The sequence below is a fragment of the Cupressus sempervirens genome, chromosome 5, assembly GCF_028749045.1.
Source record: "Cupressus sempervirens isolate cs-2001-9-10 chromosome 5, ASM2874904v1, whole genome shotgun sequence".
NCBI classification, from domain to species: domain Eukaryota; kingdom Viridiplantae; phylum Streptophyta; class Pinopsida; order Cupressales; family Cupressaceae; genus Cupressus; species Cupressus sempervirens.
Window position 1 is genome coordinate 648,678,229 of NC_143122.1, and position 72,089 is coordinate 648,750,317.

The following is a 72,089-nucleotide window of genomic DNA, read 5'->3' on the forward strand; positions in this document are numbered from 1 at the left end:
ATGAATTATTGCTTCAGCTATGTTATTATATGCCATTGTAGTTGATTGTGTATTTTAGTGTGCAAGAATTATATCCCTAACAGTGGCACATGGAGTTAGCAATTTAGCTATTCATATTTTACCAATGTTGTCCCTATATGGTCGACGTATCCATATTTTAATTGTTTAAGTTAAAACCTTTTGGTGATTATTAAATCTAAACTCATTTACATTATGTGATTGCACTAGTAAACATGTCTATGCATTTAGAGGTTCACATTGTCATGAAAGTTGTTAGTGATTTTCTATGATTTTAGATTTTCAAGCTTTAAATCTTCCCAAATTTAATTTGTGGAAACTTTTTCTTAGGTGAATTCCCTTTACAAGGAATAAGCATTTTTCATTTGGATTGATTTGGAGTCTGGCTAGTCTAACTGACTACTTTCCCTAATCAACTATTCACTCAAAAAGTGAATAAGTATTGAAAAAGGGATTTTATTATTTACTTCAATTTTTGGAAATAGAAATTTGGAGAGATTTTCTAGAATCCTCTTTTGAAGGATTTGATTTTTTTCATTCCCAAAGTTGTGAGTGTGGGATTTTTGCAAGATTAATCTCATTGGATCTAGCTCAGGTGGACCTTTCTTTGTTGTGATTTTTGCTAGATTCGATGAGCATTTTATTTTATTGTGTGGGTTTGAGTTTCTAACCCTTCTGTTGTCAAGTGGGGCTTTCCTATTTTATCACTTCTACTCTATTTCAGCTTCTATTTTTGGTAGCCATTTGTTGGGAGGTTGAGAACTAGTGTTCCCCTCCATTTTTGTTTGCTAGTTTTGCCCTGTTGGTTGGGTATGAACATTTTCCCTATTTTTGGGATGGGGGTTTGTGGTTTTGCACCCTTATGCTGGTCATTTTTGCATACGATGTCTAAACTCAATTATTTTTAGATTTTTGGGGTTTTTGTACCCAAAGAAAAAATGGGTTTTAATTTCAAAGTTTTCCAATTTTTGGGGTTTTTACCTCATTTTGTGTGCCACCCTATTGTCTTAGGTTTTCTTGACATGAGTTTGGTCATGAACTTGGATTATTTGTTTGGATGTCATTTGAACCTTTGTTGCACTTTTGTGTTGCATTGGGATGCATGCTGCATCTATCCTCTTGAGTCTATCTTTGGTTGGGTGACTTTCTACTTTGTGTTCTCAACCAATCCTTGTTTTATGATCTTCGTGATGGTGATGCACCACACATGAGTACGTGCTTGTACATTTTTCAAGTGACTTACGAGTCTCAATCATTTGTAGTACTTCTAGAAGTTATGATCATTGGGGTTGGGTTGGGAATTTTCATGTCTACAGACACTCATCATTGGATGAGCATGGGTAGGGTAGGGTAGCATATGGAGGGGGCTTCTATTTTGCATCTTGGTGATCATTGTACCTGGAGGGTTGGTTAAAGAAGTTTTAATCGAGTGATAACTCAATAAAATACTAGGTGGTGATAAAACTTAAGATAATAATCTATGCTAGAGCCTTTCCATTGAGGGAGTTGAATTTGCATGTTCCTAGCTTGGGCTTGTTGATGTCAAGTGACTCTCCATGATGTCAGCCCCTAAATAGTAGCCCATTGAGTGTCTGACTAGGACCTATAGTTTATGCATTGTCTATGTCTTGGTTTCAGTCAATATGTTATCTAGCATGCATGTTAGCCATGGACGTTGTGCTTGTGTGTGTTTGTAGTTGGATCATTATCTGCATCTACATAGCAGGAGTGGACCTATGGGTGCCACATGGTTGGGAGGCATAGCTACCTATATCACTGCTAGGAATTAGTGTATAGAGATGATCTTTTGTCCTAGTGCGATTGTTGCTGGATGTTTTCACTTGGTGTTTCAAGTTCTAGAGTATGATTTCTTATGATTTATGCTTTCATTAGGATGCTTGTATATCATGTTTAGATGATGTTATTTATTGATGCATTTTGTTATTATGATGAGTAGAATATGATAGATGATGTTATCTGGTTTTATAAGATTATCTTATGCTTTACTTGTAGTATGCTAGATTTCCTTATACTTATGTTGTAGCATGTCTTAGTAGTGATGTCCTTCTTATGATAGTACTGACAATCTATTTGATAGCTTGGGATATTATGCATGGGGGATGGCTAGGGCCCACGATGGTCTTATGATGCTATTATGGTTGGAAGGAATGACATACTTAGTTTGGTTGTGTTGTTAATTGTGATGTTATTTCTATTTATTACAATGTTGTTTTAGCACACTGTGATGTTTCCTTATGTACTTTCCCTTCACTTCTTGTTAGATGGTTAATTGTTATTTTCATCTTTCAAATTTTGTTTGAGTGTCTTTCCCTCGATGTGGATGTGGTACTCCCTGGTGTCAAGGAATTTATTTTCTATTTTTCTTCCTTTATTGTTTTATGGCTTGCTATTCTAGATTATCATGTGAAATTGTAGTTTCGCGTGCAAGAATGCAAGTCCTTGCATGGTGTGTTGAGTTTTCTCGCACAACTTTGTACTTCTTCACACGAAACCCAACACCAATTTTAGCTATTGGGCTAGGTATTTTCTCATGTAGATGATAGGTTCTTGTGGGGTGTGTTGCACTTCCTCACACAAGAATCTATCTTTGTGGGTCTTGCACAAAAGATGCATCCACTTTAACTTCCAATAAAATCTGTGGTGGATCCATTTACCACTCAAATTTTCTATTCAGTCATGCATTAGATTTTTCCTTGGGTTCAATTTTTTCATTCTCTTAAATATTAAGAAATTATATATTTAAATCTTTACATCGATACATGTGTTAGTTTTAATATCTAAAAAGATTTAGTTCAATTTTTGTATTCACATTTGTATTCACACTATTTTTTTCATAAGAAAGATTTTGGTATTAATTTTTATTAAGATTTGAATTCTTTTTTCTATAATATATTAATATTATAAAAATATATGAAAATTAGATAATAGACTAGTTTCACTGAATCTATGTTAGACAGATATGTTAGCAGATTTAAATGACTGAAGTGTTTGACAGTCTCAAATGTGATTACCTACTACCACTTGTATCTGAAGGGTGTATGCTGATAGTAGTGTTGATTATATGGAAATATATCAATAATACAATCAACACAACTTTCAGTTACAACAAAAAAAGGTATTTCCAACAAAAAAAGAAGTATTTCCCTTCTTCTCACATTTAAGAAACTATACATGATATACTACTATCGGTGTACATAGTGTTGGTTATTATTTTTTCTTTCAATCAATTTAAACTTGAATAGAAACAAGATGTTAATTAGAAATCAAAAGGACACATTTGGATGTAAATTGAATATTTATTTGAATTATGACTATATTTCTAAAATTAGACACTCAAAAATTAAAATAAGAGAGAATAGAGATAACCTTCAATATCTAGAAACCCAATCAAGATGGAACACAAATAAGATTATAAATTGGAAATATTTAAAATGCAAACTAATATTAGTTGAATTAAAAATCATTTGTTTTTTTATTTATAATTGTAAATTTTGATAAACTAAATAAAATTTTAATAATTTTAAAATATAAATCTATATTTGTTATTATTATTTTTATTGGAATAAGAATCTAAGAATTACAAAGCATTTAAAACATTAACATTATAGCATAAAACAACATAATTACAACATAATCACTAGAATATGCTCATGACATGATCAGACTTAACCATCACTACATCAATGCTAGATAAACATGAGTCAATCAATAATGTAGAATGATATAGTGCTATGTTCATGACATCAGACTCAATCATCACTACAACAATGCTGGATAAACATGAGTTGGACAACAATTTAGTATGATATGGTGCTCTCCAAATCATGATCGGCCAATGGGCTATAACTCCCAACTTGTTGTGTCATCTCGACACATGCTGCAAAGTCGAGTCTAGAATGGATGGGGAGGCTGTCTTGATTCTATTTTGTAGCAGCTCATGGAGTTTTTTAGCATGTATAGTAGATGTAATGTTCTGAATAGAGGAGACAAGCCAAGTTGTTAAAGTTAACAAATTAGAGCATATAATTTGCATGTTTCTATTTTCAATGGGAGAACAGAGTGGGAAAAGGTAGCTTGGCATCGAATTTTCCAAATATTTTTAATATTAATCTGCCTGTAAGAGTTAGCAATCATGTTATGAGTGGGTGAGGATCCAAGAAAAGCATATTTCCATGACCAAGTGAAATTGAACAACAAGGGTATGGAGGTTTTAAGGGCAGCCCACAACAACCTAACATGAGAGTAGAGCCAAAAATAGTGGATTAATGATTCATCTTTACCACGAAAGGGACAGTGTGGCAGCTGAATGAGGAATTTAAGACGAGAGCCCACTAGAAGCTTGGCATGGAGAAGTTTCCAGGCAGTAAATTGTGATTGAGCATCAGCTCTTTAGTTTTCCAAATTTGAAGACAGAGGTTGTTCCATTAAGGTTGACTTTGTTTACATTTCCAAATAGTGTTGAGATGATGAGAAATGGCGAGGTTAGGTAGAAGCTTCCTGTACAAAACTTTGAGAGGGAAAGCATGAATGCTACTACCATTAGGCCACCTCCAGTCCTTTAGGAAACTAGAGTGACTACTAGAAGAAAGAAGGATATAGAGATTAGAATGAACTAGCGTTTGGAGTTCTATTACAATCACCTTGTTAGTATTGCTTAGATTAAAACACAATTTGAGTTGAGGCCATGATTTCCAAGTGATGTTTGTAGAGTCCCAAAGGTCTCTGAATTTTATTAGCCACATGGATACAACCAACCATGGATGAATAACGGTTTGACCAAGTCAAAAGTTTGGATTTGAACTTACATAAGAACCATCTTGATGTAGAGACCTAGGTGGACTTTTTAGTTATTTATAATCAAAGGGACTTCCTTTAGTGTTCTCACAACACAAACAAGCTTCTTCATAGGATCATTCTCCTTGATCCAATCAAATCCAAACCTTATCAGAGTGCACATACCATTCTCTTGTGCCACCATAGGCTCTACATCTTAGAAAACATCCCCAATGTCCCTCAATCCTTCAAATGGATTCATTTAAGCAATCTTGTCAACAAACTATCAAATGCCCTCAATCATCATTTCCTCTTCATTCAGAGATCTTTTTCATCATTATCTTGACATCCCTACATGAAAAAAATTAATGGAACATATAAAATATGAATTAGGTCTCTCCCACAAGACACAGTCACCACAGAAAGTGGGAGAGCCTAGGGCATCATGAAAACTCCAAACCAATTTGCTGATTGCACATAGTATTGTACAGGGACAGTCAGCAAATGACTCAAATTCTTGCTTTTATACCTCACAAAACAGCAAAATATTGCATGGAATTAAAATTAATCTAATCTTCCATCAATTTAATGTATTCCTAATCACGTTTTCATTGAAAAAAAAGAGTTTTAACAACTCAAAAAGAGGACTGTCCCCTTAGGACAGCAACCCGGTAGTTTTCAGAGAATTAAAATTTTATTGCATGAAACTTTGTTACATGTCTTCCTTTTGACTCAAAATTACCACCAACTCCCCTATCTTTTAAAATGATTGATTACAATGTTTTTATAAACTCCTTTTCCCCTTTCCAAACTGTCCAGCTCCCAAGAACTGACTACAACTCCCTAATTGTCTGTGACAGTTTTGAATAACCTTTGATTAATTTTTTAAAACCACTCTTTATTGCTTATTTCAGACTTCTAAAACTCAAACATTCATGAAACTTTTGAAACTAATGTAAATAAATGTTCCTATGGTCAAAAGACTTATAAACCCTTACTTAACCCTTGACTCCATCATAGTGCCCTATGTGGCCTTAAACTAACATTTTGACAATTTGACATATTTTTCCAATTACATTGTAATTATTTGCATTTGATATGCACTTTATGACTCTTTGATCCCATTTATCAACCTAGTACATTATAGGACTCTATCCCCATGACACTTCATTACATCACATTAATGACCCTTATGTACATTCCTTGTCCTTTCATCATGCCATTAATGACTTACAATTTTGAACTTTAACAAAATGAGTACAAAACATATTAAAAAGGACCTTTACAAGGTCTTATTACATTTAATGACCCAATATGGTCATGTTGCCATCTTGTGACCTTAATGCCTTCTCATGCCTTCAACTTGGGCCTTGATGCTTCTGATACCAATCTGATGAGGAGCAATCACAAACTTGATGATAAAACATACCATACTGAACCAAAAGCATAGGGAACCTAACAAGAATCGATAAGAAGACTGATTCACCATTAAAAACAACACATAATTTCACTACATATAACTATTTGTAGATTGCAAAATGGATGGCTCTCTAGTGGTAGCCAGAAAGCCACTTACATTTGCTTCTATTCACTCATTCTCTATCAAAATATTATCTTTTTGCCCTTATCGATTCTCCTCTCTATCCCTTCAATATTTTCCTCTTATAACATTTGAGGTAGTTATGAAGTCTTACAGGATGGTTCGGATTCTTCACAGTTACAAAACAAACTCATCAACTTCCCTATGGTAATTTATCGATAACATTGGTGGCCGAAATCCTTCTATTTTGGATACATTACATTGCAATTTTAAACAATAAAAATTTGTCATTGTATAAGGGAATTTTGAAGGCCTTAAATATTTATAAAACTTTGAACAAAAGATTCAAATGATGAGGTGCCTCTGCACCATACTTCTGCACTTCAAAAATTTCCATGTCCCATGGAAATGTATTGGTGAGATTCTGCAACATCTTGGTCTCTTCATCTACACTGATGCCTATGCTATTCTGCTTTCCTTACCTCTTTCAGCTTTAACTCCTATTCATGGAGTTTGCAGTAGTTGCCATCCATGGTGCTTTACCAAACATCTCAAGTCCACCTTCCAATGTCACTTCCTTGTGCCTCACCCGGGAGTCCTTTCTTGCCTCTCACCCTAGGTCTTTTGGCAAACCTCAGACCACCCATCTCACCCAATAGTGGATTCTGGAAGATGCCTCACCTTCTTTGTGCCTTGCACCTTCTACCCTGCCTCATCCCTATTGGAGAATGGTCATGACAGACCTCTCATGTCTGCCCACACAAAAACTAACACCAACCTGCAGCTTGATGGACAAGCACCTGCAACCATGAAGCTTACCAACAAGAATCAACATAACCAACATTGGCTGGTGTAGATTTTCTTCCATCTACATGCTCAGAATCTTCTGAGCTTTGATACCAATATGATGAGGAGCAATCACAAACTTGATGATAAAACATACCATACCGAACCAAAAGCATTGGGAACCTAACAAGAATCGATAAGAAGACTCATTCACCATTAAAAACAACACATATTTTCACTACATATAACTATCTGTAGATTGCAAAATGGATGGCTCTCTAGTGGAAGCCAGAGAGCCACTTACATTTCCTTCTATTCACTCACTCTCTATCAAAATATTCTAATTTTGCCCTTATCGATTCTCCTCTCTATCCCTTCAATCTCTTCCTCTTATAACATTTGAGGTAGTTATGAAGTCTTATAGGATGGTTCAGATTCTAGACAGTTACAAAACAAACTCATCAACTTCCCTATGTTAATTTATCGATAACATTGGTGGCCGAAATCCTTCTATTTTGGATACATTACATTGCAATTTTAAACAATAAAAAATTGTCATTGTATAAGGGAATTTTGAAGGCCTTAAATATTTATAAAACTTTGAACAAAAGATTCAAATGACGAGGTGCCTCTGCACCACATCTCCACATATCTTTCAATGAAACTCCAATTAAGGTCATTAAGGTCATGATTAAGGTCAAGATTAAAAGATCATGAGGTGGGCGGCGTAAAGCCCATTAAGGGCAAGATTAAAAGATCAGAGGCTCCTCATAAGTCCTCATTGTCACAGTTGCAGGTGGATTCTGTTTGTGCTGAAAGAGTGAAGGAGAAAAATCAGAGCCCAAGATATTTTATGATGAAAGATCATGAAATGGGCATCAAAGTTGAAAAATCACAGGCGTCTCAGAAGCCGCCATTACCAAAGTTACAGATGGTTTCTTCTTGTGTTGGAAACCAAACCATTAGAAGAGAACGGAGAAGATTACATGTTATCTATGAAGATGAAGAGGAGGAAGAGGAAGAGCCAATTAAAAGAAGCAAAACATCTCATGAGACCAAATCAAAAATTTCTACCATTTCTTTTCATAGAGAAGAACAGGCAGGTAAAAATAATTGTTTTTCTTTTTTGGATTCTCACAAAGAAGAAGAAGAAATCATGTGGGGGCTGGTTTCAGGATTAGAGCTTGAAACTAATATTGACACCATTAACAAATGGAAAGAAGAGGAGGTTGCTCTAGAGATTGAAAAATTCTTGGGAGGGCTTGAACTTGCAGCAAAGATTGATGATGAATTAATGAGAGAAGCTCGGCTTGGATGCAATAAGCTCAAATTGCTACCCACCCTGGTCAAGCTTCTTTTAACGCCAAAGTGCAAATTATTGCCAGAGTTACTTCTTTCTAGAGGAATTCTAGAACTGGATAGGAGACACAGCATTGAGCACTGAGATTATGAAAATGTTGCTGAAGATGGGAGTCGTAGATGATAATAAAATGCTTTTCATGGAGGAAATGAAAAAGAGTGATTTGGAAAGGAATGTGATGCTGCTCTCAGCATCTGATGGAGAGACTGAATTGAATAGAAGATTTGCAAAATCACTCCTTAATTCATATCTATTGTAACTTATTTTATTTGCATGGACGAAGAAATGTGCCCAATTCAATTGAATTTATGTATTAGAAACATAAATGTTTATTCATATGAGATTGTATTCAATTCTTTATATTTATTAATTTTTATACAATCATAATAAATGTTCATTCATACCAGATTTGTTTACTACTTATCTCTCTGTTGTAAATTATAGTCTAAGAGTGCAGTTTTTTTGTTTTTTCCAGTTGTAGCTCATACTTCTCAATTCAAGTGATATGTATGTACATATTCATTGAATTAGCAATAATTTATTTTTGATTTATTAGGGTTGGTTTTCATTTTTGATAACTTAATTTTTTTTTAAAGAAATCATAAATGTTCATTCTTGTACGATTTGTATTTATATCTATTGTAAAATATTGTCACCGTTGAAAAGATGTATAGATATGAAAATCATTTATGTTTGCCCTTATGAACTATGGAAACCATATATGTTTGATCTTATAAATTAGTCTGGTATTCTTATATCTATATATTTTCATGGAAATAATAAATATTTATTTGAATTTATTTGTTTTTGTTGATATTTGTATAGATTCATTTTTTTGAACAAAGTATATTTTTCTATCAAAAATTAAATATTTAATACAATTACAAGTATAAAGTTTTCACATTTGATGATAAATGTTCAATGATTTATGAAGTTAATTGTGTTTTTACTAATTTTTTAATTTCAATGTGTTCTCAATTATTTTATCAATGAATCCTCCTCTATTAATGTTCAACAGTGCTAAATTTGATTCAGTAATCAATTTTTTTATCAATAGATCATAGTCCATCATTGTTTAATTTAGTACATATTTCCACAGAAATGTAAGTGTTCATTTATATTGAATTTGTTCACCATATTTATTATAAATTTGGTATGACATTATGCTTTAAAGCATTCTTCTCAATCAAATAAATATATATTTAATAAAATGAAAACATAATTTATGTTTCTTCATATAGAATTGTTCATTCCATTTATTTGCTTTCATTTTTATTAGAATATTTTTAAATTTTAAAACTTAGTTTTCTACCTATATTTAAATATTAAATAAAATATTATGAATTTTATAAATTGAACTTTCAAACAAATGTTTATATATAGAAGAACAATAAATGTTTATTAAAATTTTATTGTTTGTTTTCTTATATTTGCTTATTTATATTGTTAATTTTTTAAAAAAAATCTACAATAAGATTCAAACATTAAATAAAATAATCATTTGCAATATCAGAAAAAATGCAAACACCCAAAACCCATATGATAACCCAAAATGGTCACGATGCAGCCAACAGCTAAACCAAATCACATGCAAAATGGAAGAACGCTAATATATAGCAGTATAGCTCAATATTAGACCACTATCTAATAAAACACATATTAGACCACTATGTAATAATGCATTGGTTCTTGCAACAAATACTTGATAAGGCTATATTTCCTTTTTCAATCTCATGCATCCAAAATACAGATGCAATACTCTTTCATTGATTTCTCTTTTCTTATGTGACATGCTATAATCTTTTCCAATGAATCTCATGAAGATTTAGTATCATAATCTGTGTGTTACACATGCAAATGCATCGCTTCTATACATAAAACATATTTTCATCAATTAAACCGCAAGCCGTTTCTTCATTATGTAAAGCACATAATGAAACCATATAGATTTATTTATTTTCTTCACACGAGCAGAAAAATTAGGCATTTATCTTTAGTGCCAAGTGTACTGTAAGTAGGATGATGAGTAGAATACTTGTGATATTGAACTACAAAAAAGTAACATTCCTGCTATTGATAAGGTTATAGATGTTTACATCTAAGGTACTCCTACAATTGATGCTAAAACTAATAAGAAAGATGTTGAAGATGAGAAGAGAGATGGCGAGGAAGAAAATAAATATGAAGGAGAGAAATTTCAAAATGAGAAGGTTACATTTTAGACATAATTAGTTGTGATAGAAATTTAGATAGAGAAGGTGACAAAGGAGAAGGTCACCTAGTTGAAGGTTGATGCAAGAGACACTCATGTTGAGGTAGTATAAGAGTTCCTTGATAAGGAAAAGATGGAATTATATAAAGTATTACTAATCAAAGGTCTAGTTAGTATTAATGCACTTAGTCCTATTCAAATGACGAATATTGTATCACTAATACAAGAAAATAGTAGGAAAGAGATATTGATGATACACATCAAGGATAATGAACTTTTGAAATTTTCATCTAATGTGTTGGAGAAGATTAAATATAAAAATGAAACTCTATCTTGCCAACTAAAGAGTCTTATTAGTGATACAAGTTGGATTTATTTTTGTGTTGGATGGGAGAGATGGAGGTGCCCTAGCTTGGTTGCAGGTTTGCATGCGAGAGTTTTGTGGAAGTGTTTTAGCAATGGAGTAGTTTTTTGTTTATTGCAATGGATTTTGTTTCTTTTTGGCATCTGTAGGGACTTTTTCAATTTGCTGACAGCTGTTCTGATTTTTGTTTATTTTCTTGGCTTCCATCTTTGCATGGTACAATTTTTTATGGCATTAATTGTGGATCTTCTTTCATGGACAAGGCTCATAATGGGTCCTCTTCAAGCATGCATTCACAACAAGTAGATACATTTTATACAAGTGTTGGCCCTAATATGAAGAAGGTTAATGGGTGTCTTCCTAGAACCCATGATCACCCAATTTTGGTCATTTCTCCTTATTTGGTGGAAGATGTCTCATATTGGAGTAGACATGCTCTAATTTTTAAGTTTCTTGGTATTCGCATTCCTTTAGCCACTCTTGAGGCTTGGATATGGCATTACTGACAGATTGAAGGAGATATGGACATTATGCTTGCAACAAATAATTATTTTATGGTTATTTTCTCGAATATGGCAAATCACAATAGAGTTTTTGAAGGTGACTCATATTTTTAAAATTAGGTTTGATTATTTATTAAACCATAGCATGTAGGTTTTAATTCAGCTAAAGAGATGCCTTCTTGAGTTCCTATTTGGGTTTCTCTACCTCGGTTCCCCCTGGAGTTTTGGCGAGAAGACATTTTACATAAAATTGCTAGTCTCTTGGGAAAGCTTGTGGTAGTTGCTACACAAACATTTGGTAATAAGGTGATTTATTTTTCTTAGACTTGTGTTGAGATAGATGTAAATAATCCCCTGTCGGATTCGATGGAAATTTTTTTGGGATCTTCATCATGTATTCAACAATTAGATTATGAATCTCTACCTTTTTGATGTCGATTTTGTCATGAGTATGGCCATCTCCTATGACATTACCCTAAAATTCTTAAGGAAGCTCATTCCTCCTCTTCGACACCTCCTCCTCTAAGTAAAGAGGATAAAGGGAAAGATCCCATGATGGCTAAACCTTAGGGAAAGGACAAGGAAGGATTTGTACTTGTTAAAACTAAGGCTAAAGGATGTCATTAGAAGAGGCCATTCAAGGATAGAAAGATAGATGGAGGCTCTAGCAGGTTTGAGGTGCTAGATAAGTTAGCTTTGGAAGAAGGGGTCCTACATGTGGTCACTTCTAATAATGTTGGGATCAGTATGGAGGTTGTACCACCTCTTGAACTAGAACTAGTTCAAGCTATTCAGGGACAACAAGTGGCTCAGGTGACTTTAAATAATTCCATAGAGGATGACATTATTTTGGAAGATTTAGTTAGAGAAGTTTTAGTTTCATCTCAAAATGAGGGTTCATCTCATAGATTGGGAGTACAACAATGACCCCTTAAGAAAGGTCTTGCTAATAGCTCCTCAAAAGGGTGGAAGATAGACCTTGAAAAGATAAAAATGACTAGAGATTTGTTGATGGAATCTGGGCTTGGTAAACCTATTGATGCTCACTTTTCTCAAATCCCTCAATCATCATTCTTTCTTGGAATGTGAGGGGTTTGAATAACACCTTTCATCAAAAAGCTATTCATGATTTGATTGCAATTCATTCTCTAGATGTCTTTTGTGTTCAAGAGACTAAGGTTTCTATTGAGATTATGTGTCAGCATGCTCCACTCATTTGGTATGCTGGTCACTATCAAAGTATTAGTTCACAAGGGAATCTTGGAGGTTTGGCTTTGTTTTGGGACCCTCAAAAGATTTCTCCCCTTTGGTGGATTTCTAGTCATTACTCAATCTTTATGGTGGCTACTTCCTTGGACTCTGGTGAGACTATTCTTGTGACAAATATTTATGCCCCTATTGACATTCGTGGGAAGATTCATCTCTGGGATCACATTAGGTATGTGCTTTCTTGTGCTCCTTATTTTCCTTGGATTTTAGGAGTCAATTTTAATTCTATTTTAAGTCTTGAGAAGAAAAGAGGAGGTTGGCCTAGGCTTGGCCTTGCTTTTGATCTTTTTCAAGCCAGGGTGGATATTCTTTCTGTTATTGATGTTAAGCATTAAAATGGGGTTTTCACATGGAACAATAGATGGAGTGATCAGGAAGCTATATCAGACTATTTGGATAGGTTTTTTGTTTCATGTTATTGGGTTGGCGGTGGCCTAATTATGAGTTCTGAAATTCTTGATTGGAGACATTTTGGTCATTGGCCAATTAAGTTATCTTCTTCTCCTATTGCACTAACTAAGAACCCTTCTTCTAGATTTCATCTTATGTGGCTCCAAGACTTGTCCCTTTATGATTTGGTGGCTAAGTGGTGAAGAGTGGGTGGCCCCAACTTATGGCATGGCTATGTTTGTCTTTGAGAAGAAACTTAAACATGTCAAATATCATCTTAAGAGATGGAATACTTATTTCTTTGGGAACCTTTAGTCTAGAAAGAGGAATTCTCTAGATCATTTTGTAGTGATTACTTGCCAAATTAGAGACTCTAGGATTACAAAGGCTCTTAGCAGGGAAAAATCCCAAGCTATGTGGGATGTGGAATAATAGGAACTTTGGGAAGAGATTTATTGGAAATAAAAGGCTCGCATTGATTGGCTGCAAGAAGGGAATAGAAATACTGGAATTTTGCATTATTCTATTCAAGCTCATTGTAATAAGGGGTTTATTTATTCTCTTGTTACTACTGAAAGACTTTAGATTTCTTCTCAGTCTGCTATGAGCCTGGAAACCCTTCAGTTTTATTCTAACCTTTTTACTAAGGATTCTCATTCTTTAATTGAGGAGGAGAACTTAATTTTTTCATGCATTCCTTCTCTTATCACCAATTCTATGAATGATTCTCTTCTTTATCTAATTTTGATATATGAACTTGAAGAGGTTGTGTTTGGGATGAATAAAGATATAGCTCCAGGCCCAGATGGCTTCCCTATGGAATTCTTTTAGGAATTTTGGGAAATTATTAATATGGATCTCTTGGAGGTAGTTAAGGAATCCCTTCAGAATAAGAAAAAAATTTCATGCATTGAACTGTACTTTACTAACTCTTATGCCTGAGAAAGAAGGTGCTAACGATCTTGACTCCTTTCATCCCATTTCTCTTTGTAATGTTGTATACAAAATTATCACCAAATAGATTGCTAAAAGACTCAAGATAATCCTTCCAGTTGTGATTTCAAAAGAACAAGGTAGTTTTGTGGTTGGTAAGCAAATTCTTGATGGAATTGTTATTGCTTTTGAATTTATTCATTCTATGCATACATCAAAAGAGCGAGCTATGTTCATTAAGTTGGATATGGCTAAGGCTTGTGACAGAGTCAAATGGAGTTTTCTCCAAAAGATCGTCTGTGGCCTTTGGTTTCTACCAACTATGGGTGAACTGGATTATGAGGTTTGTTACTTCAGCTTCTTTTTCTATTTTGATGAATGGTGTTCCTTTAGACCCCTTTGGTGCCTCTAGAGGACTACACCAAGGGGATCCTATTTCACTTTATCTCTTTATCATTATAGCTGAGGGCTTGTGCCACTTTCTTAAGCTTTGTGCTCACTAGGTTTTGATTCATGGGTGGAAATGGGGTGCTGACTTGCCTCCTATTTCACATCTTCAATTTGTGAATGATAATTCATTTATGGGATATGCATGTCTTTAGGAAGCTACTTCTTTTAGGCATGCTTTGGATGTGTATCTTGCAACTTTGGGATAGAAAGTTAATGAGAACAAATTCTCCATTTTTTTCTTCAATACTCTCAAGGCTATTTAATGGTGTATTGCTGCTATTTTGAGGATTTTGATTGGGTCTCTTCCCTTTGTTTATTTGGGTATTCCTTTTACTGTTGGTAGACATCCTAGATCTTCCTAGCAAGTTTTTCTTGATAAACTATGGCAAAAGGTTAACTGTTGGACTCATTGATGGCTCTCAATTGCTACTCGCCTAACTCGCCTAACTCTATAAAGACTTCATTTCTTCAAGTTGCCTAGACTGTTGGACCCTCCTTTATTATTTGGCATATATGGTTGCAAAGGAACTATCGTATCTTTAAGAATGGGTTTTTAGAGGTTCCTCACTTATGGTGGAATATTCTCCATTCTTTGGGTGAAACTATTTCTGCAAAATCTGACACTTCTGAGGCCATGGAACTAGGGGAGGATATTTTGAATAATCGTCTGAATATTCCCCCTTCACATGGAAAACTATTAAGAAAGATGTGTAGACATCCCTTGCGAAAGATAAATAGGGTGGGGAAGTGGAGTTCCCCTCTGCAAGGTAATCTTAAAATCAACACAGATGAGTCTTCCAAGGGAAAATGAAACCCTGCTGGCATTGGTGGTGTTGGTAGAGATAGTAAGGGGGATGTCTAGTTTGTGTTTTCTAGTTATAATGTTCATCACACTAACAACCTAATGGAGGCCATAGCTATTTCTTTGATGTGAAGAATTCACGTGACCTTGGTTGGAGAAGGCTTATCTATGAATTTGATTCACAAGTGGTGATACATCTATTCAATCAACATCATTTTGAAGTTGTTAGTTGGAGGTTAGCCCTGATTGTGGAATAGATTCATAATTTGTGTACTTATTTGGAGTATGTTACTTTCACTCATATTCCTAGGGAATGGAATAGTGTTGCTAATTGTTTGGCCAAGTGGGCTTCTGAACACATGTGTAATTGGAACATTGTTGATAAGACTCACCTTCTGATGGGCTTGTCCCATCAACTTGATCACTTGGTTGATCTTGAAAAGGTTGTCTAATGCCCTTTCTCTGTTTGTTCTTGTTTTTCTTTTAGCTTGAATAAAGTTTCACCCCTCCTTTTATTAAAAATAAAAGAGTCTTATTAGTAAAAATATAAGTACAAACTTCAAATCCTTAGAAAACATTTCTATAATCAAAGTGAAGGATGAATTTGATAAAAGGAAATACAATTACTTATGTTCTTTAAATGCAAAATATTGAATACCTGACCATCTTCGGGAAGCTACTTCTTTTAGCCATGCTTTGGATGTGTATCTTGCAACTTCAGGATAGAAAGTTAATGAGAAAAAATCCTCCATTTTTTTCTTCAATACTACCCAGGCTATTTAGAGGTGTATTGCTACTATTTTGAAGTTTCTAATTGGGTCTCTTCCCTTTGTTTATTTGGGTATTCCTTGTACTGTTGGTAGACATTCTAAATCTTCCTAGAAAGTTTTTCTTGATAAACTACGACAATAGGTTAATCATTGGACTCATTGATGGCTATCACTTGCTACTCGCTTAACTTTATTAAAATCGGTTATTGAAGCCTTTCTTATTTACAAGTGTTTTTTGCGAGCTGATGCTATGTATTTTCTTCAGGAATTTGATGCTCTATCCCGTCAATTCCTTTGGAGTGGGAACCTTTCAACTTCTAAATGAAGTCTAGTTAAATGGGAAATAGTGTGTAGACCTTAGAAGGAGGGTGGCCTTGGCTTACAATTAGTTATTTTAAATGGATAGGTTCTCATTGCAAAACTTTATTGGCATTGGTGTACTAACCAACATCAACCTTGGGCTCGTATTCTCCCTCATAAGTATTTTCCAAATATTGATGGGGTTGAAGTTCATCGCTTTCCTTTGGAAGGGAGAGGTTCCATGATTTGGAATACGCTAAATTTTGGAGCTCAGTTGGTTAAAGATGGTCTCTTTTGGATTTTTCATTTGGGATCACAAGCTTTATTTTGACTTGATTCTTGTGATGGACACCCTCCTATTCTTACCACTCATCATTAATTACATGCCCTTTATCAAACTTTTAGTGCTTTTGGTTGGACACAGTTGATTTTTATAAGATAGGGTGTGTTAGAGGTTTGGCTCCTTCCTTTCATTGGAAAAACCCCTTTGAATGGCCTCCAGGAGGATTTGAGGAGGATAGGAAGGATTTGTTTTAGATTTTGCAATCTGATGAGTGTACTACTTTGGTTGATAATGATGTTCTTTCTTGGGACAGCAAAGATTTGTCTATAAAATTTTTAGTGTCTACAGGATATGTTGAGCTTCTTCGACAGATGTTGGGGGACATTCAGATGCCTTGGTGGAAGCAAGTCTAGTTCAAGTTTTCTTGGCCCAAATGTAATTTTTTATGTGGTTGGTGGTCCATAGTCAATGTCTTACATGGGATAATTTATGCAAGCATGGCTTCTAGGGACCCTAATTGTGTGTTCTATGTTGGACTAGTGAAGAAAATATCTCTCATCTCTTTTTCCACTGCTCTTTCACTAGACATATTTGATAATCTTGGTGGAATGTGTGGAACCAATCTTGTTGGTATGTTTCCTCACAGGCAAAATTCTTTGCATGCTAGGGTAAGGCTCCTGTCAAGACTTCATTTCTTCAAGTTGCTTAGACTCTTGGACCCTTCTTTATTATTTGGCATATTTGGTTGGAAAGGAATCGTTGTATCTTTAAGAAATATTTTTTAGAGGTTCCTCACTTATGGTGGAAAATTCTCCATTCTTTCAAGGAACTTGTTTCTGCTAAATGTGACACTTTCGAGGCCATGGAACCAAGGGAGGATATTTTCAATAATTGTTTGAATATTCCCCCCTCACATGGAAAACTACTAAGAAAGATGTGTAGACATCCCTTGCAAAAGATAAATAGCGTGGGGAAGTGGAGTGCCCCTCCACAGGGTATTCTTAAAATCAACACAAATGGGTCTTCTAAGAGAAATCCAGGCCCTGCTAGCATTGGTGGTGCTGGTAGAGATAGTAAGGGGGATGTCTAGTTTGTATTTTCTTTTTATAAAAGTCATCACACTAACAACCTGATGGAGGTCATAGCTATTTTGTATGATGTGAAGAATGCTTGTGATCTTGATTGGAGAAGGCTTATCTATGAATCTGATTCACAAGTGGTGATACCTCTATTAAATTAGCAACAACCTGAAGTTGTTAATTAAATGTTATCTTTGAGTCATAATTTGTGTACTTATTTGGAGACTGTTACTTTTAGTTATATTCCTAGGGAATGGAATAGTGTTGTTGATAGTTTGGCAAAGTGGGCTCCTAACCATATGTGCAATTGGAACATTGTTGATAAGACTCACCTTCTAATGGGCTTGTCCCATCAACTTGATCACTTGGTTGATCTTGACAGGGTTGTCTAACGCCCTTTCTCTATTTGTTCTTGTTTCTCTTTCAGCTTGAATAATCTTTCACCCCTCCTTTTATTTGAAAAAAGAGTCTTATTAATAAACATATAAGTACAAACTTCAAATCCTTAGAAAAAAATTCTTTAATCAAAGTGAAGTATGAGTTTGATAAAAGGAAATACAATTACTTATGTGCTTTAAATGCAAAATATTGAATATCTTTAGGAGTTGGCTTGTAAAGGATCAAATATTTCTTTTCAAAATTAGGAAAGGTTTACCAAGCATGAATTTACTATATTAAATGAGTATATTACTTATAGAAGATGATAAAGGAGAATAAAAAAAAGCTATTTGATTTGTCTACACCATTTGATCCCCAAAAAAATAAATTAGTTCCCAGTCATATAGGATAGTTAATTTTCCTAATGGACAAGATCAAAATATTGATTATGAAAAAAGAAAGAGTTATTAGGAGGATCAATGACCTTAGAAGCTTGATATCTCTTAAGATGGACATTCTAATTGCTTTCTTGATGCACCTAAGATACAATTAGCAAGGAAGGTTGTTTATGCTATATCTAGACAAATATATATTATTGATAACCTAAAAAAGAGTTTGGGACAAATTTTTTAGTTCCTTGATGAATACCTTTTCTATCATATTTAGATATTTTAAGTATGAAACGTATAATTGTATATATATGCGGTACATGTATATAAAGGTTTTTGGTAGAAGTTTTTAGTTGCATACACCTACCATTTCTATTGATGTCAATGGGGGAGAGACATGCAGTGCAAAATGAATATTCAACTCAAGTGGAGTACATGGAAGTTTTGCCATTTGGATCTATTTTAGTATTTTTGGTATTTCTAACATTTAGTCATTTTCTACTATGTATCCCTATCAATACTAAAGGGGGATATTTTTGGAAAGAGACAATGATCTTCATCGCTTAGATATTTTCATTTATCAAAAAAAATATACATTCAATATATTCACATATCTTTTTTTGATCATAGCTAATGGTTTAAGGAAGATTTGGACAAATATACAAGTTTGCATAACAATTGACAATTTACAAGAAAGGTTTTGATGCATTTATTGACTACAACATTTTAAGGTGAGAACCTAGTAAAGCATTACAAATATATAATATACCATATTCCATCTTTGTGACACTTGACCTTATCATTAGATTGAGTTATTAGGTTCTTGTGTATCAATTTTTGGCAAGTAGTTATGAACAATGATAAAATTTAGTAGATCCTTATACATATGATCCTACTAGATCAGTTTTAATGATTGGTTTATGAGTTCTATGACATAGAGTTGACATGACAGATTGATTATATGTTGTTTTTTGAGGTTCAACTCATGTTTTACATATCAATTTGGATGACTATGTACACCTTGCATTATGCTTTTTATTATGTTCAAGGTTGAACCAAAGATAATTTAATTCTTGGTAGAGGATATATAAAGACATGAATGGAGTTGATTATTTTGTGATTTATATAATATGTATATGGTGCGATGATGAAAATTTTAGGTTTGAATAAAAGGAAAGAAGAGATTGGACATGAAGTCTAATATTTAGAATATTGTACCTAAAGGAAGTGTTTTGGCATATTCAGATGTTGCGATTTGAGAAACGATCTATAAGTAGTGTGTCTAAATTCATGTACATTCTATCTTTTGTGCTTGAACCTTTAGGCAAGCTAATACTTATGTGGATCATTTCTCTATGAGTTTGACCCCATCATGGTTTTTCTTGTAATATTATTAAAAAATAAAAATCATGGAGTTATGTTGTTATGGATTTTGGTCATGTTGTGATCTACAATAAGATATATCATCATCTATCCTTATTTTACCAATCTTCAATTTGAAGATTAATTTAAACTCAAACTATAGATTTCTTGATTAAAATTGTAATTCCTGAAAGTGATAGTTTTTTCATGTATAATTCCAATAAAACTTAGGTCATGTTATGTAATTTGTGCCATCTACCTTTAACCTAAAAATTACTCAATTTTAAATTTTACACTTTAAATAACCATATTTTAAATTATCTCCCAACTCGACCAACTTTGACCAATTATTGAGTTTTTGAGGTCTAACCTAATGTCCCAATCTACACATATGAAAATACTAGGTATAATGTGATGAAATAAAATACATCATATTTTGTCACAAATCCACTTGTTTAAGAACCTTACCATATGGACCCAAATTAGTGAGTTCATCTTCTTTACCATCACATTTTCTATCAATATGTTTATTTACTATATTCTAAAAGTTCTTTATTAATATCAAAGGTTTATCCAAGAAAAATTCAACATCCAATTTGGAGTACTTCTAGTCCTCAAAGCATTAACTCTAATTTCTTAATGTCCTTCTATCTCTATTTTTTTAAGCTCACATCTACACATAGGACCAAACCCTTTAAATTCTTCTATATCCTTGAATATATCATTGTCTGTATCAATGATAAATGATACTCCAACAATGTATGTACATCTATTTGTGTAACAATGGTTATAAATGTTGTGTGTCCTCATCCCCTCCTATTAGAAGGGTAGGTCCTTTTGTTATTTTTTCTTCTACTTCAGTCTTCAAGACATCATGCACACTTAACACTTTTTGTACTTCTTTATCTGTCTCTTACTCTATTTCCTCATATTGTCCTACCATGATTTGAATTGGTCTCATTTTCCTCCTCAAATGTGGCTCCATTTTCTTCATGATAGTCTTCAATTTTTCCTCATTCTCAATTTCACATAATGTGTTCATTGTTATGTCTCTCAACTGCATGTCCTCCTCTACTTCTTTAAGCATTCTAGCTTCCAATTTATTGTAAAGCTCCTTTGTTATACTTCCATGCATAGTAGTAAGGTATTTCTTGAATATCAACATATACTTCATTACTAAGATTTCAAGTTATCTCTCTTGATTTTCATCATGTGTGTCATAATATTTTCTCAACTGAACAAGTTTTCCACCATCCATAATCATATCATTTAACCTTCCTAGCTTATATTTTCATCCCTTTCTCTTCTTTCTATAGCTTGACCAAGGTTTCTCTTATGGTTCAATTCACCCTCTCATCTTTGATGTTTCTTTTCCTTCCTCTTGAATTTTCTTGCTTTTACTTAAAATCACAAATTTAGGTTTCTTTTGTCCAAGGTCTTGTTCCATTTCCTTAACTCTCTTTTGTTTCTTTTGGTGACTACTCCAAATTTCCTTGCTTAATATCTATTATCATACCACTACTAGCTTTCTATTTGTCATAGATGGTGAAGTTCTAGTTGATCTTGTAGTCATTGATAATGTTTTAGTCTAGCTAAGTGGAATCCTTACTTCTTCCTTTGTAGATGTATGTTGATCTGCTACTGATATTTCTATTAATGCACTTGATGATGCTTCAATAGAAAATGACTTAACCATAAGTACATTTGATTATCCTATAACATGCATTTCTACTAGTATCGTCTTAGCTTCATTCCATTCTTGCGTTTTCATTCCAAAAGCTTGAATCATTTGGTCAACCAATTTACTTACCTTTCTTATTCTTACTCTATATTTTAGTTTCTCATCTAATTCGCTTGATTTTTCTTCATAGGTAGCCCATCTAGGACACTCTTCATCCCTATTTGAATTTATAATTGTGCCTGCATATGTTTCCAACTTCATAACTCATAGATTAAAAGTAAATTTCTCTAGGTTTTATGCTTCCATACAAGTGTAATCTATTTCTACTATAAAACAATAATCAGCCTTCTATTTCTCCATAATTAACTTAGGAATTTTGAATCTCTTCTTAATCTCAATCTTAAAATATATTATTATTCTAGTAATATCCTTTCTAATTATATTGATAGGTTTCTTCCTATAGTTATGTGTAATTAAGTTCATATTGCATCTTCCACTATTCTACTCATAGCTAGGAATACTTGTAAAACTATTCATAATTATTTTATTTGAAAGATTCTTGCTAAAACAATTTATGACATCATTAAGATGATTTTATGAAAAAAAAATTGAGATATTTTTTTTCTTTTAAGAGTTACTAGATTTTGTATCCCTTCCATTGAAAATACCAGATATCATCTTAACCTTTCCTGGCCATTTGACATTTCTCTTAGTCTGAATTGACATAGTAGGTCAAATCTATAATGTCATGTCACAGATTTAGAACTGTCTTCTCTATCATGAACCATGAGCCATCTCTATCCTATCTAATTCTTTGAGTGGCCTTCAAGAGATAAAGACTCCTCTTTATCGTGAGCTAAGCCATTACCATTCGCCCTACACAACCTAGTGAATGCTCTCCCATGCATGTGTAGACCTATACATTTCTTCTGGTAGCTCTCGACTCATTGTTTTCACCTAAATCCATGGGTTGTAGTGTGTTTTGAGGTGTTCTTGGGGGTTGTAGGGATCGATAGGGAACACAATTGCAAGGATCATTCCTCAACCAAAATTTGAGACAAAGCTTCAATTGGGTGCCACTTGTTTGATAGATTGGGTGTCACACCTTGTCTAATTACAAAGGAAGCACATTACATGAACTATTACATCTCAATAGTTTAATAGAATGACTCCTCCACTTGATCTAATCCCACTGCACCATATTTTTAACCATTTAGAAAAACTAGAGAAAGATAATGGAGCACTATATCTAACATTTCTCACAAATTAGTAGAACAACTTTTTACATTGGAATCTGAGGTTGAATCTAGCCTACAACTCAAAGACATAGTTGAGTCTCTCTCACATTAATTCTCAAACTTAAGTAGCTAACAACCTCTAATACAATTGTTATTGATAACTTCTCAACAACTTTTAATGTTACAACCATAGATCTCATAGATATTAAGGAGAGAGAGACTGAAATTGTTGATATGCATTCATCACTCATGTCTAAAATTGAATGTAAGGTAAAAACTTTAACAACCTTGTGTAACACTATTGTGTTGGAAATATAGTGTAGACAAGGTTACTGAGAGGGGAGGGTTGAATTAGGAACCAATAAAACTTTTAACTTATTTCACCAATTAATTGTTCATATAATATTCTTATCTAATTGCATGCATGAAATAATGAAAGTGGTAAAACATTCATAAAACTTTGATACAAGATATGGCAACCCAAAAACTTTCCAAATAGAAAGTAAAGCTTGCATGGGAATGATACTCACAAGCTTTAGTACTATTGTATAAAGTTGGCCTGTTAAAGGTTACAATTGATCACTTCTAGTGATCTACCCTATTAGGAGCAATAAGGACTGCTAGGTCTACCTTGTGAAGGGATTTAAAAAACCTACGATGAAGTATGCACTTGGTAAAGAGATTTATCAAAGACTATTAAGTCTACCCTATTAAAGGATTAAATTGATACACTTATTAGGATGAACTAGTGTCTGATCTCTAATCTACAACTTTGATTTTTTGGTTGAGATTCCTTGTAATGTAAAGATCACCTTGCTATGATTGATAAATCTTTGATGTCCCTTACACTACTTGTAGCCTTTTGAATTCACACTTATGATCATCATATATTCTTAACTCATTCATTTGGATATGATACAATGAATTACATATATAATAATCCAAATCAAAACTCATTGGAGTTAGCTACAACATAAGTTTTCATCAAAATCCACAAAGTTGGCCCAACTTCTATCACTCAGTTTTAGAAGACAAAGTCAGTGATGTTCTAATACTTGGAAACCACTGTTAACACTCGACATCATCATGCACTCAATGTACATAGAGGCTTGGTCCATACTAATCAGTTCCAAGTAGCTTGAACTTGGTAAACACTATGTGATTTAGTGAACACTGAGAAACTTAAAATATACTAAATTACTTGGTTGACACTCCATGGTTCAATGAAAACTAGATTCATCACTAACATGAAAAGCTTGATAGACACTGGAGAACATGTTTAACACTATATAACTTGGTTAATACTATGGAGCTTAGTTAACATTAGAGTTCCCATCACTTGCACTGAACAACTTAGTAGACAATACTACACTTGGCATGAACTGTACATAGGTTCTAAAGCTTGGTAGCAACTAAATATAAACTGCTTGGCTTGGGAGCAACTCGAGCACTTGATTAACATTGCAAATTGAAAGATAAGCTCATAAAAAATGTAACAAATTGACTAAGTCTGAGTTAGAAATAGAAAAACTTGACCTTAATGTCAACAATCTCCCCCTTTGGCATTAGTAACAAAACCACTTATGATTCCAAAGTTGAATACTCAAAATTTCATCACCATTATGTGTTTACGATTTGGTAACATACTCTATTTTGAGATTTTTCAAAACTACTTTTGTAAAATATGTTTTCTATTTATATATACATGTATTTGAATAATACTATACTTCTCCTCGTTACATATACCTCATCTATACACATATATCTAGAGTATTTCTCCACGATTTATATATTCTTTACATGTCTTTATAAATACTTCTCCCTTTTTATACATGTATACATTCATGTATACTTCTCTTCCTTTTGTAGATGCACTTATATACATTCATCTCATATTATATTTCTCCCACTTTTTGACATAAATGCCAAAGGTGTATGCTATATGTTAATACCAAAATGTGACAAGAATTTAGAACATACCTTCTCTCTTGTAACACCTTGTTTGTATGCAATGCAATCTAATCTTTTGCTAATAACTCCATCATATGATCAATAATGGAGAAGTTATTGTCATGGATGAGAGTCTTAGCATGTGCAATGTGTGTCTGCAATGCATCCATGTTTGGAAGAATTGTGCCTTGGATTTTTGCAAGTGTGGCCCTAATCTTGGCTTCTTCCCTTAATAATTTTTCTTGTAAATTTGTTAGATGTCTGATCTTTGAATAGTGAGAAGAAGTATAGCTTTTTTCAAGTGACAACTGGTGTACACTTGCCTTCAAGCCTTCATCTATCTTTGATAATTTTTCTTTGATTCCTTGAGTGAAGATAGATGTATCAAACAACTTACAAAATAATGAAGTGACATTATTTACAAATATATCCAATGAAACAATAATAGTAGACAATTCTACTTGGTTTATTGCTATTTTCTATGCCACTTGTTCCAATACATTGTTTTCAAACTTTCTTTTTGCTCTTTGTAGCAACTTATCTTGTCCATTTAGATCTTCGTTGAATTTCTAGACAACTTCTAGTAACTAGATCAAAATAGGTTGTGTACTACCAACCTCAATACTTAGTGTATTCTCAAATATGTCCTTTATATCTTCAAGTACTTGGGTTTCCTTCCTCTTCTCTTCTATAATAATTTACCTAGGGTGTTCATCATATCAATGTTGAGGATAGAGATATCTCAATTTGGAATAACTATATCCTCATCTAAATTGCACTAGGGCATTGTTTCTACCAAGTACTAGTGCAATCTAGCTAGATTGCACTAGGGCTTTGCTTGGAGAATGAGGAAATGGGGCCGTTGTTGTTGTTGCAATCTTCTCTACACTGGTATCCTCAATACTTTGAATCTCTAGAGGATTTCCTCCAGAAGCTTCCTATTCTTCCTCATCGTCATCCAAATTTACATCATCTACATTATCATCTTTTGTTTCTACATCATCTTCATCATCATTGTCATAATCTTTGACATCTTTGTTATCAACATGAACAAAAAAGTCACTTGGTTGATGCAACTTGTAGATATTCTTCCATGTGTTTTTTGTTTCCTTACTACATATTCAATATCTTTAAGAAGTATCATCCAAGTTTTCATTTTGAGAGTGAATTTCTATTTATTCTACTTCAAAGATTCTTTTACCTCCTTTTCACTAAGACTTGACATGAGTTGTCTTAGAGTCTATTAAAAAATGTCTTTTTCAATCTATGCTCCCATCTAGGCTTGATTGCTTGCATAAGCTCATAATGAAGTTGTCGAGTAAGCTCATTAGGAGAGTACTTCCATTTGCCCAATTTGGTGACAATGAAGTCTTAAATCTATCTTTTCTCACATGCATTCCTTGTTTCATACTTGAGAAATTTGAAATATGTCTGCTAGTTCCTTCTTCTAATTCCTTTAATCTTTCCTACAGTGTAAGTACACATTTCTTGAAAATAATGTACTTGGCATCATCTTCATCTAAATTCAATTTCTTCCTAGACTTTGGTGTCCTCCTTGTGAATACAATAGTGGATGACTTAGTAGGTTGGGTTATGATAACCTTACCTTTCTTTCTTAGAGGCACTTCTTCCTTAGATTTGGTTTCTTCTACTTCATCTCTACTTCGTCATCTTCTACATCATCATTTTTTCCTTCTATCAGCAAGATAGTAGAACTTGCTTGTCTTAATTTTGCTATCCTCTTTCTTCCTTTATTAACTACTTGAGGAGACTTAATTTCAAGTCCCATTCTTTCCTAGCTTCTTCATAAGTTCCAAAATAGGCTACCTTAGGATCCATAGGCTCATTCAATAGAGCCTCAATGATAACTTTGGTGCCATCAATGTTAACCTCATATTTTAGAGGCTTAACCCATGCCACTCTAAGTTTGATTTCTTGAATATATACTTTGTCACACTCCACCATAAAAAATATATCATCCTTGTAATCTTCTATAAGTTTCTTTGGGATCCTATATCTATTATTGATCTTCTCCTTGAATGTTTCAAAATATTTATCCATTATACTATCAAAATTTTCAACCATCTCTGCCATATACTCATTGATTTGATATAAAATATGGACATCCTTCTCCATGCTACCAAACATTTAGTAGGGAATAATTTTTGCACAAAGAAAGATAAACAAGTCATGAGTGAACCAAACTTACATGGATTATTTTTGGAAACTCTGATGCTTTCCATGTTCTGATTAAATTGATTCAATAATAACTTAAAAAGGTCAAATGTCATATTATTTTTCACCACTTTGAGAGCCAAATCAACTGCCTCACATGACACATTGTTGAGATTACTAGAGCTGTAGATCTTTTGGGCAATCAAATCAATTCCAAATTTTAGTTCCATTTTTGTGATTCCACTTATCTTCATTCCTCTTCCATCCTACTAAGCAAGAGTTCACCTTGCTAGTTCAACCTAACCTTGGGTTTTGGTCGCTTTTTATTTGTTCAACATTAGAAGGCCATTGATTATGTGAATCATCTTCCTTTGATTAGAATGGATTGGTCCAACCATATCTTCCCATTGTGAACTTAGCTTAGGATAAATCTTATCCACTTTTACTGGAAGTCCCTTGTCATATGTTAAATATGTGTCAAGCCCTTTTCTTCCAGATGTTGATGCTTAGGTTTTAGAATGCCATTCACACTTAACTCATTTAATGCTTCATTCATCTCATGATTTCCTAGCTCTTGAATAGAAAATTGATAATATGAACATATATCATGCATGATAAATACCTAAGGTGGAATGTGTGATTGTGCACCAACTAGGTCGAGGATTTTGGCAATTGCTGGACTAATTTTGAATGTTAGAAGCTCACATTCCACTTCATGAATCAACATTTTTGATCCTTTCTTGTATTTTCTACTAGAAGACTCCATACTTGGTAAGGTCTTGTAGGGTTTCTTTAAACTCAAAAATTTCTCCAATAACAAACACTCAAATCACTTAGAAGCACAAAAATCACTTTTCAAAAATAGCTCTATAAAACTTGCAATGGAAAAATAAATTAAATTTATTCCTTTTAACAAATTTGCACTTTTCAATTGCCATTAATGCTTGGTACATTTTATCACTTGATGACTTGGGTTGTCTTCCACATGGTTTAGGCATTAATGCTTGGAAGAAATTCATAGCTTGGTAGACTCATCATCACTTAGTGGAGTCTTCAACAACTCGACATCTACATACTATACTTTAGTGTATCCCTACCTTGCTCGGTAGGGACTTGTGACCCAACCTAACTTGGTAAAGTCTTGAATTTTTGCAACCGCTTGGTGATCCTTGTGGATCTTGAATGTTGATATGGATCATTTCTTCTTGCTGGTTGGAACTGATGAGAGATATCTGCTTTAGAATCTCATTTCTAGTTATTCCCATAGGAATTCAAGTTGAAATGCTTGAGTCACCCAATATTGAGTGACATTTACTTCATGGCTTGAGCTTGCATCCTCAACAGACTTTGGTATCTATTGCTACTTCATTTTCTTTCTGATATTATTAGATTTTACTTTCTTTTCATTTTTAATTCTTCTAGTGTTCATAAAATGCTTAGCATGATGTCCAAGTTTTGTACAAATAAAACATCTTTTAGTGGTATTTCTTTTCCTCATGTGATGTTTCATAGAGTTTTCTCCAATGTGCCCAAATTCACCACAATAGTGGAATCTACACCATGTGTTGTAGTCCCATCCAAATATAGCTTTCACAATCTATTCTGCTCGATTCAGTTTCTTAGTTTTGCATTATGAAGATTTGTGTCCTTGTTTATTGTAATTATAGCATTTTTCTTCAAAGTTAGATTTCTCCTTGCATTCTTTTTCTCTATGTCGATTCTTATTACAATTGTATCATTTTACATTAAATTTTGCTTTACCATTACTCCAATTTTTTTTTGATGTATGACCTATCTTACCACAATGATTGCAAGTAGGCATTTTTTTCTTTTGAGCTCCTTGCATAGATGATTGTCCTTCTTTTGTATAACCTAATCTTGCTTTGCCTTTGTGTCTATACTAATTTTTCTCATTTAACTGATTCATGCTTTCTTGAATTTTATCATCCTCTCATTGGTTTGCTTCTCAGTGTCGAGATCATTATGTAGTCTTTCTTTCTTTGATCTTAGATTCATGAGCTCTTCATTTGCACCAGTGAGTTGATCAATAAAATCTACTTGCTGAAGGGAGGGTTGATTGATTTCATTGTTCTTCTCTTCTATTTCTTCTATGACTTTGTCTTTTTGTTCCATGATTTCACATAGTCTGACTGATTGAGTTTCTCATTCTCTTTTTAGATTTCTTACTTCTTCTTGAAGAGTCAAATTCTTCTCAAGTAGATCTCTGATTGCTTCATTAGCTTCATCTAAATTTCTCTCTAGACATATGTCTTCAATTCTTACTTCAATGTAGAGATTATCATTTGGTTGTTCTGCTAGTTCCTTCCTTCTTTATAGAGATTGAGAGAGATACTCCATTACTTTTCTAAGATTTCCAATAGCCAATTCTAAATCCAACTTGTCATTCTCGATATCCATTTCTAGCTTGTGCACCTCCATTGCCTCTGATCTTTTCTAAAGTTATTAGACTTCTTCTCTGAGAACCAAGCAATTTGATACCAATTGTTGCAAAAAAAAGGTAGACAATGTCACCAATTAATCCTTCATATAATATTATAATCTAATTACGTGTATGAAACAATGAAAGTAGTAAAACATTCATAACACTTTGACAGAAGATATGGTGACCCAAAAACCTTCCAAATAGAAAGTAAAATTGGGGTGGGGATGATACCCACAAGCTTTAATATTGTAGTATAAGGTTACAATTGATCACTTCTGGTGATGTTCCCTATTAGGAGTATTAAGGAAAACTAGTTCCACCTTGTGAAAGGATTTACAAAACATAAAATGAAGTATGTACTCAATAAAGAGATTTATCAAAGGCTGTTAAGTCAACCCTATTAAAGGATTTAATTGATACACCTATTAGGATAAACCAATGGCCGATCTCTGATTTGCACCTTTGATTTATTGGTTGAGATTCCTTGTAATATAAAGAACACCTTGTTGTAATAGATAAATCTTTTCTATCCCTTATAATTCTTTGAGAATTCTTAATTCACACTTCTACTCATCATATATTCTTGAATCATTCATTTGGATATGATACAATACATTACATATATACCAATCCAAATCACAACTCATTGGAGTTGCCTACAACATAAGTTTTCATCAAAATCCACAAATTCAGCCCAAGTATTGTCACTTAGGTTGAGAAGACAAACTCATTGATGTTTTGATACTCAACAACCACTATCAACACTCGACATCATTATGCACTCGATGGACATAGAGGCTTGATCTATACTAATCACTTCCAAGTAGCTTGAACTTGGTCAACATTGTGTGACTCGATGAACACTGAGAAAATTGACATATACTAAATCACCTAGTTAATAGTCCATGGCTTGGTCAACACTAGATTCATAACTAACACTACAAGCTTGATAGACACTAGAGAGCATGGTTAACACTATGTAACTCGATTAATATTGTGGAGCTTGGTTAACACTAGAGTTCCCATCACTTACACTGAACAATTTGGTAAACATTGCTACACTTTGCATGAGCTATACATAGGTTTTGAAGCTCAATAGTAACTAAATATAGAATTATTGGCTTAGGAGTAACTAGAGCACTTGGTTAAGATTGTAAACTAAAAGATAAGCTTTGTAGAAACTATAGAGCTTAGTAGCAACATAACAAATTGACTAAGTGTGAGTCACTAATAGATAAACTTGAAATTAATGTCAACATATTGTTGCAATACCTATCTCATGTGTTGAGAAGCTATTCCAAGGGAAGATTGATGAGGAGTGGGTGAGGTGAGCTCAAGAACTAAACCTATAGGTCTATGATCTCCCCCTCTTATGACCCTCTTATTTTTGAACATTCTTTCCTTACAGACCAGCTTGGTATCTATGATATTTCATTAGATAGATGTTGGCTAGGCCCCAAAAACCCCCTCTTTCTCTGATTTCACTCTCTCTCAGATAGATTGTAGGCTCTTAGATAAAATAATATGTTATTATCTCTTCCTACTCAAACTTTCTTAGACAAATATCTTACTAAATCACAAGTGACAGAGCTAAAAGAATTGAGGGGCCTAGTTACTAAGGCTAGGAGTAGCAAGAAGTGGGTAATTATTTGGAATCTTAGGGAAATTATCCATGATTCTCCTCCTAGTGATTGGGTGACATGATAGACTAACAAGGCCAAATGACATGCCTACCAATAGTCTGACAAGGGTGGGTCCTCCTCTAGCTTTATTCTTGTCAACTGTTAGAATGGAAACAACTAGCTATATTCCCTACCTGGCCTATTTCAGGATGCAATTGGTTCAACATATATCCTTATCATCATGGAGACTCATGAGATCCCAAACTGGCTCCTTCTAAGGTTTTTAGACTATAAATGGTTATCCATCTACAGAGGAGTTTTGTAATTTAGGGGGTACATAGTTTTTGAGGCATGGCTTTTATGATTAGGGATAATCTTTTAGAGGCTACCTCAATCATCCATACTGATATCCATACCAGATTCCTATGGATCTACATTAGCCATACCAACCATACTAGATATGGTTAGAGATATATCTTCATCACTGCTAGCTACTTCCTGTGTGCATCTTCTTAGTACACTATCCATAGCACTAAGGATGGAGACACTTTTTCAAACTTATAGGTATGCATCTCCATGTTTACAAGTATGGGTGACATCATCATTTTAGGGGACTTTAATGCTTAGACAAGAGACTTGCATAAACCTTTACATGACCATGGTTCAGATTGGTCTTCCACTTCATAGACTAATCCAACTAGTTTTGAGCTCAAGCACACCTCCAAAGATAGTTTTGGAATTTTATCCAGTTATGGGTACCACCTTCTCTATATGTGTAAGCCTATTGACATGCTGGTTTTGAATGACCTCTCTCATTTCCTAGGTTCTGAGCTCTTCACTTGCTGGCCACACTCTGGTGGTGTGAGTTCTATGGACTACACTCTTACTTTAACCTCCTTTATCATGTCACTTTGCTACTTCTCCATCTCCCACCTTCCCTTGGCCAAGAATGCTCTCCTCAACCTTTTTCTTAGCTTTTTGCCCTACTTGCCCGCCTTCCCCTTTCCCACCCTTCTCTTGTTCCAGCCCACTCCCCTACCCACTTTCACTTCCTCAAGAGTGACCCTTCCCTCTTCACCTTCCATTTCAATGATTTCTTCACCCCAACAACTTTCGAGCTCAACCAAGATACTTCTACGTTTGACTTGTTGACAACTATGATATGGGAGTCTTCTCTCCTTTCCATCCCCCATTGTCATTTTCATTGTTCTAAGTGTTGTGGTACATACCCTATGAACCAATGGTTCAATGATGATTGTAAATCTTGTAATCGTCACTTGTGCTTGACCTTCAAGACTTTCTCTGCGACTTTCACCAGCCTTCATCCCACTTATCATTGCTTCCTTAAGTCTAAAAAAAGATTGTTCATTAATTTCTAGTGCTTCTCTTTGTGCATCATGCTTTCTTAGGATCCCAAGCTATTCTGGGGATATAAAATCCCTGGCCAACCCCCCCTTCACATCACCCCCCCTCCCCATAGCCACCACCTTTTTATTCCATCTAACATTCTTGAGGTCATCAGATACATGAGATATAGAAGGTAGTTGCTAATCTAGTTGGATTTAGAAAGACTAAAATTTTCATATTCTTAGAATCTCTCAAATTCAACATCATTCCAAAGGTCTCAAAAAATTAGACCTGACATAACTTGGACGAGTTCAAAAGGATCTCATATGCAGAAGTTATGCTCAGTTAAAGGTTTGGTGAAATCGGCAAATTAGAGAGCTCAGAAAAAGGTAAAAAAATAATAAAGTCATCAAACAGGGTCAATATTGGTATCATTGTCAAGATTTTTTTAAGATCTTTCCAATGGTGTTTATTTCATCAAAATCTAAGATAAAATGTGGATGATATTGCAGAATTACTTTTACCTCAGAAAAAGGAGCTCCCTATTTTCAAGCACCCCTATTTTTTGGGTCTATATTTCCTAACAAATTAGCCTCAAACTTTTAAAAAAAAATGTCATTTACCATCCCTAGTTTATAGGGTTGGATTATGAACCCCTATAAAATAGCAAGCTCTATTCTCTACTATACTTAAGGATACAAATCCTTAAAATATTAACGATATTTCTAAGGAGAGCCAAACAAATATGAAAATGATTTATAAATTTTTTAAGATAAATTTCAAGAAGGATTTTAGGATCAACTTATAAATCATTCATTCCTTGGAAAGTGTATTTTTGTAAGATATTATTTTAACGGGGAGATTATTATATAAAAATGGGAGATTTGTAACTATTATGGTTTTCACCATAATAGGAAAATAAACTTGTATGAAAGGGGGATTATTTTTCCTTAGAAGGGGAATTAGTCTGTGGCAAGAAAAATAATAGTCTTGGAGAAATCCTAGAGAGAGCATTTTTGTAAAGGAATAACTTTTCCTTGTGAGAGGATTTGTAAGCACGAAGGCGTTGTGTTTTGTCTTCAAGTGCATAGGAGAGATTGTAAAGGCTGGAAGCTTGGATTCTGTAACAAAGTGTTTTGCTTAGCAGAATTAATAAAGTGGTCCTCTAATTGAGAAGTGGACCCAGAGACGTAGTCCTACCAAGAAAAACTTCATATCAAATTGTTTGTGTCTCTTTATTCTCTTTCTTATTCTCTCATCCATTATTGTTCTCTTTTATATGAATTAAACACATAGTTGATTAATTGTGTTTAAAGCATAAATTTTCTTGTAATTTCAATAGTTTAAAATACATACCATGCAATTACTACCTAGATTAGGGATTAAATCTATATTTGGATTAAAGTTATAAAACTTGAAAATCCTACTTTACAAATTAGATAAGCAAGGAGGGTATGTTGAGCTCCTCACGCTTGAAACCTTGTTGTTGTGCTCCTTTCTTCCCACACTCTTTAATAGAGTGGTTTGCACTGGCTTCCCAGACTGCTGGTTGAGGAATGTGATGTATCCAATCCACAAGTTTGGGTTGGCTTTTGACCCTGACAACTATAGGACTATCATGATTAGATGCACCTTTCCCAAGCTCTATGCCACTACACTAAACATTATTCTGACTAGAGAGCTTGATCACAGACCTTGTAGAGCTAGAGACCAAGTTGGGTTTTGGGTAGGTTCCTAGACCATGGACCACATCATGATGTTATGAGCTATTATTAAGGAGGCCCAACACCACTTTGCAAAAATTTACTATTATTTTATGGACTTTCATAAGGCTTTTGACACCATCCCATTGGCGGTGCTTTTCTAGAGGCTCAGAGACATTAGGATTTCAGAGATCTTATTGACTAATATTAAGAGGCTATACAAAAAAAATTGTGGGTAGGTTTAGGAGTCTTGAGGGTTTATCATCTCCTATCCAAAGCACTATTAGGGTGAAACAGGGCTGCCCTCTTTCCCCTACACTATTTGGCATTTATATTGATCAGCTTGAGAACTTTCTTAGAGAGTCTTCGCTCCTAGGTGATGGTTGCTACTTACACCAAGTATTGATCTCAATTCTCCTTTATGATGATGATGTGGTCCTTTTATAATCCTCTCTTGAGAGTCTTTAGAGGCTCCTAGATGGTGTAGGTTCCTTCTGTGACTTGCGGTAGTTGACTGTAAACTTGAGTAAGACTAGGGTTATGGTATTCAACCAATTGAAGAGCTTTGATCTTTACCTTTACTTTTAGGGATAGGAGATTAAGATTGCCTCTTCTTAAAAACACATTAGTATCAAGTTCTTAGGACATTTCTTTAGTATGAGGTCGAACATCTAGCCTAGATTTAACAAGGGTATGTGCTCCCTTGCTATGCTCGAGAGATAATGCTTCAGATACAACTTCTAGGACATGATGTTCAAGTTGTCCCTTCTTGACTCCTTGGTTAGACAAACAGTGCTATGCGGTTTAGTAGTATGGGGACCATCTCTTCTTGACTCAAATTGGGCCTCTATTGAGTGTGTTCAAACTCTACTTCTCTGATGCATTATCAGATTGCATAGATTCACCCCCCATGAAAATATTATGGTAGAATTCAGGGCTTATCCTTTTAGACTAGGTGCCTTTTTTTTATTTCGTTTGGTTTCTTCACCAGCTTCATGGCTTTTTAAGTTCTATGGATGGTTGTTACAGATATGCTTACTTGTCTTATTGCTCCTTTTTTGTCATTGCTACCTTAGATCCCTCCCCTAGAGGTCAATGTTTGTACACTCATGCGACCTCAATGTTGAGCTCAATAGGGATCAATATTGACCACCTCCCTCCTTTTAGGTTTTTATTAGATGCCACCACTCATCTCCTCCCATCACAACAAGGGTTGAATGGGCATGTCAGACATTTACAGACACTATATCATCGTGACCTAAAGTAACCTGGTTGGGGGGTTATGCCCTAAGATGGCCTTTTATGGTGAGCACTTCTTGGTTATCACTGATCAGATTATTACATGACCTAGCTACTTGTCACAACATTAGTGTCATGCCATATGCATCTCCCTTAGATATTTTAGAGTCATATCCCACTAGTTACAGATACAAACTGATCATCATATGGGTAGAGAGGACTAGATCTGTCGCTTGTGCTCCTTGTCTGAGGCTGAGACCCATTTCATCTTTCATTGCCTATCCTATTATGAGATCAGATTAAGATTCTATTGTCAATTCAGAGAGTGTAATTACCTCACATCTTTCTTTATGTACATGGATCATAGATTTTTGACATTCTATTTCAAGGAGGTGATGTAGTTTCAGGGCCATACTTTACAATGCTTGACCCCCTAGAAGGCCTTAGATCAGCCCCTTATCACCACCTTCTTCCCCCCCTTATCTCTAATGCGTGGGGGGGGGGGAAGGGGTGAAGTAGACCTCTAGTTCCTCTGGTACTCCCATGACTACCCACTCCAGATTAGTGAGACCCCATACAAGGTTTAAACTACTACTACTCTTACTCTTTAGTAGCACCACTCCCACAACTTGTAATGACAGACCATATTTCCTTGTTGCCCAAATTTGTCTCATTTGGTGTTGGATTAATTTTAGTAGAGGAAGGATCCCTAGTTCTTGCCTCTTTATTGGCTCCTTTGTTTCTTTGTTTCTTGCTTTCTCTTTCCCAGACACCGTTTTGTCTCTTTTTTCCCACTGCTTCTTTGGTTGTATGCTGTCAGTCCCTTAGACCCTTGCTGGTCTTTAGTTGGACATTAATAGATTTATCTTATCTTATCTTATCTTACTCTAAAATTTGTATAATATTTTTTGTGAGATTTTATTTATGTAAAGAGGATTTTGTGAGTAGTGAACATATCATTCTCCTATAGATATAGAAACCTTCACTAATTGATAGCTTGTAGGCTTCGTACATTGTTGGGTTGCCTCATAGGTCTAAATCCTTCATCAATATATATATATATATATATATATATATATATATATATATATATAACTAATGGAAATTAAGTTCATCTATATTCAAACTATCATTTAAGTATTATCTATTTTATCAAACTCCTAAATTTATGTTTTCTTTCTTCGATTCAACTTTGTTTAGATCACAACTAAAGTTGAAATCCTTGAAGCTTCAAAAGGCCTAAATTCCCCTCAGAAGGCCCCTAATCAAACTCGTAACCTTCATCCTCATTCCTCAAGGATGTGATGATTCATTTGGCTTCAAATACATTTAAAAGTAGATTTAAAACTTAACTATATTTATGAATATTTTTCTATACATTTGATTTCACTTTCCATTGTTTGAAATACAACTTAATTTCAGCCCCATTAATCTATTATGACTTGTAGTGAACAATAATATAAATTTAGACTTGTGTTTATGATTTTTAGAACACGATCTATCATTTGATGTATTCTTTCACATGCTTCCTTAACTATAGTTTTGGTGGATTTTAAGAGGCTCGAACACTTACATTTCCATTTTTCATTTTTAGCTCTTGGCGTAGGCAGGAAATTATAACATTCAATGCACTTTTACTTTTTAATTTGTTTGTCCAATTAGAACACTTTATTATTCAATTACTTTTTGAGCTATAAAGTTCTCATATTTATTGTATATAAAATATTTCAACATAATATATTGATTGACAAATTGAGTGGTTGTTTTGTGCTATAGTATGGAGTGCAACTTTTTCCTTTATTTGTTTTTCCAATCAAAATTATTTATTATTTAATTACTTTTTGCAACTATAAAATTTTCATCTATGTTATATTTGAAATAATTCATAAAAATATGTTTATTGACAAACTGACTTGTTGTTTTGTAGGACTTTTAATTATTTATACACAATATGCAACAAATTATTTTAGTGACTTTGTACATTTTACTATTGCATAAAATTCATATTATTTTCTTCTATCTATAGGAACTAGATGCTTTGCATCCTTGTTTAAATATAGAATTAACTATAGTTTTGGTGGTTTTTTATTATTTTGATGATTCCACCAATTTAAAAATTAGTTTAAAAACGGTGAGCTATGCGTTTTATAGTTTCTTGTTAGTTCAATTTAGAAAAAAAATTGTATTGAAAATTATATGAGTTTATTATTCTTTTTAGTAGAAAATATACAATCTAATTTATTTTTTAAAGACTGGTATCTTATTTAATAAAATTATCGAATAAAAATATTACAATAATTAAATCTGTATATATTAAATTTAATTGAATCTCTCTTCTAAGAAGATAATTTGAAAGAATAATCATGAATAAAGAGTACATATTTTTTATAAAGGAACAAACATTCTACTAGACTTATAAAACACTTTTCATGTGTGAATATAAAATTTGTTAATTTTTTATGTTTTAATATTAAATTTGTTGAAGTTTTAGAATTTTTTGATAAGGCACATTTATTATTGATAATTGTTTTCTTTAAGATCAAATAAAATATCTCAATCTAACAGACTTACACTAACACATGTTAATGTTGTCATGTAAAAATGCTTTAAACTTTTTCAACATCTAGCTTTTTAATAATATTCTTATAATATGACTATATATATCAAAATCCATCAACCTCGATTTCACACTTCGTACAAATCTAGTAAATTTAAATTTTTAGCATTTATATATGGAATTAAATATTTAGGATTTTAAAAAAAAAAAAATCATCAATCAATAAGGTTAAAGAGAAACAAGCTTGTAAATTTGAAATATGTTTTTGATAAAAAAGTAGCCAAAAACTCTGGGGCTGGCCCTTTACAATGATGGTGGAACAATTGACAACCAACATAAAACCAGCTAGCAACCAACAAACAACCAAATAGTACCCCCTAAATTTTCATTAATAAATAGTATTACAGTATATAAAGTTACTAGTATTCCTACTTCTAAAATGAACGTAGTTTAACAAGTTAATAAACTGCATGTAGGTGGTCATCGCATCATACCACCTATAACCCATAAATAAGTTCAGCTTAAAAAACAAAACCATCAACAACAGATGGGGGGTAAGATGAGTAGAGTACTAAGAAAATAACAAAAACTAGAATGCCACTAACTAGTATCCTTTTTCTTGCCCTTCCCAACCAACAGAACCTTGGCTCAGTCATTGGTAAGGAAGCTATAAAGAAGCTCCATATCCTCCATTCCTAGGTTCTCCTCCATTGAGGTATTGGCCAACAACTATAGAGTGGTGGCCATTTCTTTTGTCACTTTAAGAGTGAACTTGGAGAAGAGGTTGAATCCATCCTCCACCACCATGCACTTATTCATTAGTTGTTGGTGTTCCTTCTGAGTGATAGGTTCACTCTCCTCCGTTCCTAGCTTTAGGGTCCTACTACAGTTCATCATCGCCTTCCTCTTATCCCACACATCAAGATTATTAGCTTGGCCTTTTAGGTTTTGTAGACCCTCTTTACTGATTGGGGAGGAAATAGTGTCAAGGGAAGCATTGGTCGTATTAGGGTTCGTCAGGTTAACAAAAGAGGGTAGGGTGATGGTGGAAGAGGCGTGTGTAGTTGGTGGATGGGTCTTTGGTAGAGATGCCCACCTCAAAGTCCCAAGTTCCATCAATGGCATCATCCCATTTCTCCACATCTTTATCCATCTCTTCTTTCCCCTTATCCATAACCTCCCCCAAATATTTGTCATTCTACTCAGAGTTGGTATCCTCTTCCTCTTCCTGAGAATGACTTTCCATTTTCCTGCATGTACCCTGGGTCTTAGAAATTCTTCCCAACCTTCTCCTACTCCCAAAAATTTCTTCATCCAAGTCCCTAATTTCAACCTCCACCCTCTTGTCCATTTTAATTTTCTTGCTAGGTGTCGGCTCAAGGGTTAGAATTTTTTTCTTTGTACCCTTAATAAGGGTTTGGTTGGGTGTGGGCTAAGGAGTGGGGGCATTGCTACCACTAGTGAATTCCAAATGCAAGGGGGCTCCAGAGGGGAGGATGTTATCAATGGAAATAAGATCAGGAGGGTAGAGGGCTAGGTGAAATTGGAAGAGGCAAAACATGTGCCCTTGGTGGAGAATGGTGAAATTAGCCCCTTTTTTCTTCTTCTCTCTAACATCAATCACAGTATCTTCAAGGGCGTCCATCAAAAAGAAGGGAATACAAACAAATTTCTTATTGCAAAAATGGTTAAGTAGAGGGAAATGATAAAACTAATACACATCGTGTCTACCCTCCAGCGTCAAATATTTCATAATCATCAAACACACATCACCATAGGGCTCTAGAAGTTTGTCTCTCCTAAAGCCACCACAGTATTGGTCGAGAGCCTCATTCTCTCTAAAGAAACTAGACAAACTCACCTCATCTACCACCTTTGTGATTTTTTTCCATTTTCTACCCTTCATATCCAAGCTTGTTGCCATAGCAATATGCATTTCATTCACTTGAAATGAAATGCCATTGATAGTCACCTGCCTATCCTTCTAGGTAGTGATGAACTATTGTGAACAATTTTCATCGTACCCAGCCATGGCCTGCATGTAGGGGACAAACCCTCCTTCCTTAAGCATAATCTAGGTCGCCTAACTTTTGGAGAAATCCTCCATCTTTGTGGGCTCCAATCTATTAAGGTCCATGCCCATGGAAACTTTCTCCTCAACAAAATATCCTTCCACAATCTCAATAATTGTCATTTACACCTAGAAAGTCACCAAGGTAGGCCTAAAAATGGGGCAACTAGTGGTTAATTTTTTTCATTTTTTAGTCTTTATGAGCCTATTAAATCAAGAATGTACAAGCTAATTTTAAATATAATTATGGGGAGTCTGAGGGGTTCAGATGTAATACCATAATGATCTGGCTCTGGTATTGGGGAGATATTTTCCCATAATCATGCCATAATACCAAATAATAATGATGTTGAGTTTAAAGCTAGTATTGTTAATTAATTCATCTTTTCCATGCCCTTTCATGATGTAATTCATATGTTTTCCTTTTCTGAAACATCTTGTCAACATTATGGTAATCTTGGCTATCATAATAATAGCAAGCCTGCCAAAAATGTCCATTTTATAAAGTTGGAAGGTCATCAAACCTGATTTAGCGGGATATTTTCCCTACAAATGAGAGAACTACATTCTTCAAAATCATATCTATACTCTTCCAACTTTTCATATTCCCAAAATCAAGACCACACCTAACCAAAGCGTCAACCATCTCATTGCCTTCCCTATAAGTATGTTGTAAATCATATTGATCTAGTTTTGTTTGATAATGCCACATGTTTCCTAAGATGTTCCATAGGCCCTAACTAGGTTGGGCATGGCCCTAAACTGAATCGATGATGAGTTTATATTCCCCTCAATGGTAAGACTTATCTTCATCTCTACTGCTAATTTAAACCCCAAAAGTAAGGTAGTGGCTTTCACCACATTGTTGGTTCAATAGCCCAAATATCCTGAGTAGGACACCAACATTTCACCTTTTTTTCCCCATAGCACACCACCACCAGCTGCAAACCCCTTTTGTACTGCCCCATAAAAATTCAATTTGACAATGGGGCCAATGGGGGGAATCCAACAAGTATTTTTCCTGGCAACCACTTTTGAGTTGTCAAACTTGCAAAAATTAGGGAGGATATTCCATCTCTTAGTTATGTCCTCCTACTCCCTACTCAGGGGTTCTTGTGGCACTCAAAAATTTGCTTCCATAACATTTCCAGTAATGATCTTTCCCAGAATTTCTCCCACAAATTACTCATCCCTTTCCTCCCCACAAAAGAACCTATTATTTCTCTCCTTCCAAATTTCCCAACAAACATTTGGGGGAGGAGATTTCAGAGGATTCTAAGGAGGTGGTGTTAAAATGAGAAACTCCAGTTCTCCAAAAATTATACCATACCACAGTTCATGGCCCAATCCATCATAATTTTTTTCTAGATGTAGGACAAGACCTTTTGGGTATAGGGGCATTCTAGAAATAGATGGGAAATGCATTCCTTTTCCTCCTTACATAGATAACATCTATTGGTAATTCTTAAGCCACACCTTTGAAGGTTATTAGTGGTGAGGATTTTACAATGCATCACCATCCACCAAAAGAAGTTCACTTTTGGAAGTAACTGACTAATCCATATTTTTTTCCTAGCTTATCGAGGTCAAATCATTTTCAAACATAAGCTAGTAGGAAGATTTAACTGAGAACTAACCATTCATCTACCTATCCCACACCACCAAATCTGATTGGGCATGCATAGGAAGTAATTGGTGTCTGATTATGTGCTCTAGTTCTTTGGTCAAGGAGTCATCTCTATTTGGTATATCCAAAGTGGATAAGCCTTTCTAGTTCTTTCAATCATCAATATAATCCACCACCTTCATCCCCACCATTCTTTTTAGGGGTTCTTAGAGGCCACTAAATTCACTATAAATGAGAGGTTCCCCCCTATCTAGTTGTCCTCCTAGAATTAGATTCTTTTCCCATTCCCAACTAGCCATCTCACACCTTTCCTCAGAAGGGACCTATTTTTGAGAATGCTATTCTAGATCTTAGACCCACTAGGTAATCCATTGTTGAGGAGGTTATATCTAAAGTGAGTGTTGGCCAATTACTTAGCCCACATGATTCTTCCCCAGCCAGTCTCATTTTCTACCAGTCTCCACCCTACTTTTGTGAGTAGAGCTTTGTTCATATCAACAATTCTTCTTATACCTATTCCCCCTTTGTCCTTTGGTTTACACATAGTCTCCCAATTCACAAGGCTCCATTTATTCTTCTCTTCCATGCTAGACCAAAGGAAGTTCCTTTGCACTATTTCAAGTTTGCCCACCATTTTTTGGCTAATCTTGAAAAGTAAGAGAAAGTAGATGGGAATTCTCTACAGTGTTGCACCCAGGAGTTATAGTTTTCCTGCATTGCTAAAAAACTTTCCCTTCCACCCAACAAGATTTTTTTGCATTCACTCTAGGATAGTTTTCCAATAGGTGGTAGAGACCTCCTTCGTGGTTAGGGAAAGCCCGAGGTAAGTGCCCAATAGGTTCTTTAATTGACAACCAAGGATATTTTTGACCTTAACTTGCAAAACCTCATGGGTGTTAAAAAAATATATCTTGATTTTAACTAGGTTAATTTGTTGACCTGACCAATCCTCATAGTTGGAGAGGAGGTTCCTCCAAGATTTAGCTTCTTTTATGGAGGACTCACCAAAGAGGAAGGTATCATCAACAAATTGTTGGATAACCTCAGATGTCAGAGTGGTAGTAGGTTAAATACCTTTTAAGTCACTCGACATGGCCAAACTGCACATAACTCTCCCTAAAACTTCAACCACCATGATAAAAAGGTAAGGGGAGAGAGGGTCCCCTTGTCTTAAATTCCTATCCACCACAAAGTTTCCCTAGGGGGTCCCATTAAGAAGGACCTCAAACTGGAAGGTTTCTACCTAGTTCTTATAAGATTCGCAATGTCCCTCTTGAACCCAACTTGTTCCAAGACCTCATAAAGGAAGGTCCAATTGACTGTTGTATGTTTTTGATATATCAAGTTTGAGAGCCGTACTTGGATTTCTACATTTCTTCATGGAGTGGATGATCTCATGGGTGGAAATCACAGCATCCAAAAATTGTCCTCTTAGGATGAACCCATTTTGAGGGCTCCCAACAACCATATCTATTAAGGGTTTAATCTTATTGACCAACACATCAGAAAAGACTTTATAAATGGTATTACAGAGGTTGATTGGCCTAAAATCACTGATAGTTTTGGGAGATTGAATTTTAGGCACCAGAACTAGAAAGGTTTTTTTGATCCTTCTTAGTATTTTCCCATTTCTAATGATGTCTCTAGTGGCCCAAATTAGTTCAATTTTTACTAGTTCCCAAAAATACTAGAAGAAGGTTGGAGAGAAGCTATCCAGTCCTAGGGCCTTGAAACCATTCATAGAGAAAACAACATTCTTCACTTCCTCTTCCAAAAATTTTTCCTTTAGCTTATCATTCTCCTCCATCCCCAACAATATTGGGATGTTATTGAGCATACTTCTCATTGTTATGTTGTTGTTCCCCCTTTCTTATTTTTTATAAGCATTCATGTAGTGCCTACCCGTAGGTTGCATTTTTGTTATGATTGTCTAACTCTTTTAAGGCTAGTTTTATGTTGATGGTTAGCAGCATTGTTTTGAGATTATTAGATTTTGCGCTATGGATTCAGTTGATATGTGATGAGATCATTTGGACTTCACATTTCATGTATGCATGATGATTATTACATTATTTTTAGTCATTGATTAGTTAGATGGTTTATTATCATATGTGTTTTCTTATGGATACTTACCCCATACTTGCATGTGTATGGTGTGTGTGTTTGTTCTTTTATTGTATGGCATTTTTGATGTGGTTAAGGAAGGGAGTCATAGTCACCTGCTAGTCAGGATCTACATGATGCACCACTTCTTGCCATTGCCTATTTAGTTTAGTATATATTGTGCTTGTACATGCATGGTTTTTATGCAGGTTGCAGGTACCAGGTATCGACTTCCCTGAATTGCCAGGATGAGCGTACCCTATCACATTATCTCAATGATAAGAGAGGGGACATAAATTCTCAAGTCCAAATAAAATTTGAAGATAATTAAATTTGAAGATAAAATTTATAATTTTAAAGTTGAAATGTGATAATATTTATTTAAATAAATAAATATTCATCAATTAAGCTTTGAAAATAAATGTAAAAGTGGAAAAGATATTAAAATTATTAAAAGATTCTAGATTTCATGTGATTAAAATATAAATATATTTAGTTTTAAATAAGTGGAATTATTAAAATTAGTGCATGAGATTTAATAAATAAATAAATTAAATTGGAAAGAGTAAAGTAAATATTATATTTATTATTGTGCATTATTTTAATGTTTGCTCACATAGGAGTTTGCAAATTCTTGAGAGTTGTCATGTAGACAACACAGGAGTTTGTACTCTAAGAATGCACAAGTTGTCTACACTTAGGAATTAGCATATTATTTGAGCACATGGTGTCTACAACCTTATAACTCATCTAGAAGGTTGAAGTAGACTCATGCTTAGTTGTCATGCTTATCTTCTAGTTGTTTCTAGAGACATTCTAGATACATCTTAGAGGCCTTTAAATAGAGGCTCTGCTAGTGTGTTTGGAGAAGCTTCAAAGCTTACATGCATTTGAGAAGCTCATACGCTTCTACATGCTCATATGTTTCTACATGCTCATATGCTTCTTCAAGCACTTCGAGTCACATGGGCATTTCAGTTGGCTTGGATCTTGGAGGAATTGCAAATGTTGGAGAAGGAAGGGATTTTTCTATGGACTTCTGAGGGATGGCAAATTAGCATCAGTGTCCAGGTGCACTCGTGATTTTTGCATAATCTATTTGCACTATTTCTCTTCCTGTCTTCATCATGTCTGTTATATGTGTCTGATTATATGTCATGAATGAATCTTCAATTTTGAAATTGAAATCTAGATATTTTATTTGGTTGAGAAGGAAACAATAGAAAACCCTAGATCCAATTAAGGAGAAATTAGTTTTAAATCGGGTTTGGGTTTGAATTGTAACAAAATTGAGGAATTGATTAGACAAGTGTTTGTATTTAAATGAAGAATTCTAAGATAAAAGTTTATAGGCAAACCTATTAGAGAGATTAATAGGTAAATCTAAAGATTAATCATTATAAGAAGAATTCTTAATTTACAGAATTGAAAAGTCCTAATTTGTTTAAAATTTATGCTCACAAACATCATTCTAAATGTTTATTTTGATTATTAATTTATAAATTTTGCAGATATATATATATATATATATATAGATATATATATATATATACATATACATATATTTATATACACATATACATATATATACATATACATATACATATACATATACATATATATATATATGTATGTATATATATATATATATATATATATATATATATATATATAAGTATGTATGTATGTATGTATGTATGCATGTATGTATGTATATTGTGAAAATGCTGCTTAAAATTATTGAAAAGAATGTGTATTGCTTTTGAAAAGCGTTTATTAAAAAATGCTTATATAAAAATTATCATATACATACGATTTGAAAGGGTGGGATATACCCCCACCCCTCGTACCCTCTATTTTGTGCAGGGTACCTGTTGATGGGGTCACTTTTAAAATATATATATAATGACGCGATATGGAAAACATCTTCGAAAAACGTTTATTTTTTTTTAACCTTTTGGGAGAGGGGTCCCCACACATCCCCCATCTATCGGTGGTGTACCTGCATAGGTCGCAAAGTACCTGCAAGTACGTATGGTACCTGTGACCCACGGGCTGCACGACTTGCGTAATTTTGTTGAGCGATTAAATTGCTTAGACTCCTATGCGTTTCCCACCCTGCCTTACTTAATATGATATAAGGTGTAATAAAAAATTTGATTATGTTTTGAATGATAGATTTGTTAAAAGATTTGATAATTATGGATTTATATATTATTAAAAAGGTTATGAACGATATTGTTTATTGTTCATTATTATTGGTTTTGTTAATAATATTGTTTGTGATAATTATATATTAATAGTTAGAATTTAATAATTGATTTAATACTTTAAATAAGGTTAATCAATTAGAAAAAGGAGTCTAATGGTTGACTTTTAATATTAATTTTATTTAATATATATTAAATACTATTTAATATATATCAAATAATTTAGAGATGGTAATTTTATATTACAAAGATGATTTTAAATTAAGAGACTCAAATTTTAATGATATTGGACAATGGGTCATTGTTAGATTTTGACATTGTTATAATATTGCTACAATTTGAATTATTGTTATGTTATTTATTAATACGTTATGTATTAATAAATAACTTATTGATATATCTTAATGGTGTTCAGAGTTAGTAAAATATTAACTAATGAAGCTTACAGAAGGATTCTCTAGATCAATTATTTATAGATGAGTTTATTATTTATTAATGTTTGTTAGGTCTAACAAAGTATTAATAAATAATGGTATTAATGTTTTAAATAGTTATTAATTTAATTAATTTATAAATCAACATACATAGGGGAAATTTATTTGAGATAATAATATTTGGTATTGGGGATTTATTATAACCTGTTATTATTAAAATATTAATGGGAACATTGTTGAAGAGTGACGAATGTGGTCATTATAGATTTATTAATAAGATTTCCAATACAACTTGTTATTAAATAATAATGAGTCATTATTGAATTATTAATATTAGAGAATTTGGATTATGGTTGGCTTTTAACTTACAAATTATAGATAGCTGATATTCATTGGGCTATTGGTATGGTTATGTAATTATTAATTAAATCAATTAATTAGAGTTAATTAGATTTAATTGATAATTAAGTTATGTAATAAAGTTTAATTGATATGCTAATATAGATTCCTCTAGCGAAGTTGTGAAGTATATACTTCGAAGTTGATAAGTCGTACTCTCTGACTTGAATAAAGACCTTAGATATTTTAATGGTGAGACTTAGTAATATTTAATTGAGAACTATTAGAACGTTTAAAAAGTCATGGTTTGTGTACTTATGTTAATTGATTGATTTAATTGATCACTTTAATAAAGTTATAATCTTCTTATTCGAAGATTGATAATTGGCTCTCTTATAATATAACGGATAATGATCCTCTGATTATGTTGAAAAGATGAAGTAACATTAAAGAAGAGTTAATCAATTAGAATATGGATCTTAGTTAAATAAAGAGAAAAATTTAATTAAGGGTAAATGATGATTAGTTTAATGAGTAAAGTATTTACCCTTAAGTTATTCTTAGAATATTATTTTAAATAATGGAAGAATAATGCAATCGGGGAAACAAACGGGTTGACATATAGGTCAAATGATAAATCTTATACACTTGAAGTATACTTGCAAACAGAAAATTGAAAAACTCTACACTTAATTCAACTATGTGATTTTAGTAAACCAAAACATGTGTACGCATCGTGTATTCTCTATGCTTCTTGTTTTGGGTTTTTGTGTTGACTAGTGTTGGCCTGTCTTAGGTCGTTACAAGAGGCTCAGGGGTTATGAGATGTGATGGCATGTTGATCTTATTTGGTCTTGATCTTTATAAATCCAACCATGGTTATGTGATGGAATGCTCTACGAGATGTTTGTATTTACTGATTGTTATAGCTAAGATTCTTATGTATCTGAGACACTTGACTTAACCATATTTTTAGGTCATCAATTAGTTATCCTTGGATTACTTTCTAGTCACCATGATGGGACTGAAATGTTGATTTATTTCTTGATGATGTCATGTTGTGACATGTTTTGACTCAACCATTTTGGAGTCTTCGATCAGTATGATTTTGAGATATATTTTGGTTATTGAGAACCAATGGATACTTTTGATTATCAGTGATGCCTTCAGTTGCCAATAGAGAACTATTGTGGTCATGATTTTCTGTGGATGCTTTTCAGATGCTCATGGAGATTTGATGCTTATATTGTGGATATTTGATGATTTTTATTGTGGATTATCTTTTGGTATTTCTTTCCAGTCGCTTGTATAGGACTGGGGTGATTTTATGATTCCATGAGCTTAGGGTAAGTTATTTTCTTGTAGTGTTAGGAAGTGGCTTGCAATGGGGGCCAAGGCCCTAAGTGGCTGCCAGGGTAACTCATTGTAAGTTTTGTTAATAAGTGATAAAATTTACACACTAAATGGGGATTAAATGAACCTAAAAAGATAATTTTTGATGTTCTCGCCCATGCCTCGAGTGCTTGTACAAACTAGGATGGGAGTAGAGAGAACACATTGTTGCGACCTTGCATTCCATAGTATGCCTCGTCAGTATGAGAGGATACTAGTGGTTGCATGAGGATTAGTATGAATCCGTGGAGTTTAACTAACTACCAGGGTAACTTGTACATGATATATGTGATGACACTTTCCCGCTTGCATAGTAGGTTTCCTACATGTCATTGTTGTGCCTCTGGGGATTAGATGTCAGTTTTGTGATTGGAACCTTTGAGTTAGTATACTTTTAGGATTCCTGGACTTAAAAAGATTTATGCTATGTGATTTGGATATCCTATTTGGGACTTGAGATTATCTCCTCAGCACAGTGGGAGTGGACCACTTAGGTTCCATGTGGTTGGGTGGTAGTGTATTTCCACTCTTATCATTTGAGATCTATCTGAGACACTATGGCTGGAGCATTCTTGGTTGGTATTTATCTTCATTATGTTCTTGGAGAATTATGATAGATGATATACCCTATGATGGATGTATTTACTGGTATGTTTCTTATATTAATGATTTTCATATGTTAGATGATGTTATCTTATGCTTTACTTGCATGTTAGATTACTTTCTGCATATGATGTAGTATGATTTAAGAGTAACATTTCTACTATGTTAATAGCCGATGATCTCTTTGGTGCCTTGGGATGTTACGCACGGAGGAATGGCTAGGACCCATGATGGTCTAATGATGCTATTAACAGTTAGGAGAAACTATGCACTTAGTTATTATGTTTTTGATATATGGTTATATTTTATGATGGATGTTTATATCTTTATGATAATTATGTATGACACGTGGTTTCATTTACTACATCATGGATTAGTATTGGATGATGATGTTCTTTATTTCACACATGTATATTCTTTTAAGCCTTTCATACCTTGTAACATGTACAGTGGATGATTGAGCAATCTAAAATGAAATTACTAAAAGGACACTTTTATATTGTTTAAGAATGTTGGATGTAACATTGTCATTTCATATAGATGTGATGTTAGATGAATAGTTATGATTAGATGTGATTCAATGTTAAGGGATCTTAAAGAATGTAACTTGTTATGTATGTTATGTTTACTTTTATTTGAATTATTGTTATTGCTTTCGTTACTAAGTATAAGTTGTGAATGGTTTATCTTTCATGTTAAAAAAAAAAAAAAATTGTTTGGGAAACTTAGTGAAATTCTTTGGATCCCTTGGTGGGGCATTACAATTCGTGAAGAATTCCACAGCATGCTTGCCCATTTCCTTCTGCTCCAATAAATTCCTTCCACCATCCTCATCCAAGGAGATGATGGTGTTACATTTTTTTATGTTTTGAGGCAGATCTAGAAGAAAAAGGTATACCTGTCACCTTTAGTTAGCCAAGCAATGTGAGAGCTTTGCTTCCAGAATATCTCCTCCTTGATATTGGTTTCCTTCCACTTCCTCCAAATCTCCTCCTTCTGAGTGGTTGCCTCTATGTTATCCCCTACTACCATGGTATTTTGCAGCCTTTTGAGCTCCTCCTCTACATCCTACTTAATTTTAAACACATCTCTAAAGGATCTCTTATCCCATTCCTTAGCATTCTTTCTTACATTATCCAACTTTTGCATTAGGCAGAACATAACAGTCCCATCCACTCTTATATTCCACCATTCTTCCACTTTAATTTTGAAGTCTGGATGAGATTGCCACATAATTTCACACCTAAGGGTTTAGGTCCACTCATAAGATCATTCACCCAATTGAAGAAGATTAGGGAGTTGTTTGAAATAGTCCTTGGGAGATTAACTAGGAAAAAGGGGATGATGTGGGGCCAATCTCTCGAAAGTAGGAGATGGTCCAACTTGACCTATATTAGGTCCTGGCCCTTCCTATTGTTGGACCAAGTAAAGGGATTACCTTGTAGGTCCATATCTAGGAGGTCATTATTGTCGATGAGCTCCAAGAGGTCCTACATACTTTCCAAGAAGTTAGTAATCCCCCCAAGATTTTTTTAGGGATATAAGGGGATGTTAAAGTCCCCCATGCACATTAGACTTTTGTTCTTCAAAACTCCCATCATCCCAGAGTTCACCTCTTCTAGCCCTAGTATTCAGGGCATAAATATTCATCAGACTCTACACCATCTTATCATTACTAAACTCATTAACCATGAAGATCTTCTCTTTAAGGACTTCCCTACTTGCCAAGACATGTTGGGGTTTCACAATATCGCAAGACCCCCTGAGGCCCCATTATCTTTTGAATGGAAGAAAGCCACTCTAGGCCAGAACTTCTTAGCCATCTTATTAAAATTTTGATAAATCATCTTAGTTTCCTAAATGAGGATACAATCAATCCTTTCCACAAGGATACATTGTCTAATAGCATACTATTTATGGGTGTTATTCAACCCCCTAACATTCTAGGAGAGTACCTTTCTTGATTATCTCTAGTGTAAGTTGTCTTCCACTAGCCAACTCCCCTACTGTCTATTTAGTTGTAGTTATTATGCTACTGGGATGGTCCTCACTAGTAGCCACCCCCACATCTGGTTTCTTGCCCCCCCTAGTTTTACTCTTAGGGTACTCCCACTCTCTTGTAGCACTTGTTTAAGGGGAGGATGGTGCTGAGGGGGCCAATATTCCCTTAGCCTTAATGCTTCTCATGACCTTGGCCAAAACTTCCCTTTAGTGACTGCCCCTAGTTTACATTTTGCTATTATTGCCGAACTCTTTTAGGCCAATTTTATGTTTGATGATTAGTAGCATTATTTTTGAGATTATTAGATATTGTTTCTTATTTAGTTGATTTTATGATGAGACTACTTGGTACTTTATACTTCATGTATGCGTGATGATTATTATAGTGATTTCAGTTATTGATGATGACTAGTTAGATGGATTATCATATGTATTTTCTTATGGATACTTACTCCATACTGCATGTGTATGATGTGTGTGTATATTTTCTTTATGTATGATGTTTTTGATATGGTTAAGGAAGGGAGTTATAGTCACTTGCTAGTTTGGATCTACACGATGCACCATTGCTTGCATTGCCTATTTAGCTTAGTATATATGTGTTTGTACATGCATGAATTTTATGTAAATTGTAGGTACTAGGTATCGACTTCTTTGAATTTTTAGGATGAGCGTACCCTACCATATTATCTCAATGGTAAGAGAGGAGAGATAAATTATTAAGTCCAAATCCTAACCTTTGAACCCATTTGTCCTAGAAAATTAAGACAAGTATATGAGTTGATTACCTTCTGAATGTGTCGTATGACATAAATTCATGATTACAACCCTTTAGCTTGATCTTGTATGTGGTTTTCTATGATGGGTTTTCGTATTTCATCCTATAAGTCTTTGGTGATTTTTCTATTAAATAAGTCAAATTAAATTGTATAATTTAATGGAAAATTGTTATGATATTTTTTATATTTAATTGTATTTAGTTAATTTGGACATTAATTAAATACAAATAATTAAATTTAAAGATAAAATTACAAGTTTAATTTAGAGCGTAAAAATATTAATTTAATTTAATAATAATATATTTAGGAGATCATTTTTAAATAAATGCTAAATATTATTATTACTTAAGTTAATAAATATTTTATCAATTAATGCTTCAAAAATAAATTAAAGAATGGAAAAGATATTAATTTATTAAAGAGTTTTAAGATTGCATAAAGTATGTATGAGATTAAAATTTAATAAATTAATTAAAATGATAAGTCAAGTGAATTTAAATAAAGATATTTTATACTGGAATAAAGATGCATGAAAACATAAAAGAAAGATAATAAAGAGTTAAACAAGGAGTCCTCTTAGGTGATCGCACAATTGGTGCCCCAAATTTAGGAGAGAACTCCTTATCACCAATTGAGGGTTCATTTTTTAGGACCGTGAATTTTGGAGAAGGAATTTTTCAGAGAGATGGTTTTGAGAGAAGAAATTTCTCTCACAAATCTTTTGGGTGTTTGTGATTTTAGTATTAGAATCTAAGTAGATTCTTGTGTTTTGATTCGCATAGTTAATTATGTTATTTATTATTCCTTTCTTCTTCGTGATTGTTGAAATCTATTTCCCAAATTTCATTGCATGAATCTTTCAATCTTTTATTCTAAATCTTTTGTTCTTTCGTATCAAATATCTTCTATATACATGAGGATTAAATTATCAGTAGAACCCTTGTCTAGTAGATTTAAAATTTGGAATTTAAATCAAGAAGGGTTTTGGAATTAAAAAGGAAATTTAAAATTTAAAATTTGACTGGTTGGCCATATTTTCCCTATCAAGATACTGCAGGAACTTTTTATAAACAATATATATTTTAAAATGAAGGGGGGGACTATTTTTATTAAAATGATTTTTATACAATTTTTTTATAAAAATAAAAAAGAAATTAAAAAATTTTAAAATTTTAAAAAAATATATGTATAAAATGGGGAGGGGCGGATTTTACCCACCTCCTACCCTCACTGCTTTGGAGGCAGCGGTACCACTAATGATCGTAGGGTATTGTGATAGCAGCAATACCACGTATTATTATGGCCGTAGGCACCTTGCTATAGTAGGGTGGCCACACCTTTAAAAATGCCAACAAGCCTTTATAAAATAAACACTTGCATATATTAAATTTTATAAACTTTTTCTTTATTATTATTTTAATTAATAAGTTAATTTATTAATTATTAATTTAATTATTAATAAATTTTTGAATATACTTAAATTTAGTTAATTTTAATTAATGAATTTATTAATAAATTTGTTAATTATTATTAATTAATAAGATATTAGTTTAGTTATTTAATTTCGTAATTATTAATTGATTTAATTAAGATTAGTTTATGTAAGATTAATTAATAATGGATTTTCTTTAAAAGGAATTATAAATTTATTTTATTATTATTATCAATAATATTGGTTTTTAATAGAGTTGTAATTATTTTATTTAGAAATCAATAATTATTATTTTAATAATTTAAATTAATAATTACCCTTAAGGTATATGGGATAATGGACTTAAAATCAAATTGGGGTAATTGTGCAATTATTGAAATATAAGAATGGGGTAAATAGTAAAGGTTAATTTGTCAATTGTAGGTATTCGTAAACTTACATTAAACAAAAATTGAAACCTTACTATTAATTTAACTATATGTTTTCAAATCAAACCAAACTATGAAACTACTATGTTATCTATATGCTGTCTATGTTTTAGTGTTTGGGTTGACTAGAGTGTTGACTAGTTTTAGGACTTCTACTAGAGGCTTGGGAGTTCTATGATTGTGGTATTATGCTAATTTGATCTTGATCTTTAAACTCAACCATGGTAATGTGTTGGTATGCTCTATGATGAGTATGATTATATTGTTGGTTATTGTTTTTAGTGTGCTTGTGGGATAATGAGATGGATGTTGTGATATACTTGACTTAACCATTTTTGAGTCTTTGACAAGTAATTTGGGATATTTTCCAGTTGCTTATAGAGAAGTGGTGGGTTATTATGAATTACTTTTTGATGTTTTTCAATCACCTATATAGGACTGATGTGATATTATATGATTATTTGATTTGTGATTTCATGAGCTTAGGTTGGGTTATCTATATGTAATGTTGGGAAGTGGCTTATAATGGAGGTCGGGGCCCTAAGTGGCTACTAGGGTAACCCATTGTAAGTTGTTTAATAAATGAAAACACTACACTAAATGAGAGTAAAATGAACCTAATAAGAGTCTTTGTATTTTCTCACCCATGCCTTGAGTGCTAGTACAAACTAGGATGGAAGTAAAGAGAATGCTTGGTTGTGTCCATGAATCGTTAGTATGCCTTGTCAGTACAAAAGGATACTAGTGCAATGTGGAGTCACTAGGGGGTTGGGGTCAAGTTAGACTATTAGGATAACTCTAGCATTGGTTCATGCAATGACACTTTCCTACTTACATAGTAGATTCCCTACGTGTCTTTGTGTACCTTTGGGTCTATATGTTGATTTATCTTGGAACCTTTGAGTTAGATTACTTTTAGGGTTTCCTAGAATTAGATATTACTTTTGATTTTTGGATTGATATCCTGTTTAGGACTTGAGACTATCTCCTTATCATGGTGGGAGTTGGCCTTTTTGGGTTACCATACAGTCAGGTGGTAGTGCTTTTTTACTCTTACCATTGAGACCCATCTGTTGATACTATGGCTAGAGTTCTTTGTCTACATTTATTTTCATTCTATTCTAGCATATTATGATGGATGCTTATATCATTATGATGGATGGTTTTATCCTTATGATGGATGATTTCATTTAGTGCTTTGTACTTTGTTTCATGGATCTGAAAGGGATGATGTAATCTATTTTTAAAAATGTATATTCTTTTAGCCTTTCATACCCTATGACATGTACAGTGAATGATTGAGAATTCTGAATTTTATTGACAAGTGGCATTTAGAAAAAATGTATATTATTTAAATGTACTTGGACTTTTAGTTATTATTTAATGTGGATGTGGTATTTGTTAGACTTAATATTAATCAAATTTAAATGTGATTCAATGTCTTGGGATCCTTAAGGAATGTAATCTGTTATGTTTGCTTATGCATCATTGTATGTTATTGCTTTGGCTACTTTATGTTTGACATGTATGTTATTCTTTCTATAAAAAATTAAAAAAATGTTTGGAAAACTTAGTAAAGATTTAGGTTAATTCTTTTGGATCCCTTGGCGGGGCGTAACATTCCTCAGGAGATACCAACTTTAGCCCCTTTGGGGTAAACATCCCCCATTGGCCCGTCTTATTAGGTTTCTCAATATTAGAGCTCCCCCATCTCCATAAATGGTAGTGGGTTCTTAACAAGTGTTACTAAAACTGTGGTCTTCTTCCTAGCGATAGGGCTTAGGGATACCATAGGCTTCAATGTTGAAATCACTTGGCCCCCTAAAGGAACATTACTTGGAATTACCAGTCCCAAAAAGGCCTCCTCTAGGGGACCGATTTTTCCCTCCTCCAATGTCTAGTTAACATTAGCTTCACCTACCACTAGGGATTTCAAAAAGTCATTTATCTTGAATGGGTATTCCTCCATCTCTATACCTTTCTTTACTTCCATATTCGTCAACTTAGGCATCTTAACAATATCCTCCACCTTATCTTCCCTCTTGTCCTCCACTAGCTTCTTACCACCATGGTAGTCTTTCATATTTGCAACTTCAACACTCATAGGAGAGGATGAAGGCTCCCCAACCAAGATGAAGTCCTTCATAATTCTTGGTGAGCCCACCTTTTGTTTATCCTTCATAGAAATGGAAGGGCAATCTGACAAGACATGACCAAAGCATCCACACTTTTGGTATTCCAAACCTGTGTTCTCATATTCTATTGGTTGGACCTATTTCCCCCATTTAGTGGACAACGAGATTGTAGTCGAGAGAGTCCTATTAATAGTGACATTCACACATAATCTAGAAAAAACAAGCCTAGATTTAAGCAAAGTTACCTAGTCGGTAATGACAAAGTGACCAAAAGTGTTCCCAATGCACCTTAGGATATTTTCATCCTAGAACTCCAGTTGTAGTCCTTGTAAGAAAAGCCAAACTGGAGCCAGGCTCTAAAGCTCTCGAGTGATGTCAAAGCCAGGGTGCCATTTCACTAAGGTCAGAAAGTGTTTACCATAATAATAGGTCCTAGAAAGGATAGCTACCAAATCTTGAGTGGATGTGAAATGAAAGCAAAAAAGGCCACTGGGCATGTCCGAAACACAAAAAATACCCTTCACCTTCCATTTCTAGATAACCCATTTCCTTGTCATCTCAATCAAAGGTCTAAAGGAGATAAACTATCCAACAATACAATGTTTAATGGAGGTTGTAGTGTTGTCCACAACACTATCAGGGAAAGTCATTTTCGGTCCTTTGATTCTGTGGGTGACCTTGGGAACCTCAAGCTTGGTGTTTCCCACCTGTTCTCCCATGAGGACATTCTTCCATCCTCCTTTGTGGGGTAGAGAACTAGTGGACCCAACATCAATTCGAGCAGATTCAACTCCACAACCTGATTAGAGGTGCATATCTAACCCAACACACAACCTGACAACGTGGGGGGATCTTCTCTACAGAGATCTAGCACCATGTGTAGATCTAGGCACATCAAGGCATCTAGAATGCTTGGGCCCTTGAGGGCCATGACCATTCAAATTTCAAATTGTGGGGTGAGTGGGAAATCTAGGAAAGTTTCTCAAGTCTTGATGTTGATGTTGAGAAAAAGGTATGTCGAGAAAAAGGTATGTTAAAATGGTAATTGTTATGGTTAAATTTCAAATTGGATGTTATATTTGACCTAAGTAGTTCACTAACCCAATTAATATTGAAAAGGAATAAGATCACAAACTTGGAATATTTTAAAATACAAATTATATAGATGGACTCTTGAATTGGATTTAGTTTGATCTTAAACAAATAAAAGGTAGAATTTTTTTTTGATGTTTTTTCATAGAAACACTATTCAAAATTTATTAATGATATTTTAAAAAATAACTATATCTATCAAAGTTCATTTTATTCATTCATTAATGTAAAATTATAAAATTATTTACATTTGACATTTGACATTTAAATCAAATTATAAATAATTATTATTTTTGCATGCAATCAATTTAAACTTGAATAGAAACAAGATTGTTAATTAGAAATTAAAAGAACATATTTATTATAATTCTCAACAAACAATGAGTATATTTCTAAATTTAGACACTCAAAACTAAAAATAAAAGAGTATAGAGAAAACCTTTAATCTTTAGAAACCCAAGATGGAAGATTAATAAGATTATAAACTTAAGACATTTAAAATGAAAATTGGTATTAGTTGAATTACAAATATTCTTAAATATAATTCTAAATTTTAAATAACTAAATAAAACTTTAAATATTTTAAAATATAAATCCATCTTTGTTAAATCTTAAATACAATATTTATTTGAATCTTTGATTAATTTTTAAAATTTAGGCTCTCAAAAACTTGTAAAAAATATAATTAAAAATTGCAACATTTAAAATAACTAAAAATTAAATAAATTTCTATTTTAAATTTTCTAGGAGATCAAGAAAATAAAAAATTACAACATTTAAAATAACTAAAAATTGGTGGAATGGATACCCCTTAGTCCTTGGTTCTTAAGAGAAGAGGCTAGGTGAAAAAAATTGACCTCCACCAAAAAATACTAATAATTAAATAAATTTATATCTTAAATTTTCTAGGAGATCAAGAAAGTGGAGATCTAACCTTTCAAGATTACGAATATTTTAAGTATTGAATTAATATTTATGGACTCTTAAATTAAATATTTAATGAACTGATGAGCCACATAGTGGCATGTACTTATCATAATAGACTGGTAATTAATAAAAAAGTAACTTTAGGAATATAATTAATTTTATTTAAAAGAAAATTAAAATAAATTATTTTAATTCTTTTTAAATCATTGTGTAAATGACATTCAAATTTAATTTCAGGGCAACAATCAAAGTTTTTTTAATGATACTTTTTTTAAATAAAAGTATTTAATATATATAATTTTAGTATAGCTATTTTATGTTAGAATGGTGAAATATTTAGATCTACCTTTATATAAATGTAAAAACTGAATCGTATTTTCTAACATTTCTCCAAAAATAAAAGCAATTAAGTATAATATATATTTAAAAAGAACACTTTTTGTTTTACACTTCTTTTACATAATATGTTAAATAATAAGAGGAGTATTACTATATTTAGTTGGCAGCTGGCCACTGTTGTTAAGCAGATTCTTTTCTTCTCTTCCTCTTTTCAGTTCATTAGGTTCACGTATATTCCTCGTGAATGGAATAGAACTGCTAATTGTTTAGCCAAATGGGCATCTAACTTCATGATCCGGGTTGGAATATTAGGGATAGGAGGCAACTGTCCTTTGAGATGGTGCAAGAGTTTGATGATCTTGTTGCTCAGGATCGAGCTCCTGGTTGAGCTCTCCTTGTTGTATTTCTTTCTGTCTTAATAAATTTTTACCCCTCTTTTTGTAGAGTATGTAACTTTTCACTCACAAAAAATAATCGTATAGTTATTTTATTAATTTTATTATATTTAGTGAATTATTTTTTAATATAATAATAATAATAATAATTTCTTATTTAAAAATTATATTAACATAAAAGATAAAAATAAAAACTATTTAAATATATTTTTGAAAAGGAAAAGTCATTTTTACCAATGTATTTTCTATTAACATCAACATTTGTTATCTTTAAAATTAGTATATTATATTTATAAAAATTATTTATTTATATGAACCAATGCTTATGAGGGTGGTGCCATTTAACCCAATTATATTACCAATTGGAAGTGAATGTAAATCAAGTAGCAACTAAAAAAGACTACATAAAAAACTTTAAACAATCCTGAAAGCTTGCTCCCAAAAAATGAATATGGAGTACTCCAAAAAAGCGATCTATAAGACCAAATTGATTGAGCCATTCATAATTCAAATAAATCAATTATCTAACATTTAAAATTAATTACGTCAAATAGGCTTATTATGGGAGGTTTTGCACCCAAAAATTACTATTTCGTGAGAAATGTTGTGAGATCCTTTATAGTTGATTTTTTGGTGAGATATTGGTGAAAATATTTTTTTTATAATTTTAAAAAAATATAATTTTATTCTTCTCAATCTTAGTTTTAATGTTTTGGCAAGTTTCTATTTTGATTTCTTGTATATCTAGTAGTTCATAGATTCACATCTACTTTCTATTATATATGTTTGTTGAACATGTAAATGACATTGTAAATTACTATTAATTACTTCAATTTGATATTCATGTAATGTAGAATAGGCACCATAAATTATCAAAAAAATATATTTTTTCTTACAATAGACAATAGTACACTAATATAAATATCTTTTTGAATTTTAATTAATTTAATTTAAAAAATAATTATTGTTGCTTTTATATTTGATAGAAATATATATATATATATATATATATATATATATATATATATATATATATATATATATATATATATATATATATATATATATATATATATATATATATATATATACACACACACACACACACACACACACAAATTTGTAAAGAAAAATAATTTTAAAAGTGTGTAACAAATGCTTTTTATTTTTATTTATTTTTGTTAATTAGATAGTGTTTTTAATATCCATTCCAAGTAATTATGTATAAATCTTACTATTTATAGTGATATTATTTGTGACAATTAAAATTCTCCTATTTTTCTAGGTCAAATGCTAAATTTTATATATGAACATTAATAATTATTATTTCAACTTTATAGAAAAAGATCAATTTTTTTATATCGGTAAATGGCCAAAGGCTTGATTATATTAATTAATAAATATACAAATTACATCAAAGTCCCTCTGTTCAAATGAGCACTAGTAGGAAAGAATGGGGAAGAAAACCTCCAGTCTAGCCTGAGACCAAGGTCCTTTATTATTACACCATAAAACGGGCATACCCCAATTAAATTATCACAACTATTTAATATTACAATAAAGTGGATCAAAATCCAATGAATACAAATGATCAATTGACTCTTATATGAATTAGAGTCATAGTACCAAAGAACTATCCCATCCACTGCACTTTACCTCCATCCATTACATAACAATAAAATCATCCCTGTCTCACTATCTTGACAGTTGGATTGGTTAGAGATAGCAAAGTCACTATCTTCTTAAACATATAAGATAAGATCTCCTCGAAATATAGCATCTACAATACTTTAAATAAAGCCTACCTATTTATTAAAAAGGCTATCTTTCCATTCTTTATTAACTAACTCCATGAAATTGCTAACACAATGTTCATAGGAAAACCCTTCCAAAACATGTTACATTGAATGTAATTGAAACTATCTATACCTTTCCTAGTATACTGAAACATGTTAGAATCTTATACCCACTTTTCAATTCCTATTTTTTCCATAGATTGAAACTAAACCCCATCCCCTTTAATGAACTAGATAAAATGCTCTCAGTCTAAAAAAACAAAGCTAAAACCTCAAGCTTTATTTAAATCATAAATAAATTGAGGGATAAAATCAATGCTAGCTGAATTAATCTCGACTCTACATACTTAGTATGCCAAATACCTATCTCCACAAATTATTCACCAAACTCTGACTACAATTAATTAAAACTAAACAAAGAAAATAAACAGACCAATCTATCTAAATTAGGAACTAAAAGAGAAAATGTTCTTCTAGGTCCATAAATCCACTTGCTGAAATGATAATCAATTCTTGAATGCAGTAAAAGCATCTGCTCAAATTGAGTGATAGAATACCACTTTTTAAATTTCAAAATAACTTCGTTTGATTAAAACAAAATACATCCCTCCAATAAATCATATTAGAAAGGAGAACTAGATAAACATAAAATAGGGGATTGTGACCATTAACTATCATGACAAATAGATCGTAAATAAAACTAGCTATTCATATATATGTTCATAATGAGTACAACAATTCAGATATGCAGGGACATTATATATCCAAAAACACCTATTCTATCTAGCCATTGGCTATATTTTTATTATAACATACATAAACTTACAACTAAACCAAAAACCATAATATATGCTAGCAAAAACTAGTCTAGAACAATATTGGAATTGAGTTATAAACTTACAATCATGACAAACTACAGTAACCAAAAACTCCTAGCCTTCATAATAGAACATTACATACTAAGAATCTAAACCTAAACAATTTCAAGACCCCTTACTTCTTCCAAAAAACCATAATGACTTTTGCTATGTCGTTCAAATTTTCTAACTAAAAATGTGGAGGAAATTTGAAGGAAGACCTTTCTCTACTAGATTTCTCAATGTTAGGAGTGCATAATTCCAACTTGTCCAAATTACCGAAACCCACACCCAAATCCTGTTTAGGACTTGAGACTATCTCCTTATCATGGTGGGAGTGGGCCTTTTTGGGTTACCATACAGTCAGGTGGTAGTGCTTTTTTACTCTTACCATTGAGACCCATCTGTTGATACTATGGCTAGAGTTCTTTGTCTACATTTATTTTCATTCTATTCTAGCATATTATGATGGATGGTTATATCATTATGATGGATGGTTATATCCTTATGATGGATGATTTCATTTAGTGCTTTGTACTTTGTTTCATGGATCTGAAAGGGATGATGTAATCTATTTTTAAAAATGTATATTCTTTTAGCCTTTCATACCCTATGACATGTACAGTGAATGATTGAGAATTCTGAATTTTATTGACAAGTGGCATTTAGAAAAAATGTATATTATTTAAATGTACTTGGACTTTTAGTTATTATTTAATGTGGATGTGGTATTTGTTAGACTTAATATTAATCAAATTTAAATGTGATTCAATGTCTTGGGATCCTTAAGGAATGTAATCTGTTATGTTTGCTTATGCATCATTGTATGTTATTGCTTTGGCTACTTTATGTTTGACATGTATGTTATTCTTTCTATAAAAAATTAAAAAAATGTTTGGAAAACTTAGTAAAGATTTAGGTTAATTCTTTTGGATCCCTTGGCGGGGCGTAACATTCCTCAGGAGATACCAACTTTAGCCCCTTTGGGGTAAACATCCCCCATTGGCCCGTCTTATTAGGTTTCTCAATATTAGAGCTCCCCCATCTCCATAAATTGTAGTGGGTTCTTAACAAGTGTTACTAAAACTGTGGTCTTCTTCCTAGCGATAGGGCTCAGGGATACCATAGGCTTCAATGTTGAAATCACTTGGCCCCCTAAAGGAACATTACTTGGAATTACCAGTCCCAAAAAGGCCTCCTCTAGGGGACCGATTTTTCCCTCCTCCAATGTCTAGTTAACATTAGCTTCACCTACCACTAGGGATTTCAAAAAGTCATTTATCTTGAATGGGTATTCCTCCATCTCTATACCTTTCTTTACTTCCATATTCGTCAACTTAGGCATCTTAACAATATCCTCCACCTTATCTTCCCTCTTGTCCTCCACTAGCTTCTTACCACCATGGTAGTCTTTCATATTTGCAACTTCAACACTCATAGGAGAGGATGAAGGCTCCCCAACCAAGATGAAGTCCTTCATAATGCTTGGCGAGCCCACCTTTTGTTTATCCTTCATAGAAATGGAAGGGCAATCTGACAAGACATGACCAAAGCATCCACACTTTTGGTATTCCAAACCTGTGTTCACATATTCTATTGGTTGGACCTATTTCCCCCGTTTAGTGGACAACGAGATTGTAGTCGAGAGAGTCCTATTAATAGTGACATTCACACATAATCTAGAAAAAACAAGCCTAGATTTAAGCAAAGTTACCTAGTCGGTAATGACAAAGTGACCAAAAGTGTTCCCAATGCACCTTAGGATATTTTCATCCTAGAACTCCAGTTGTAGTCCTTGTAAGCAAAGCCAAACTGGAGCCAGGCTCTAAAGCTCTTGAGTGATGTCAAAGCCAGGGTGCCATTTCACTAAGGTCAGAAAGTGTTTACCATAATAATAGGTCCTAGAAAGGATAGCTACCAGATCTTGAGTGGATGTGAAATGAAAGCAAAAAAGGCCACTGGGCATGTCCGAAACACAAAAAATACCCTTCACCTTCCATTTCTAGATAACCCATTTCCTTGTCATCTCAATCAAAGGTCTAAAGGAGATAAACTATCCAACAATACAATGTTTAATGGAGGTTGTAGTGTTGTCCACAACACTATCAGGGAAAGTCATTTTCGGTCCTTTGATTCTATGGGTGACCTTGGGAACCTCAAGCTTGGTGTTTCCCACCTGTTCTCCCATGAGGACATTCTTCCATCCTCCTTTGTGGGGTAGAGAACTAGTGGACCCAACATCAATTCGAGCAGATTCAACTCCACAACCTGATTAGAGGTGCATATCTAACCCAACACACAACCTGACAACGTGGGGGGATCTTCTCTACAGAGATCTAGCACCATGTGTAGATCTAGGCACATCAAGGCATCTAGCATGCTTGGGCCCTTGAGGGCCATGACCATTCAAATTTCAAATTGTGGGGTGAGTGGGAAATCTAGGAAAGTTTCTCAAGTCTTGATGTTGATGTTGAGAAAAAGGTATGTCGAGAAAAAGGTATGTTAAAATGGTAATTGTTATGGTTAAATTTCAAATTGGATGTTATATTTGACCTAAGTAGTTCACTAACCCAATTAATATTGAAAAGCAATAAGATCACAAACTTGGAATATTTTAAAATACAAATTATATAGATGGACTCTTGAATTGGATTTAGTTTGATCTTAAACAAATAAAAGGTAGAATTTTTTTTTGATGTTTTTTCATAGAAACACTATTCAAAATTTATTAATGATATTTTAAAAAATAACTATATCTATCAAAGTTCATTTTATACATTCATTAATGTAAAATTATAAAATTATTTACATTTGACATTTGACATTTAAATCAAATTATAAATAATTATTATTTTTGCATGCAATCAATTTAAACTTGAATAGAAACAAGATTGTTAATTAGAAATTAAAAGAACATATTTATTATAATTCTCAACAAACAATGAGTATATTTCTAAATTTAGACACTCAAAACTAAAAATAAAAGAGTATAGAGAAAACCTTTAATCTTTAGAAACCCAAGATGGAAGATTAATAAGATTATAAACTTAAGACATTTAAAATGAAAATTGGTATTAGTTGAATTACAAATATTCTTAAATATAATTCTAAATTTTAAATAACTAAATAAAACTTTAAATATTTTAAAATATAAATCCATCTTTGTTAAATCTTAAATACAATATTTATTTGAATCTTTGATTAATTTTTAAAATTTAGGCTCTCAAAAACTTGTAAAAAATATAATTAAAAATTGCAACATTTAAAATAACTAAAAATTAAATAAATTTCTATTTTAAATTTTCTAGGAGATCAAGAAAATAAAAAATTACAACATTTAAAATAACTAAAAATTGGTGGAATGGATACCCCTTAGTCCTTGGTTCTTTAGAGAAGAGGCTAGGTGAAAAAAATTGACCTCCACCAAAAAGTACTAATAATTAAATAAATTTATATCTTAAATTTTCTAGGAGATCAAGAAAGTGGAGATCTAACCTTTCAAGATTACGAATATTTTAAGTATTGAATTAATATTTATGGACTCTTAAATTAAATATTTAATGAACTGATGAGCCACATAGTGGCATGTACTTATCATAATAGACTGGTAATTAATAAAAGAGTAACTTTAGGAATATAATTAATTTTATTTAAAAGAAAATTAAAATAAATTATTTTAATTCTTTTTAAATCATTGTGTAAATGACATTCAAATTTAATTTCAGGGCAACAATCAAAGTTTTTTTAATGATACTTTTTTTAAATAAAAGTATTTAATATATATAATTTTAGTATAGATATTTTATGTTAGAATGGTGAAATATTTAGATCTACCTTTATATAAATGTAAAAACTGAATCGTATTTTCTAACATTTCTCCAAAAATAAAAGCAATTAAGTATAATATATATTTAAAAAGAACACTTTTTGTTTTACACTTCTTTTACATAATATGTTAAATAATAAGAGGAGTATTACTATATTTAGTTGGCAGCTGGCCACTGTTGTTAAGCAGATTCTTTTCTTCTCTTCCTCTTTTCAGTTCATTAGGTTCACGTATATTCCTCGTGAATGGAATAGAACTGCTAATTGTTTAGCCAAATGGGCATCTAACTTCATGATCCAGGTTGGAATATTAGGGATAGGAGGCAACTGTCCTTTGAGATGGTGCAAGAGTTTGATGATCTTGTTGCTCAGGATCGAGCTCCTGGTTGAGCTCTCCTTGTTGTATTTCTTTCTGTCTTAATAAATTTTTACCCCTCTTTTTGTAGAGTATGTAACTTTTCACTCACAAAAAATAATCGTATAGTTATTTTATTAATTTTATTATATTTAGTGAATTATTTTTTAATATAATAATAATAATAATAATTTCTTATTTAAAAATTATATTAACATAAAAGATAAAAATAAAAACTATTTAAATATATTTTTGAAAAGGAAAAGTCATTTTTACCAATGTATTTTCTATTAACATCAACATTTGTTATCTTTAAAATTAGTATATTATATTTATAAAAATTATTTATTTATATGAACCAATGCTTATGAGGGTGGTGCCATTTAACCCAATTATATTACCAATTGGAAGTGAATGTAAATCAAGTAGCAACTAAAAAAGACTACATAAAAAACTTTAAACAATCCTGAAAGCTTGCTCCCAAAAAATGAATATGGAGTACTCCAAAAAAGCGATCTATAAGACCAAATTGATTGAGCCATTCATAATTCAAATAAATCAATTATCTAACATTTAAAATTAATTACGTTGAATAGGCTTTTTATGGGAGGTTTTGCACCCAAAAATTACTATTTCGTGAGAAATGTTGTGAGACCCTTTATAGTTGATTTTTTGGTGAGATATTGGTGAAAATATTTTTTTTATAATTTTAAAAAAATATAATTTTATTCTTCTCAATCTTAGTTTTAATGTTTTGGCAAGTTTCTATTTTGATTTCTTGTATATCTAGTAGTTCATAGATTCACATCTACTTTCTATTATATATGTTTGTTGAACATGTAAATGACATTGTAAATTACTATTAATTACTTCAATTTGATATTCATGTAATGTAGAATAGGCACCATAAATTATCAACAAAATATATTTTTTCTTACAATAGACAATAGTGCACTAATATAAATATCTTTTTGAATTTTAATTAATTTAATTTAAAAAATAATTATTGTTGCTTTTATATTTGATAGAAATATATATATATATACACACACACACACACACAAATTTGTAAAGAAAAATAATTTTAAAAGTGTGTAACAAATGCTTTTTATTTTTATTTATTTTTGTTAATTAGATAGTGTTTTTAATATCCATTCCAAGTAATTATGTATAAATCTTACTATTTATAGTGATATTATTTGTGACAATTAAAATTCTCCTATTTTTCTAGGTCAAATGCTAAATTTTATATATGAACATTAATAATTATTATTTCAACTTTATAGAAAAAGATCAATTTTTTTATATCGGTAAATGGCCAAAGGCTTGATTATATTAATTAATAAATATACAAATTACATCAAAGTCCCTCTGTTCAAATGAGCACTAGTAGGAAAGAATGGGGAAGAAAACCTCCAGTCTAGCCTGATACCAAGGTCCTTTATTATTACACCATAAAAGGGGCATATCCCAATTAAATTATCACAACTATTTAATATTACAATAAAGTGGATCAAAATCCAATGAATACAAATGATCAATTGACTCTTATATGAATTAGAGTCATAGTACCAAAGAACTATCCCATCCACTGCACTTTACCTCCATCCATTACATAACAATAAAATCATCCCTGTCTCACTATCTTGACAGTTGGATTGGTTAGAGATAGCAAAGTCACTATCTTCTTAAACATATAAGATAAGATCTCCTCGAAATATAGCATCTACAATACTTTAAATAAAGCCTACCTATTTATTAAAAAGGCTATCTTTCCATTCTTTATTAACTAACTCCATGAAATTGCTAACACAATGTTCATAGGAAAACCCTTCCAAAACATGTTACATTGAATGTAATTGAAACTGTCTATACCTTTCCTAGTATACTGAAACATGTTAGAATCTTATACCCACTTTTCAATTCCTATTTTTTCCATAGATTGAAACTAAACCCCATCCCCTTTAATGAACTAGATAAAATGCTCTCAGTCTAAAAAAACAAAGCTAAAACCTCAAGCTTTATTTAAATCATAAATAAATCGAGGGATAAAATCAATGCTAGCTGAATTAATCTCGGCTCTACATACTTAGTATGCCAAATACCCATCTCCACAAATTATTCACCAAACTCTGACTACAATCAATTAAAACTAAACAAAGAAAATAAACAGACCAATCTATCTAAATTAGGAACTAAAAGAGAAAATGTTCTTCTAGGTCCATAAATCCACTTGCTGAAATGATAATCAATTCTTGAATGCAGTAAAAGCATCTGCTCAAATTGAGTGATAGAATACCACTTTTTAAATTTCAAAATAACTTCGTTTGATTAAAACAAAATACATCCCTCCAATAAATCATATCAGAAAGGAGAACTAGATAAACATAAAATAGGGGATTGTGACCATTAACTATCATGACAGATAGATCGTAAATAAAACTAGCTATTCATATATATGTTCATAATGAGTACAACAATTCAGATATGCAGGGACATTATATATCCAAAAACACCTATTCTATCTAGCCATTGGCTATATTTTTATTACAACATACATAAACTTACAACTAAACCAAAAACCATAATATATGCTAGCAAAAACTAGTCTAGAACAATATTGGAATTGAGTTATAAACTTACAATCATGACAAACTACAGTACCCAAAAACTCCTAGCCTTCATAATAGAACATTACATACTAAGAATCTAAACCTAAACAATTTCAAGACCCCTTACTTCTTCCAAAAAACCATAATGACTTTTGCTATGTCGTTCAAATTTTCTAACTAAAAATGTGGAGGAAATTTGAAGGAAGACCTTTCTCTACTAGATTTCTCAATGTTAGGAGTGCATAATTCCAACTTGTCCAAATTACCGAAACCCACACCCAAATGAATTTAAGCCTTAAAGAGACCAAGATAATTTCTAAGCCAATCAATTCCATTGTCCAACATGATCCTTCACTAATGAAGAAGAAAATAGAAATAGGATTCTATTTTAGGCCAAACCATATTGAAAGCTATTGAATCCCTAATAATTTAAGGTGGCCTCTTGGGAATATTTTCCACCATTAGAATCCCTAGAGGATGATTCATATACATCTTAGGGAGGGGTACTCTTAAGTTTTTGTCTAGACTCATGAAACCTTCAACTACTCCTTGGCACCAAATGGGGTCGAAGATATTCAAACACAATCTTACCATGTCCCATTGTTGATCTTGGCTTTAGCCATACAACTGATAAATTTGCCTATGATGTTTTTTTTCATCCTCCAAGTATGCTCATAATTGAAGAACCCTTCACCTATTTCTCTCCTCACCACAATGTGGGTCATCCTGTCAACTAGCTTGAGAATCTGATTCCACCTTTCTGGCTTGATGTTACCTTGAAAGGCCATAGTGCAGATTTTTGCTGAGTGAAAAAAAAATGAATGCGTCCATATTTTTGAGGTAAAGCCAAATGAAAAAGAAATGCCAGTGTCAATGAAAGGAAAATAAATAAAAAAGTTTCTAGAGCCATCTTGATTCTTCTTGCCCTAACTAAGATGCTTGATGTCACCTAGCAATAAAGTCAGCAAAGTACAACTAAGACACATGCATACATCATGAGTGTGTATGTTGAAAGCCCAAAATATTATGCTAGACAAATAATGGTGTTCTTGTCAAAATCAAATTAACATCACCTTAATAAAACCATTAATTTCTATTGTGGCTTAGATAACCCAACACCCCTAAGCCTAACTTCTATACACCTTTTGAAAGTTTATAAGATGAATGAACTTTAAGTTGCTAACCCACTAACACCTATCTTTATCTATATGTCACCTACTCTTATTCTCATAAAAATATACAGCTATATTCGAGCCACCTCACAACTAAAAAAGACTTAAAGCTAAAAGTGAAACTTCTAAGTTACAATTCATATTGCATCTTTATATTCCAAGAGATTTGCATCATTAGCTCCTTTATTCACCAGAAAGTCTGCCTTTGCTTACCTTCTCGAAAGATATGGCATATTCTGATTTTCCCAAATCAATCCAATAGATTAATAACTTCTTCCAACTTGGAATTAAGGACCCAATTGGGAGTTTCTCTATTTCGTATAGCATTTAGAACAATTTGTGAATCACCTTCAATGAAGATTTTGGATAAACCTATGTTTTGATAGAGCTTCAGTCCTTCTTCCAATGCTTTGAGTTGTGCCAAGTTATTGGAATTAGGACTCACAGGATTGGATTTTTTAGCAATCCATTGACCTAAGTCATCATTAATAATATATCCAATTCCTGTTGTCCTTGGATTACCTCTAGTTGCCCCATAAAAGTTAAGCTTTGCCCATCCCTTTAGAGGGGGAGTCCATGTACACTTTTTTCTAGCTTCCTTGCTATTCTTAAAATAGACAAGGGGGGGATTGATTAAATTAGGCCATGTCTTTTTCATGTGTCCATCCCACATAGAAAAGGAGCCTTCTTCTTTTCGAGAATTCTTGAGATGGGAAATAGTTGTTTCAACTATGCTTGCTTCTATTTTTTGACTATCTCTTCTGATGTCATCTCTAAACCATTGAAAATTCTCCTATTCCTTTCTTTCCAAACTTCCCACACAAGGAAAAAAGGGCATATGTTCCAAAATTTATCATAGATGCCCATACAAAGGTTGGTAGGCCTTCTTTTGAGAAGATCGGTTAATGATATAGGCAATGGGGAAGAGCATCCTAACCTTTGTCTAAGCCATTCCCAATGAATTTGGGAGAATGGGTAGCTATGTAATAGATGGTCAACATCCTCACTATTATGCTTACAAAGAGAAAACCTTGAGGGACTTTTGCAACCTAATTTATGAAATCTATTTGCCATCAAAATCCTATTTTGATATGCCAACCATAAGAAATATCCTGCCTTCGGAAGACAAGCAGGATCCCAACAGAGTTTGAAAGGGATCTCCACTTCATCCCACCTTTTTGAGTAGATTAGAACTTTGTATCCTTTTTTCACACTATGCTTGCCATCATTTGATGTCACCCAGATGAGCTTTTCATTCCTCTCGAGCTGCTTAACTTTCTTGTCTTGTGTGATTTTTCCATATGCCTTAATAGTAGCTAAATCCATCTCTACATCTTTTAGAGGTTTCTAAATATAGCTAGAACTTCCTTCTATAGTGAACTTTTTTTTGTAGTTACTGACTTTACTGCCCCACAAGTTAATTAGCTTTTCTTTGAGATCTCCTAGGATTTAACTATTGTCTATTAGTGGATGCCCATCCCAAGAGTCTTCCCAAAAGAGGGCTTCATCACCCCTACCAAAATCCCAAGTAAGATATTTACCAACAAGATGACAACTCTTAACCATAAAATTACAACTCTCTAACCCTTTAGGAAGAGTCTTCATTCTAAAAATCGATAAAGGGTTTTCTAGATCTAGGTACTTATTTTACATAACCTTAGCCCATTTGTGCTAACTTTCCATAAAATGTGCCAGATTAATTTGGCTCCTAATGCTTTATTTTTCCATTGTAAGTTCTTAATCCCTAACCCTCCCAAATCCTTAGGTTTGCAACTATTATGCCATTTAATGAGGGCCAGTTTTTTTGATTCCTTTGCAATCATTCCAAAGAAAATTTTTGAGTTTTGACTCAAACTTATGATGAAGATGCTTGGGTAAAGGAAGGCAAGACAAAGAGTATGTTGGGATGACTACTAAAACCAAACTTATCTTGATATTCTTCCCACCTTTTGAGGGCCACCTATCTTTCCAGTTGTCGATCTTAGCCTCCAATTTCTCCAGTGTGTTATACCAAACCTTATTGGATTTAATACCCTTCTCTAACTCAACTCTAAGGTACTTGCATGGGAACAAACCCTTTTTATATCCCATAATATGAAAAATCTATTTTTCCACTTTTGGATCCATGTTCATAAAATATATCTTAGATTTCAATTCATTTACTTTCTATTTGGATACAATCATGTATTGCTCTATGATGGATTTTAAACCAATTGCCTCTTTTACTATACTTTTACTTGACAGTATCGTATCATCTGCATATTGTTGATGAGTAATGTTAGGAATATTCCCAGTGATGGTAATACCTTTAATCTCTTGATTATTGTAAGCCTTTTTCAGAGATCTCCCAAAGGTTTCAGCCATAATTACATATAGAAAAAGAGAAAGAGGTTCTCCTTGTCTTATGCCCCTAGAGGTTTCAAAAAATCCTTCCAGGGACCCATTAATAAGAATAGATTTTTTTTTTGAGGAGATACATTTATAAATAAGGTTAATCCATTGATGGAAAAAATTGAAGGCTTCCAGCATTTTGCAAAGAAACTGCCAATCCTCCATATTGTAGGCTTTTTGGATGTCAACCTTCATGAATATGCAAGCCTCTTTATTCTTATGGGTAGAGTGAATAGTTTCTTGAACAGTGAGAATACCATCAAGAATGGATCTACCTAGTATGAAGCCTATTTGTTCTTTGAAAATAATCTTTGGAAGAATAACTTTTAATCCATTTGCTAATAGCTTAGAGAATATTTTATAAATAGTTTTACACAATGCAATGAGCCTAAAATCTCTTGGACTCTCAAGCTTTGCCTTTTTTGGGATCAGAGTGAGAGAGGAGAAATTAATTTTAGCTAACATGAATCCACCATTCCTTGATGCTTCAATGGCTTTCCAAAGATCTACACCAATAATGTCCCAACATTTTTAATAAAAAATACCTAAAATCCATCTGGACCTAGAGCTTTATTGGGATTCATGATAAAAACCACTACTTTGGCTTCTTCTAGGGTAGTAGGTTTATTTAATGCTTTATTATCTTCCATTATGATCACTTTAGGGATCACTTCAAGCAAATTGACTTGAGTAGCTCTATTTGAACCTTCAAAGTTATTTAATATTTTCTAAAAGTAATCCACAAAAATCTCCAAAATTTTGGTTGATTTATCTATTGGAATACCCAAATGATTTTTAATACTAGATATTTTACTTTTAGCTCTATAATAAAGGGTA